General features: G+C 40.0%; 2 long non-coding RNA genes across 3 annotated transcripts; one reads left to right on the plus strand and one right to left on the minus strand.

The window, feature by feature from the left end:
- Nucleotides 1-38,256: 38,256 nt before the first annotated feature.
- LOC131837995 (uncharacterized) lies at nucleotides 38,257-43,687 on the plus strand. The gene is made up of 3 exons (XR_009356401.1): nucleotides 38,257-38,349; nucleotides 40,411-40,533; nucleotides 43,599-43,687. It is a non-coding gene; the product is annotated as an uncharacterized LOC131837995 (long non-coding RNA).
- A 6,413-nt stretch (nucleotides 43,688-50,100) lies between these two features.
- Nucleotides 50,101-56,375, minus strand: LOC131839238 (uncharacterized). 2 transcript variants are annotated; one of them, XR_009356879.1, is made up of 4 exons: nucleotides 56,160-56,375; nucleotides 54,984-55,070; nucleotides 53,816-53,914; nucleotides 50,101-50,969 (listed from the first exon to the last, which is right to left on the minus strand). It is a non-coding gene; the product is annotated as an uncharacterized LOC131839238 (long non-coding RNA). The 2 variants fall into 2 exon arrangements; XR_009356878.1 differs by having other exon boundaries at nucleotides 54,903-55,070.
- Between the last annotated feature and the right edge of the window lie 15,714 nt (nucleotides 56,376-72,089).

Raw genomic sequence — 72,089 nt, forward strand, 5'->3', positions numbered from 1 at the left:
AAGGCAGATTAGAGGTTCCCACGCATTCCCCTCAGTACTCCAGGCATAATTAGAAATGGAAGCACACAGTGAAATTATGGCTTTACGGGTCAGTTTCTTGTAGGTAGGTTGGGAAAAAAAAAAAAAAAAGACACTTTAAACTTCTGGAAATAATTATGGCCAAAGAGAACTTCTCAGTTTATCTCTGGAGAATGACTTTGACGTTTGTTTCCTCGTGGCACTCCTTATCCCCTGCCAAGGAGTCATGCATTGTCCTGAAAAGCAATACTGAGCATCGCCATCTTGGCTCTTCCTTCTCTGGGTGTGACCACACGCAGCCTCAGCCGCTATCATTCTACTCTCTCCATACTTCATTGTTCTCACTACTGCATAGCTTCCCCATATTAACTCTGCATTGTTTCTAGGTCTCTCTCAAAAAGAAGACTTCTCAAGACTTACCAGCACACTCCCCACCTACACTAGGACTTTGTTAGGTCCTTTCTTTTTTGGATGCGAATATCTTTTTAAATGGAGGAAAGAGGAGAAGCCAGGCCATCGGTGACAATAAACACACACTGCAGCGGGACAGAGTAGGGTAGGGGTGTGGGAGAGAAAGCCTGAGGCCACCTGTTTGGAATAGATTAGTGAGATTTAAACAAAAACATCCCTAAGTCTCCACTCAACCCCCAGGATAAGGGTGTATTTTCCAAATCCTTACTCCCACACTTTACCCTGAAAAGGGAGAAATGAAGAGAGATTGGCTGGAGCCCAAATGGGGCAAGGCTCTCTCAGAGCAAAATGGGGCCTTGACTGGGGCTCACGGGGTGGTCCACACTCTCGTACACAAGGAATGGGAGAGGAAACAACAGCTGCAGGAGCTTGCCTCCGCGGAAAAACTGCCAGATGACCCAGAACTAGGGATTTTGTTTCATGGAGTGGGTGCGAACCTTCCTGAGATAGGACATTATTTACTCTTTTAGGACAGTAGCTATACCATAGTGATGGTATTTCCTGAGTTAAAAAGGCAAAACCGATAAGCCAACCGAAGACTTTGTAAACTGGTTGATTCTATAATACATCTTATATATTTATTGAGATAGAAATCATTTTATTAGAAAATAATAATTTTATTAGAAAATAAAATAATATTATTATTAGAAAATAATAAAAATGATTTAAATCACTTTATTAGAAAACGATAATAATCAGAAAATTAAGGTTGTCCTCGAAAAAGCTCATATGTGTACTGTACTCTTACTTGTAATCACTCGCTGTAACACACACACACACACACACACACACACACACCCACCCTTATACACTCTTACACATATGAGGGCTTGCTATGTGAGTATTTTGAAATGAATTAGCCTGATCGTTGATGCATTTCAATCATGTTCTCCTGGAGAAAACGCTAATCCTTAAGAAGGTCCTTATGCGTGAACTGGTAATGCCTGGCTGGTGGGGAAAATGATCATACCCAGTAATGGTTACTCTGACATTTAGGCAGATCGACCTGACCTTCAGATCTCACAGTGTGGACCACGGCATTGGGACTCATTGTTGACTGCAGTCCAAATTAATGCAAACTATGCGGAGGCTGTTTGGTCATATTATTAAATGCCCATTCATTTGACCCAGAGATTCCACTTTCAGAATGTTTGAGGACTTCTGTAACAGTACAGTTTTCAGTGTGACATTTGAGAATGACCTAATGTTCATCAATAGGAGATTGGTTAAGTAATTTGTTATTCCCATAAAAAACACAATACAGATCCGTATGTATTCACATGTAAAGATGTTCACAATATATAGTGTTTTTTCTTTTTTTAAGATTTTATTTATTTATTTAACAGAGAGAGATCACAAGCAGGCAGAGAGGCAGGCAGAGAGAGAGGGGGAAGCAGGCTCCCTGCTGAGCAGAGAGCCCGATGCGGGCCTTGATCCCAGGATCCTGAGACCATGACCTGAGCCGAAGGCAGAGGCTTAACCCACTGAGCCACCCAGGCACCCCACAGTATATAGTTTAAGGGAAAATGGAGATTGCAGACAATATACAGAACAATACAGAACATGATTGGGTTTTGTTTAATGGAAATATGAATTATATAAAAGTATATATAATTTATAAACATGCATACATCCTGGTTATGCCTGGCAAAAAATCTGCAACAAAATATTAACAGGCTTATACAGGCATGTTTGATGCTCACAGCAGGGACAGCAGTATCGAGAGAAAAAAATCAAGCCGCTGAAGGACTCTTGGCATGCTATCTTTAGTTCTTAATGAAAAGATGCATGGCAATGATCTTTTTTATAAGAGCAAGTCATCCATTCCAACTTCTCCCCACCCCAGTGAGAGATAGAATCCTACAGAGTGGGGAAGGTAAAAGAGAAGAAGTAAAGAAAAAGTAAGATGTTTCCATGCTGTTCAGTGCCTCTAAGTATATGTGCTGCCGAAGCGAGCACATGTTCAGTGCCTCTAAGAAAAGGCGGTGCATCCGTCCCCTTCTCATGACCCAAGTCAGGGCAGCCAGAGGACAACAGAAAAATCCAAGTTCTGTTTGGGATTCTGAGAGCCTTGTTTCCCAGGTGAGGTTTGGGGCCAAAAAGGAGCTGCCCCAGCATAGCCTGAGAACTGCAAACAATCAGTGCTTGGGAGGGATGCGTAAGCAGAAGAGCCTAGAGCCGCTTAATGGAGGTCCTTGAGCCCCAGTGGCGTGGTGTGCAGCCAAGAGCCACACGAACTTGGTGGCAATGGGCTAGAATAACTCCTGCAGCTTCAGTAAAGGGAGGGACATGATGCCTGCTCCCTCATGCTTTGATATTATGCATGACTCCAAAATGTAAATGCAAGCACCAGAAGAAAACAGGAAGGAAAGAACACACAAACACCGAGTCCACGTTGAGTTTACTAAGCTTACATTGCTACCACTTGGGAGATTTTGTTAGAAATGAGATAGGTTGCAGGAAACTAGAATAAATTAATGGGCACCCTGAGCTATGCATGATAGCATCCTTGAGACACATCAGCTGAGGATCTCAACGGAGGGATTCTTCTCCACCCGAGGAATCCTTGCATGAGCCAAGGCCATTCTCATTGTCGTATCTAATCTTGCTGACCTGCCCCCACTAGGCTATGCTGATCGTTCTGACTGGCTACGCATTTAACCAGTGTAGTCTCACACAGACCATGATATTTTCCTGGGACACGCCCCCCCACGCCAGTACATGTGTCCTTGGGCAGACCCTTTTATAATAGCAAGGACTTTTATATCAGCCCTTCATTTGATAGGAAAAGAAGTGATTTGGAGTAGAATGTCACTATTCTGAAGGACCTTTTCTATTTCCTTTTTCAAAACTCTTTCCAATCCTCCCCCCTCCCCAACACACACACACACACACACACACACACACACACACACACATTTCTTTCAACACGCATGTGTGTTTCCAATCACTAGACATAAACTTCCTGATCTTGGCTGTCTAGCTGAAACCAGGAAAGGCAAAAACAAAACAGTCATTTCTGTAGCACAGTGCAAATTCTTCAGTGTTTCTCATACCCTCTAGCTCTCCATCACCTCTAGATGCACACCAGAAATAAAAAAAAATAAAAGCTCTCTAGCCCATTCCAGTGGAATGGGAGGAAAAAGGCTGCCGGAAGCCATATAGTGCTCAAGATCAGAGATAATAAATAAGAATGACCAGTGATCCCTTCATAAACCTTTAAAAATGTTTGGCTCGAAAAGATTAGCTCCAGCTGATCCAGTGGAAAAAAAAGATGTGTGGTGCGGAAAGCAACAAGGGCTACCTCTTATAGTCAGAACTTCAAGAGTGATCATTGGAAGCAGCCAAAATAGAATGTAGACAGAAGTCAATTTCACTTGAATAGAGCTTTAGAGAATTTCAATTCCTCTGAGTGCCCAGAGGTTTGTATAGCTTTTATATTTGATTAGCAATTTCGCCGTGAGAGAAGAAAGAGACACAAAGGAGTTACATTATATGGAAAATGCATCATTTTTATCCTCCTTCTCACTCCAGGGGGACCTTTGAGAGTCTGCAAGAGACTTATTGCCGTGCTCCCACTGGCTTCCGGTTTAACTGTAGAGTTCGACAGCCATTCCACGACACAAGTACGATTTCAACACTACAGGGAATTTCCAGCAAGATGGGAATCTGAGATGGCACATCTCATTGATGGAGTACTAGCGTTTTATTAATTCAGTTATGTGCCAGACCAGGAGGCACCAGTTAGGACCCTCTAAAGCTAATCACTCTGCTGTGTACTTGCTTGTTTACTTGGCTGCCTGTATAGTAGAATATGATCTCTATTTGGCCAAAGATTGGGTTTTTTCCAACTATGTCCTCAACCCCCAATTACCATTAAATATTTGAGGAATATGTGAAGGAGTTTCCTTGAGATTTCAAGATCCAAGGTGATGAGGAGCTGCACCCAGGGAATAGCAGTGGCCACGTGAAAGTATTTCCCATAGGGATCCTCCTGAGAGGATCAGAATGGGATCATACCCAAGCAAGACAGCCTTCAGAGAAAGTGTCTGGTTCCAGTTCATCTGGCATAGTCAAGGACCAGGATCTGCTAAAATTGTAACCGTCAGGTATAAGGTTTAAGGCACAAGGGAATTTTTAAAGTGGAAATAAACCGTAGAGTGTACACCACCAACAGAACCCTAAGGAAATCGGTGGACTTTGGATGATGATGTTGTCTATGTGGCTTCATCAATTGTAGCAAAGGCCCCACTCTGGTGAGGGGTGTTGATAATGGGGGAGGCAGAGCATGTGTGGGGGTAAGGGAAGGTGGGAACACTCTGTACCTTCTGCTCAATTTTCCTGTGAACTTAAAATCACTCTAAACAACAAAGTCTATTTAGGGGGAAAAAAAAAAAAAACAGGAAAAAGTGAAGAGGGGAGGCAAAATGTAGAGGAAAAAGAATAAAGAACATGGGAAGTCGTGTTCTTTATGGGAAAGAATAAAGAACATGGGAAGTCACGTGCAAATAAGAGCCTGTCCTTCCACTTCCGTGGCCCTCAGATCACAGGGGGGCAAAGCTGACCAACGGGTGGACCCCGCCATGTTCATGTACAGGCTGGGAGCCCTGACCTAGGTTTACAGACTCAGACACAAGAGTTCCTGAGTCCTGATGCGCATTTTCTTATGCATAGAGAAGAGGCAATCTGGAAAAATCTAGTTAATGTAGTCATTTCCATGCTTATCATGATGTTTTTCTGACCCAAAACTCAGAGAACATTGTCTGATAGCCACTCTGATGTAAGACAGACATTGTATACTGGGACTATTTCAGATTTAAAATACATATAACTTATTTTATTGAAACTCCAGATGATGGAGGAAACAAAGACAAAAGGCACCTAGTACTGCTCCTAACCACCCTCAGTCTCCAGGTCAAAACTCAAGGTGGTTGATAGCACTTAAAGCCAACACTCAAATAGAAACCATAATTAAATTTCACAAATGCAAAACTCTGACCATACCTTCGATTATGTCTATGTCCTCTTGGCACCTAAGTTATTTTATGAAAAAGCAGTCTTCCATGAAATTTCCATAAGCTGGTTTGATTTCTTAAAAATAATTTTTCTCCAGGCACCTGGGTGGCTCAGTCTGTTAAGCATCTGTCTTTGGCTCTGGTCGTGATCCCAGGGTCCGAAACCAAGTCCGCCAAGGGGCTCCTTGCTCAGCGGGGAGCCTGCTATTCCCTCTCTCTGTGTCAAATAAATAAAATCTTTTTAAAAATAATAATAATAGTAATTTTCCTCAGAATTTTAACTTTGACAAAAAGAACTACTGAAGGAGTCATTTTCATCCAGTGGATTCTTTCTTGCCGAATGGCTACTGTATGAGTGGGAGGGAGGCTGGGGTGGAGGAGATCACTGTGTTCTACTACCTCCAGAGCTGAATGCAAACTGAATGTAAACAGAAGAAATAACGTGCTCCAAGAAGATACACCCTGCCTGTGTCCTGGAAGCCGGTATCTGTGTCAGGACCAAGCCAAAGCCAGTACAACGAGTGGAGTTATGATAAAATACCTAAGGACTAGATCACCCTCTGAGGAAGAGTTAGTGCATTTACAGGGACAAAATTTTCTGTCAGTGGTTGTCAGTAGAGCGATTGAGCATTTAATAGAGGAAAAAGTCAGAAAATCCTCAGGGCCTGTGAGCAGAACAGTATCTACACATTTTATATATGTTACATTGTATTTTCTCTTCTGGGGATTGAAAAATATATTACAAGGAAGGTTAGGAAGGTAAGACTCCTTTTAACCACTAACCACATTCTGTTGTCTTTCCTCTCTTTTTGTCTCCTCCATAGATAACTTGTTGGGAGTTTGATTTTTATTATTCCAGGTCTTTCTGTCATTTTAATTTGTTATTATTTCAGTATTTCATTGCTATATGCTATTTTATTATTACTTTTTGGGTTTAGGTTTTTGTTTCATTTTTCTTTGTTTTATAATTGAAGTATATTTTACATGCAGTATACAAAATTTTACATGTGCTATGCAAAAAAGTCTACAAAATTTTAAGAATTCGGCTCAGTGAATTTTTACACGTGCAACCACTGTAACAATTAAAATATTAAAAACTTCCACGCCCTGGAAGGCTCCCTCATGTTCTTTCCAAGTCAACATCCCCCAACCCCAAAGGCAGCCATAATTCCCACTTCTGTTATCATAGATTGGTTCTGTCTAAGGCCAGATCCAACTCTTGGGCCTGAAGAACCCCTTCATCACTGCTGTCTGTGATTATGGGTTTTCAGACAATTTGAATATGAGGAATAACGTAGACTGGTTGCAAATGATATGGGACATCTTAGATGGTTCAGAAAATTCTCCAGTCATTTCTTTTGCTTCAGGGTCAAAGTGGTGAGGAGCTAGGCAACAGAGGCTTCCTAAATTATTAATACTGTTGTTCTCTGACCTGCAGATAAGCGGGTTAACCTATACCCCAAAAGAGAAAAGGCCTCTGTAGGTTTCCAGGAGACTGGGAGAGCCTCACCTCATAAAGTGAGGCCAGAGGTGGGGAGTAAAGAGTACTGCCTAACGGCCCTCCATCACACGGGCATCCTGAGGAACTGGAGAGGGGCTGGTTTGATTACCTGGGACTACACTATTAGGGGTATAACATCAGAACCTAGGAGTAGGTCGGCCGTAAACTTTCATGAGAGTAAAAGAGACCCACCACCATGCTATGGTCCTATTCCAGATACTTGGGCACATTCCAGCTGCATCGACTTGAGACATAACCTTTTCAAAAATAACTAGCATTTACTAAGCATCTATTCGGGGTCAGACACAGGGGCTATTTTGTGTACGTTGGTTCAATGGATCCTCAACAACTATCTCATGTTGTAGGAATTATTTGTGTTGGTATGGTTGTGACAATTATTTTACAGCCGAAGAGATCATGAATCAAAAAGTTAAGTAATTGTTAAAAAATCACATAATAGGAAGTGTTGGCTGGACACTCCACTCAAGTCCGCCAAACTCCAACCTGTGGTTAATTCATGTCTGTGGCAAGTTCATTAGAATAACGGCTGCCAATTCTTTACCCATCCCTAGGTCTATGCCCCTACCATGTAACTCTACGGTTCCCACCTGTTCTCACTCTGCTCTTAGACATACGTGTCCTGTGCTGGCCAAGGAGATGACACAAACAGACTTGAAAAGCACTTTCCCAGTTGGGCTTCTTCATCTCACTCATCTATCGTGGTCCAAGATCGTGAGTCCTAAAGAGGGTCAGTGCCATCTCATTGGGTCCCACTGAGGCCATCATGAACCCAACCAATTCCCCAGCATGAGGGAGTCCAGCCTAGATCAGCTGAGCCCCGTAAACTTGTGAGCTAAACAAATGCTTCTTGTAAGTCACTGAGGCTGTGTGGTTATTTCTGCAGCATTATTCTGGCACTGGAAAACTGACACACCGCAATTCTCCTCTAGTCAGACTGTCTGGGTTCGAATCCTACCTCCAATACCAGCTGGGTGACCTTGGGACATTGCCCAACCTCCGTCTCAGTTTCCTCATCTGCATAATGTGGATCATAATAGTATCTCATGGGGTTAAAAGTTTAAAAATTTGTTCATGGAGTATAAATTATATAAAACATTGCATACATCTTTAGCACATACCTTAACAGATTTTTACTTATATACATATGCATATGCTCATATTGAAATATTTCTAGGTCTCCAAAAAGTCCCCTTATCCTCTCACAAACAGTAACACCTCAAAAGTAACCGCTAGGCTGACTTCTGCCATCATAAATCAATGTGTCCTGGTTTCAAAATTCATATAAATGGAATCATATGATAGACACTATTTTGTGTTTGCTTTCTTTCACTTCAGATAGCCATGGGAGTATCAATATTTTGTAAATGGTTCTGGTTTTTTCTTTATCATTGCTATATAATATTTCATTGTATGAATACACCACATTCTATTATCCATTCTACTACTATTGGTGGTCATGTGAGTTGATTCCAATTTGGAGCTTTTGAAGCATTATAAATGTTCTTGTATGTGTCTTTTAGGGGATATTACATCTCATTTGTGTTGCACTCATACACCTAGGAGTAGAACTTCTGGATCACAAGTTATACATGTTTTGATTTATGAATATTGCCAAAACAGTTTTCCAAAGTTCTGTACCAATTTACAAACAACCCTACTAGCAACACATAAGAGCTCCAGTTCAGGGGCGCCTGGGTGGCTCAGTGGGTTAAAGTCTTTGCCTTCAGCACAGGTCATGATCCCAGGGTCCTAGGATCAAGCCCCACATCGGGTTCTCTGCTCGGCAGCTAGCCTGCTTCCCTTCCTCTCTTCCTCTCTCTCTGCCTGCCTCTCTGCCCACTTGTGATCTCTGTCTGTCAAATAAATAATAAACAAAATCTTAAAAAAAAAAAAAAGAGTTCCAGTTCATTTTCATTCTTGCTAACATTAAGAGTGAACAGTTGTCATACATTGAGAGAAGATTCTGTGATTACACATAGTTGACAAAAGACTTTCTGGAGAAAGAACTACAAATCAAACTCTGTGGTCAAAAATCTCTACAAAAAGAAACATAGACAACCCAACTAAGAATAGGCAAATGACCTGATCAGCTCTTCATAAAAGAAGATATTCCAATGGCCTATAAATGGGTGTTTATCATTACCACTCACCAGAGAAATGCAAATTAAACCACAATGAGGCAACATTACCACTAAGAATGTTAAAATTAAAAGTACAGGCAATGCCAAGTGTTTTCTTTTGTTTTTTAATAAATGGCATCTTCTTCTAAGTATCATTTAGCAACTTGGATCATTCACCCAACAAATGGGCTTAAAGATCCAAACGTGTTGCTATGAATATCACTAACTTATCCCTTTTAATTCCTTAGAATTATAGTATGAAAATACTATAGTTTGTTTCAACATTTCTATTTCAATGGAAATTTAGGTTGTTTCCAAATTTTTTCACTGTTAGAAAGAATACAACAGTGAACATTCTTCTGTGTTCCTCCTTCTGTAATGTGCAAATGCTTCTCCACAGGAGACAATAAGAGGTAACATTTGGGCATATAGGGAATATGCATATTGAACTTTAATTGGTACTAAAAAATGACCTTCCCTTTCAGCTGTACTAATTATCACTCAATCAATAATGTATGAGAATATATTGTAGTACCTCCTTACCAGTTTTTAAGGTCATCAATTTTTTTTCATTTTTTAAAGATTGATGTTTAAAATGGTATATTATATTAATTTTTATCCCCTCGATCACGAATGAGGTCCTAGCTTTTGCCTCCTCTCCCTCTTTTCTGTCATTTGTCTTTCTTACTAGCATATATTTCTAATACATCTCATCAGTCTGCTATGAGTGTTGGAAATGTTTTCTCCCAATCTACTCGTTGGAATCTGCTAGTTGTTTTCTAACTTTTTAAATTGAATTTGCTGTATGGGGTTTATAAATTATGATTAATGAAATTTATCAGTATTTTCCCTTTTCATTTTTGCTTTTTTCTCTCATTTATGAGTGTCCTCCCTATTCTAAAGAATTGTGTGTGTGTGTGTGTGTGTGTGTGTTACATAGTTTTAGTGTTCATGTTTTTAATCCACCTGAATGGTGTGAGATAGAAGTTTAATTTTTTTTTCCCAAATGGAGAGCCAATTTATTGAATAACTCGTCCTTTGAACTCTGGTCTACACACCAGAACCATAATAAATCAAATTCATATGTAAGATAATATATATTTATAATTTGTGTTCTGTGTCATTGATCTGCTTTTCTATTCCTACAGCAACCACACACTGTTTCGATTAATACAACTTTATTTTATTTTCTAGCCATGCTGTTGGCAAGACGTAGCTCTATAATTCCTTTTCAGAATTGCCTTAGCTATTCTTGCACATTTACCCTCATAAAATGTTTAGAATCATCCTTTTAAAAATCCTTTTTATATTTTGTTTAGGATTGCAATGAATTTGTAGTTATTTGTGGGAGAATTGATATTTTAAAATATAGAGTATTTTTTAATCCTTCAACAGTCAATCCTTCCTTAATTTGGATCTTTGTTATATGCTTCAGTAATGGTTTACAGTTTCCTCCACAAAAATCTTAGGGTGCCTTTTTATGTTACTATAGTTTTTAAATGAGATCCCTCCCCCATTTTATTTTCTAATGGGATATTACCGCTGTATAAGTACGTTTTTGATTTGTTTTGTTTTTACATAGTTTTTTTTTCTATAAAATGCCTTAATATTCCTACTATTGCCACTACTGGTAGGAAACAGGAAGGAAATACACCAATTAATAGTATCCCACAAGGGACGCCTGGGTGGCTCAGTTGGTTAAGCGGCTGCCTTTGGCTCAGGTCATGATCCCGGCGTCCTGGGATCAAGTCCCGCATGGGGCTCCTTGCTCAGCGGGGAGCCTGCTTCTCCCTCTGCCTCTGCCTGCCATTCTGTCTGCCTGTCCTCGCTCTCTCTCCCTCTCTCTCTGACAAATAAAAAAAAAAAAAAATAGTATCCCACAAAATTGATTACCTGTAGAGAATTCATGAAAACATTTTAAAATAAGTGTGATATAATGAGTTCAGTATAAAAATGAGGGTCTGTTAAACCCTGTTCAGGAAGTATGGATCCCCAAAATATATCATGATAATGTAGATATTATCACCCATTAAATCATCTAATAACCCATTCGACATACACACCACCTCCAAGCTTTGAAAGCAAGTCCTTACTGTCACGACTTCTTACTCTTTTCTTTGTCAGCTTCTCTCCCAATGTCTCTCTCAGTTGCGTGAATCAGCGCACCTCTTCCTGTCCCTTCTGTTCATCATTTCTGCTCTCCTCCCTGAGGTCAGTGTCCCATTAATTCAGTAAGAACTGTTCATGTTTTGAGATGAACAAAGCAAGAGAGAAAGGTTACATTGACCTTTCCCATCCTAATAGTGTCTAAGTGCCAGCTGCATCTTTTTAAAAAGAGGGAGGGGGAAGAACCAGAGATATAGAGAAGTTTAAAGATGCTTTCCCCCTGATTTTCTCTGGTTTCATCTTCAGGGCAACAAAAACCACTGTAAAAGCTAGCAGGTGTTGAGCCCATGCTTAGTGCCAGGCCCTGTGCAAAGCATTTAGTATGTACCGTATTTAAGACCCCCATCAAGATTGGACGGTAGGGACTATTCTTACCCCCGCTGTGAAGAAAAGGAAACATAAGTCCCATGGAAGATGAATAACTTTCCAAGTTGCATAACAAGTAAATCTGTCTAGGAATTAACCAGTCATCCGACTCTAGCCCCTGTTTTTAACCCTGACACTAACCCAGGAAGAGTTTGGGGAAAGGGACGGTGCAGAGTAATAGCAGTGTTCATTCTATTGGCCACATATATGCTTGCCTTCATGACTCTAAAGCCTGAAAGGTTTTACTCATCTCACTGCTCACCCTGGTAACGATGGTTTTAGCCATGAAAGACAACCATATTTTAGGCTAACTACTGGATGCAAATACACAGCCTCCTGGTTACATGGAAGCCCAAATTGGGACTCACAGCCCCCCAAAAATGCTCCTGGGCCCATAGGTGCAGAGAAAGAAGAGGAAAAATGGAATTACCATTTCTGTCTTTTGCAGGATTCTGCGAGCTTCAGACTGTGGGACCTTGGGCATGTCACTCCCCTTCTCTCTCAGTTAGTGCAGTGTAGAGCGATAATGAGAGGGCTGGTAGGGTTGCTGAAAGGATTAAATGAGCACATAGAGGGCGCTCATGAGAGTAGTTGGCACATTTTAAGCACCATTTGGGGGTTTCCATCATCCTTGGAGCTTTCATAATTCAGGGTAGCAAGCTCAAATTTATTTTTATTTCAACATCATAAACTGGTTTCCAGCGAAGAAGTGATATAAAGAAATCCAAATATTGGGGCTTTTCAAAAGCTTTAAGACTCTTTCAGCCCTTTATTTTCAGACCTATACACTCTTCAAAGACAGTGTGATGGATGTTTCCGGCTCACTGAAAAGGATATTGTTTTGCTTCACTTTCCCCTCCCGTCATTACATGCCACTTCGTTTTCATCTACTATGAAACTTTTAGGAAAATAAATACCTTTTTTTTTTTTTTAAGGCTTCCCCTTTGAATTTGAACATGATGTTTTAGCCAAGTACAAATCCCCAACAGTATACACATCCTTCAGAGGCGGGCCTCGGGTGGCTGAAAGGGCTTTGCTACTGAGTCTAAGCCTGGAAGTGAATCTCTGGGAGCCCAGCTGACCCTCGCCAGCCTGCCTTGCTGCAGCTTGCGGACATACTGCAGTGCAGACCCGCCTCAGTGCAGTGTAGACCAGCAGTGACCTCGTGCTCTGAACCACCACAGAAGCAAGCCTCAGAAGTAAGAACAGGAAGCCTGTTCAAGGATGGAGTGCCCCTGATACAGATCTGTCCTTCTGCACGGTCCCGCCTGATCCCTCACCCACTTTTTATTTTCCTACTCCCTGTAGACTTAATCTAACTCTGACTATTTGACTTTGGATGCCCTTGAGCTAATCTCTCTCCCAGAAGTTGATTTCTGGTTTTGCGAGGCCCCACCTGCTCTTGTGAGTAACGAGAGCCTGCCCCAACTGCCTGCCACCTGTGCTCACCTTTGCCTTTGGACAATTGTCCTTGGCTCCAAATCCTAAGTACTGACTTTGGTCACCTGTGCCACAGCATGGACCTATTCCAGCCTTTTTGTGTTTCTGTGCAATGCCTTGGGATCTCAGCCCAGGAAGCTCTCTGGACCAGGAAGCTCAGAACGATTTGTTTACTCTCCAAGGATGTGAGTGATGTATTGTGGCATTGCAGAGCCAGAGAAAACATGCTCAGAAAGCCCTGTTCATTCTTTTTATGCATAATCTTGGGATATTGGAGTTTCTGAAACCAAAGTATGCAATTTTCTTTTTTTTTTCAAAGTATGCAATTTTCTAAGGTTATTTTGAGGAAAGGATTTCAGATATTCTGTGCTTATTAGTGGATGGCTTCGTCTAGTTTCAGGACCAGAATTTAGATGACAAACGGACCAAAACTGGACAAAATCCAGAGGCTGGAGTTGTTATTGCACCAGCTGTCGGACTTTGGGAAAGTCAATTCCTCCAAACTTCAATTTCTGCTTATAAAAAAATTGTGGCCAAAAAAAGCCACTAAACCATATTCTTTGAGATTATGAAATAGGTCTTATTTTTTTTTTTTAAGATTTTTATTTATTTATTTGATAGAGATCACAAGCAGGGAAAAGGCAGGCAGAGAGAGAGGGGGAAGCAGGCTCCCTGCTGAGCAGAGAGCCCGATGTGGGGCTCGATCCCAGAACCCTGAGATCATGACCTGAGCCGAAGGCAGAGGCTTAAACCACTGAGCCACCCAGGCGCCCCGAAATAGGTCTTATTTTTGTCAGGCTCTTGCCCCTTGCAATGGCTATTATTAGACTGATAAAGGGGGGCACCTGGGTGGCTCAGTGGGTTAAAGTCTCTGCCTTCGGCTCAGGTCATGATCCCAAGGTCCTGGAATCGAACCACGCATCGCGCTCTCTGCTCAGCAGGGAGCCTGCTTCCTCCTCTCTTTCTCTCTCTCTCGCCCGCTTGTGATCTCTGTCAATAAATAAATAAATAAAATCTTTAAAAAAAAAAAAAAAAGACCGATAAAGGAAATTAAATAAATTCAGGTATACATAATCCCTTTGAAAATTGTAAAGCCACAAGATACATATGTTTTTGTGATTGTAAATGAGCCGTATGCCCGGAGTTTTTAATGGAATTCAGAAATGATTTCCCCCCAAATCCATGCTGCAGTCCTCTTCATTCCTCAGGGCTCAAATTAGACAGGACTGGAATCCCTTTGCTTCCCCTCCTTTGTGCTTTCTGGTATCTCCTTGTCTGAACTTCCCACTAGACTACAGACCCCTTGAGGCAACCCACATGGCCTATGTCAGAGTCATCGTACATACTAATAATCTAAAAAGCTTTCAGTATAATTGGGGCTTCATCATAAGTGTTTTATATATATTAAATTACTATGACATCCATTTTATAAATGTGGAAACTGAGGCATGGAAAAGTTACGTGAACTTCCCAAGCATACACAGCCAGCGAGGGGCAGACTGGGTTTTGAACCCACATAGACTAGTTTCATGGTCCTTGTTATTTGCTACATCACATCAGCTTGGTTGGATGGGTAAGTGGGAGGGTAGATTGGCAGGTTATTACATTTATTATTGGCATTTATATCTCTAATCATAGACAATGTAACAATGCAGAAAGCATGAATATATAATTAAATACATATGAGTTATCAGAGTAGAGTTCTCCAATCAGTACACAGATGAGTTCAGTGGGAATCAAACCTGGATGGTTATCTAACCCACAGGTTTTTTCCATTGCAATCAACAACAAAATTATTTAATTTTCTATATCCAAACAGCAATTATTGCTTACATTTAACTGTACCTTTTTTCCTATTTTTTAATAGAATGTTAAATTTACTGCAAAAGTGTATATTAAAGATGTGCAAACATTTCTCTGATTATATATAGTGATGGAGAAGGGGAATATGAAAGGACTATATTTCCCTCTCCCTAGCTTATCTGAAAACTAACTGCTCAAGGTCTGGATCCTTCAAGGTGAGGTTTTCAACCCAACCCTCAAGAATCCACCCAGAAGCTTCTGATGAGCTCAGAAATGACAGCTTTAAGTCAAAAATGACTCCTACAAACACAGACACATTCACCCCTCCACCCTGGCCACTCACACAACCCCCATACATGCTACCTCTAATCTAGAAGCACCATCATTGTGGTCTAGTTGGTTGGTTTGGGGCTTCTCTCATAGATATCTCATTCACTCTCATGTTCCAAATACCCTCAAAAAAAAAATTAAAAAAAAATTAAAAAACCATTAATTCCTATCCTTTTTGTCCAGTTCAGATCCATTTATTGAACTGTTTGTTCATCATTTTAATGTGGATGCTTTATAGGCATCTTAAAGTCAATATATCCAAGCCAGAACAAGGGAGCTTCCTCTTCAAATGTGTTCCTTCTAAGAGTAAATAGTACCACCATGACCAGGTACTCTAAACAGAAACCTGGAAATCACATTAATTATCCTCATCTTCACATTTTATACCTATTCAGTGATTCACAAAACCGGACCATTCAATCTGTGAAGTATCTTAAAGCTCCATTCCCATTCCTCCCCAGCTCTGAAATCCCATTCCTCCCCAACCCTACACTGTATCTTATCTAGACAACTTTGGGAGCCTCTTAACAGATAGCTCTCTTCCGTTCTTGTGTTCCTACCATCTATTCTAGCCCAACAGAGTTTAAAGGAAAATCTAACTACAATTATTCTTGAACAATGTCAGGGATATGGGCACCAACCATTGTGCTGTTGAAATATGCAAATTACCTTTGACTCCCCCAAAACTTAACTACTAATAGCCCGCTGTTGTCCTTATGTATAACATAAACAGCCAGTTAACACATATTTGGTAGGTTATGTGTATTATATACTGTATTCTTATAATAAAGTAAGCTAAAGAGAATAAAATGTTAAGACAATCATAAGGAAGGGTCCAGAAAAAAGTATGGCGTTTCCTCAAGAAGTTAAAAATAGAAGTACAATGACCCAGCAATTCCACTACTAGGTATTTACCACAAAGATACAAATATATTGGTCCAAAGGGGCATCTGCACCCCAATGTTTGTGGCAGCAATGTCCACAATAGCCAGACTATGGAAAGAACTGAGTTATCCATCGGCAGATGACTGGATAAAGATATGTTGTACACACACATACACACACAGGAATATTACTCAGCCATCAAAAAGGTTGAATACTTACCATTAACATCCACATGGATGGAACTGGAGGGTATTATGCTGAATGAAATAAGTCAATCAGACAAAGACAATTACCACATTGTTTCACTCATATGTGGAATATAAGAAACAGGGCAGAGGACAGTAGGGGAAGGGAGGGAAATCTGAATAGGAAGTCATCAAAGAGGGATAAAAACCATGATAAACTCTTGATTATGAGAAACAAATTGAGGCTTGTGGGAGGGGAGGGGAATGGGAGGATGGGGAAATTGGGTAATGGGCATTAGGGAGGCACATAATGTGATGAGCATTGGGTGTTATATGCAACTGATGAATCTGAACCCTACATCCGAAACTAATGATGTACTTACTATATATTGGCTAATTGAATTTAAATTAAAACAAGTCATAAGGAAGAAAAAATACATTTACAATACTATTCTATACTTATTGAAAAAAATCTCTGTATAAATCAAATTATACAGCAGTTCAAACTGGTGTTGTTTGAGGGTCAACTGTATATTGTTTCCCATCTTAAAGCCTTCCAAATGCTTTTGGGAGAAAGGACAGAATCTTTAATGCTGTTGCAGGATTTCCTTTTCCTTTGGTGCCCATGGTTCTTGGTAATGCCACTTTTAAGAATGAAGAGATTGACCAGACAAAGCATGGTGGACAGCAAAGCCAAGTTTATTGAGTAATAGCAAAGTTCATTGAATGATAGAGTACAATGCTCCCAAAGAAGGAGGGTACCCGAGAGGGTTGCCAGAGGCCTAAGTCTACGGGTTTTTTGGGCTGTTTTAATCTGTTTAACCCTCCATGAACCTCCACCCGACCAGGTTTTATCAAGTGGGAAAGGGTGGAGGGCTCCTTCTAGGGTGGGGTAAAATCCTTTAAAAGGTGGTTGCCTCTTGGAAGTTGGTGGGGTGGGGGTGGGGGGATCCTCTTGTTCCTGCCTACCTTTCTTTCAATTATCCTTCAGCAGTGTGACCCACAAGACCCTAGGTGATTCTGCTCCCACTTGCTCCTGCAACTTTAGCTCATGATCCTCTTTCCCTGGCTTTCTAACCTTTGAACAAATGAATTCCTTGAACATGCCAAGCTTTTTCCTGCAACTGGTGGGCCTTTGCATATGCAATTCTGTGTGGAACTCTCTCTTCCCCATTTACTATCTAGTCAATCCCACATTCGTCTTTTGGACCTCAGTTTAAATGTCATTTTGGTGAAGAAGCCATGTTTGATCACCCACTCCTTCAGGCTAGGTCAGATTTCCCCCAGCATGCATTTTCATGATGCAATATACTTTTCTTTTACTTAATTTGTTGTACAGTCCATTTTCCTTTGTTGTCTTTTTTACAGCTTATTAGTTTATAATTACTTGTTTGGGTCTATGTCTTCTGTAAGTTCCAAGAGGCCAAAGACTGGTGTGGTTCACTATTCTGTTTACAGTGGTGAAGGCACATCCTTAAGTGAGTCAGTGAAGAAATGAACTGGGTGGCTTGGAGAAACAGTAACAGAAAGCTGAAGCATAGTTTTTCACTCTATCCTCGTAACAACTTTGTATTATCATTGCCTTTTCATAGGTGAGGAAGCTAAAGTTCAAGGAAGTGAGGTTACTTGTCCAGGATGTATAGAACAATTCTTCCAGGAGGAAGGGTCTTTGGGATACTCCAAGTTATAAAAAATAACCAATTGCCTACTAATAAATTTCTCCAACTGCTTTGTCCTTTGTAAGTGCTAAATAGTATTGATATCTCTTTGTTATTTCCAAGAAGTTCTTTAGGATAAGCAAACCAGTTGGGCCAAGCCCACTAAAGCCTTCAGGGAAAGTTCTGATAAATGAAGAAAGCATTTCTCCTTCATTGAAATGGAAAACAGAAAGGAGCTGGGTGGATTAAAGCAAATCAGGTAGAAAAAAGAAGCTTGTGTGATAATGGCAAGAACAAAGAAAATGGATGAGATAAAGAAAGCGAAGGAGAGATAAATACAAGGACACAGGGAAGCAAAGAAAAACAGACTTCTCAAGTCCTTAGGGAAATCCAGAAGAGCAGTGAGGAAGATGTTCTTCTGTTTAACAAAACTAGCAGTGTTTCTAAATACCCAGGTGTTTAGGAGCAAATAACCCGAGTACCTGATGGCTACCTGGGTTGTTCACACCAAGATTTCAGCATTCTTTTGGTGGATCAAGATTAATGTAGCATTTGCTATTTGCTCCTAATGTATTTGTTTCGATATAGATGAAAGTGAGAGGAAATTAGAGGAATAAGATTTCCTCCTCTATCCTAGACCAAAATAAATAATGTGTCCCCATCTCCTATGCTGTGTTCCCCCATTGGCCCCATTCTGAGGTTTGCCCTGACCCCTGTTAAATTAACTAAACAAGGAGGCCATTAGATGGATGTGGCTCTCAAGCCATGGTGGCCTATGTAAGCAAACCAAAGTCTAAGCTGACAAACTCCTCAAGGCTATGAAGTAAAAATCTCAGGACAACCAATCACAAACAACCAATGAGGATTTAAGCTCGGGCTGATCAAAAAATTTCCTTTCTTCACTTCCACACTTTCTCTATAAAAGTCTTTCCCCTTTGTTCCTGTTGGCAGTGCCCTCCTAACCTCTTTCAGTGTCTCGCTGCGAGATTGGAATTGATCTTTTCTCAATTTAACTCTTAAAATGTGTCATATGCCTCAGTTTATCTTTTAACACTCTCTAAGTGGGTTCTTCCATGAGCCAGCCATGGGAAAATAATTTTACTCCTCTAAATCTCTTTCCTTGTCTATTCTCTCTTTCTGAGAGGATCATTCACGGTTCAGGGCGTGGCTCCCAGAATCTCGGTAGAGGTAAGGAGTTGAGGAGAGAACTTCTAGTATAACCTCAGACAGGATGTGTGAATCTCTACTGCATTATCCCACTTACCCACCAAGCTTTATGTGTTCTTTCACCCTTTCCTCAATTTCCAACACTTTAAATTTTAGACTTTTGATATTGCTTCATCTATGAAATAGTTTTTCTGGAATTGTGCCCTATGAATGGAAAATTTTGTGGCTTCTAAAAATTAAGGGGAATTAGTTTCTGTCTTATGGATTATATATAAATGAAATATAATTTGAGGGTAAGTGAAAATGACAACACCAGGTTTGGAATATATTTTTAAAGGAAATATGGATGTTTTAATATTGTTTTAGAACCAAAGTAAGGGAGAAGCAAGTCTTAAAGTTGTATTCTTGAGGATGCTATCCCTCTATGCCAGTGGATCCCAACGTGTGATCTTGGACAAGCAGCAGAAGCAGCATCTGGTATTTGTTATAAATTCAAAATCTTGGGGTACCTGGATGACTCTGTCAGTTGACCATTCAACTCTTGGTTTCAGCTGGGGTCATGATCTCCAGGTCCAGGGATCAAGCTCCATCAAGCCCCATAGAGCCACTCATCAAGCTCCATGCTTAGCCCAAAGTTTGCTGGACATTCTCTCCCTCCCCACTCTGCTTCCCCCACCTCACTGCGCTCTCAATCTCTCTCTCTTGCTCAAATAAATAAATGAATAAAATATTTAAAAAGAAGAAAGAAAAAGAAAGAAAGAGAGAGAGAAAGGAAGGAAGGAAGGAAGGGAGAGAAATAAATTAATTCAAAATCTCTGGTCCCATCACAGACTTACTAAACCAGAGACTCTGAGGCTGAGGACCAGCTATCTGTTTTCTAACAAGCTCTCCCCTTTAAAGTTTGAGAAAAAATTGTTTTATGCTATAAAGTGGGAAGCTTGGGTAGGGGGTGGAGATAGTAGACAGAAAACAGAGCAAGTGTGAATTGATATGTTTTCATCATTAAAAATGAAGATAATAATAGGTTGAAGCATGTGAAATTGTCAGCAGTCAACTATTTCTGACCCACATAAAGGCAAGATAAGACTCAATCAAAAATGTCTATTTGGGGGGTATTATTATGAAGATAATATAACTTATGTAAAAAAAAAAAAAAACCTTGCACGAAGTCTGGATATGAAAGTTCAATAAACATTAGTTTCTCTTCCTTTTTTTCCTGTTTCTTGAAAACATACTGATCAGGGCCTCTATTCTCAGAAACAAGCTCTAAAGTAATTATCAGGTGTGCCTTCCAGTGCCCAAGAAAGATCAATAGCAGACAATTCACCCCCATACTCACCAGAAGGAACTGTTTTGTTAGATGACGAATGTGCCACCAGCTCACATTCCCTCTAAGAAAATAAGTAGTTGTCACTCTCCAGTGATTTAGACAATTGGAGTAATAAAATGTCTAGATGTTTACCTACACATACCTCTGGACCAATATAGCAACTAGATTTCTCCTTATCTACCTGCTTTTTTTCAGGTATTTGTATATGCCTAGTCCTTCCTTCCAGCTCCTTACCTGCAATTACATTCTTGTAAAATAACTGGCTTCTCGGAAGAGATGGAAATGAGCACTGGTCCCAGAAGCAATTCTGACTCTTGGCTGATGTCAGTGCAAATCAGGTGTAAGTTCAAGGTTTCTCTTGTCATACCAGGTTTGTCAGTCAATGTGGTGCAATAGGTTGTGTTATTGGAAATGGCCAAGAAGGGAAAAAAATCACACCTTCTAACCAATCTATGTTAGCTAAATGAGTAATGATAAATCTGGATGATTAAGCTAAATGCATCTTATAATCCTTGATAGCTTCAAAGGAAAAAGATGGAGATGACGTTGGAGGAGGAGGAGAAAGAAAGGAGAGAAATGGAAAAGAGAATGGAACACTTTTCTTGGATAAATACACCCTATCCCCAAATTAAAGCGCATAAAGGATCAGAATTCTGTTATATGCATCATCGAATAGTGCTCTCTCCAATAGAAGGGAAAGAGAGACAGTCAATAAATAGTCAATACTCGTGAATGACTTCAGGAGTCAAAAGAAGTAAGGGATCTACAGATTTTTGTATAGTAGAAAGTTGACAGGATAGATACTTTATTGGGTTTCTTAGTGAAGAGTTCCTGTGCACTGAATGTTTGTGTCCCCCCGAATTCACTCAAGGTAATGAAGGTGATCCTTCATCATTTAGAGATGAGACCTGTGGGATATAATTAGATCATGAGGATGGGGCCTCATAAATGGAATTAGTATCTTAGAATGAGAGACCAGAGCTCTTCCTCTTTCCCTGCCATATGAGGATACAATGAGAACATGGCTGTCTGTAAACCAGGATGAAGACCTTCACCAGAACATGACTATACTGACACCTGGATCTTGGACTTCCGTCTCTAAGACAATGAGAAATAAATGTGTATTATTTAAGCTACCCAGTCTACAGTATGTTGTCATGGCAGCCCAAACTGACTAAAGGAAGACTTTATTTGCCATTCAGATTTTGAAATAATGATGCCCGTTCTTACCATCTGCCCCTTGTTTCAAACTGATGAATTATCATCAAAGCACCTGTCCATGTTGGAAATAATCCATATGCTCAAGGGACTGGTGGTTCCCCCCATCCTTTGGTAGAATATTAGTGCCCTGCCTCTTTGTTGGTGCTCACTTAATTGTTTGGGGAAATGAATCTGTCCTTCTCAGTTCATTCCCAGAGCACACAGCCAGATGGATAATAACCTTCCAGCTCAAATATGAGGTTACAGTGCACTTGGGAGTTTGTAGTTACGTGTTTGCTTCCTAATGACAGTCTCTATCCTGCCTTCTAGTCCAACCCATCCAACCTCAATCTTTCAGATTCATCACCTGGTAGCTGAGGGCAGGGCCACTGTGCAACCAAGCTGGGGTGTGATATAAACACTCTAAGTTCTAAAGAGCCTGACAACTTTGAGATAATTGGAACTAGGTAAAGACAATCTGTTACATATTCTGTTCTTTCTTAATTATTCTTATCCACCCTCCTTTCACACACAATTTTTGTTTTGAATATTTATGTGTATCTGATCATAAGAGGAAAAAAATAAAGCCAGTCATGCTTTACTGTGAACCAAAGATGGCTTCATATGCTCAGTTTTCTCTGTCACCTAAGTATTAAAAGTATATTTTCCTCTAGAAAAAATGGAAATACTTCTTTCTATTAACTACAAAACGCTGAGTGTAATTATTTTTCCCCTCTTGAAACTGGCCTTTCTCACTCAGTCAAATAAAATGTTAAAAAGGATGAAAACGTACTTAACTTGAAGTTATGTAAGGTCAACATAATGTCTTACACACACACACACACAGAGAGAGAGAGAGAGAGAGAGAGAGAGAGTCTTTGTCTCCTGAGAAGACTAAGTAGCTTTTCCTTCATTTCACCCCACTCTTTCCTCCACATAGAGGCCCCTACAGAGTGGCTAGCCCAAAACACAACATAAGAGGATCTTGTCAGAGGCTCAAGAGAGCAGCCCCCCCCCCCCCCCCCCCCCCCAGTTCTCACCTGCACACAGTCCATTCTTGCTGCTTGGGTCAAGTCCATGGGCATATAAGCTCCCTTAGCACTTTCCAGTCCTCCTCCTGCCTGAGCTTGCTAGGACTGCCATAAAGAAGTACCAAGGTCTGGGTGGCTTTAACTATAGCAGTTTCTTTCCTCACAGTTGTGGAGACTAACAGGTATCAGCATGGCTGGGCTCTTCTGAAGGCTTATCTCCTTTCTTGTGTCTTTATTTTGGTCTTCCTCTGTATGTGTCTGTGTCCACATTTCCTCTCTTTATAAGGACACTAGTCCAACTGGATTAGGGCCCACCCTAAGGATTTCACTGAACCTTAATTATCTCTTTAAAGACCTGTCTCCAAATACAGCCAGTTTCTGAGGTACTGGGGTTAGGACTTCAGGATATGGATTTGAGATGGGGGGGTGAAATTCAGCCCAGAACACCCCCTTATAATAGCCAAGATATAAAAACAACCTAAGTGTCCATTGATAGATGCAATAGATGAATGGGTAAATATCTATATAGATATACAGATATCTATATCTATATCTATATCTATATCTATATCTACAGCTTTACCTTGGCCACTTTCTATCAACCACAAGCAAGTTATACAATAAAGCCAGCCTATATTCAAGGGAAAGAGATGGGACCTCACAGTTATATAGGAGAAGTTTCAAATCATTTGCATGGGTAGCTTATAGGTATATATCTATCCGAACCACATAAAAGGTTGCAATCTCATCATTCATGATGACATGGATAGACCTAGAAGGTATTATGCTAAGTGAAATAAGTCAAAGAAAGGCAAATACCATATGACTTCACTTATCCGTGAGACCTAAAGAGAAAAACAAAACAAATGGACAAATAATGGTAAGAAAATAGAAATAGACTGTAGACTCAAACAGAGAACAAACTGGTCGTTGTCAGAGGAGACAGGGGTCAGGGGATAGGTGAAATAGGTTAAAGGGATTAAGAAATACAAAATTCCAGTTATAAAAAAATAAGTCATGGGAATGAAAAAAATACAGTAGAGGGAATATAGTCAATAATATTGTAATAACTTTGTATGATGACAGATGGCTACTCTACTTATCGTGGTGAGCATTTCCTAATGTGTATAATTGTCGAGTTACTGTGCTGTACACCTGGAACTAAAGCAATATTTTATGGCAGCTGTGCTTAAGTAAAAAAATAAAATATAATAAAAAAATAAATCCTGCCATTTGGGACAACATGGTCAGACCTTCAGGGTATTATGCTAAGTGAAATAAGTCAGACAGAGAGACAAATACTGTATGACATCACCTATATGTGACATCTAAAGGAGCTGAACTCATAGAAACGGGGTAGATTGGTGGCTGCTAGGAGTTGGGAGTGGAGGGAGTGGGAAGATGTTGTTCAAAGGTTTAAACTTCCAGTTATAAAATAAATAAGTTCTGGGGATCTAAAGTGCAGCATGGTGATTATAGTTAGTATTACATTACATACTTGACAGTTGCTAAGAAAATATGGTTGACCTTTGAACAACACATTTATAAATGTATTTTCTCTTCCTTATAATATCTTAATAACATTCCACCTAAGTTTTTTTTTTTTTAATTTTATTTATTTATTTGACAGAGAGAGGTCACAAGCAGGCAGAGAGGCAGGCAGAGAGAAAGAGGAGGAAGCAGGCTCTCTGCTCAGGGAGCCCAATGCGGGACTTGATCCCAGGACCCTGAGATCATGTCCTGAGCCGAAGGCAGCAGCTTAACCCACTGAGCCACCGAGGCGCCCCCTAACTTAAGTTTTTAAAGGACCATTCTGTTAGCTCTTTGGAGAACAGAATGTAAAATGGTGTTTGGCATGGATTGTGAGTATAATTTTATTATGTTCAATAATATCTGGGCTAGATCCTTTATAAGTAAGCATGCCTAATGTCTGAACACATTTTTAAATGGCCAAAGAACGAGGAAAGGCCGGTGTAGATAAGCAAGTGTAAGAACAAAAGGCAGCCAGGAGTTAAGCTGGTGTTGTAAAATAGAACAGAATATGAGATTTCAGTGAGTCTGCATGGATTAAGATCTTGGAGCATTTTGAAAGTGAGAGCAGAATGAATAAATGTTGATCCTATATCAAATAAGTAAAATAGTTCTTAAGTTAGATTACCATGGATCATGGCTTTGTAGATCAATAGTAATATAATCACCCCAAAATTAGTAGTTTAAAATAATAATAAAATTTACTTTGCTCACGAAACTGCAATTTGGGCAGAACTCGGCAAGAACTGCTCTATTTCTGCACAGCATCAGCTGGGAAAATTCAAAGATTAAGGCCTGGCCTCACCTGCGGTCTTTCTCCCATGTCTGATGGCTGATGCTGGAAAACTCAAACAGAGAGCTGACACAATTGGGCTTCTGTGATACTGTGATTTATAATAAGAAATATATATTTGGTTCTTATCCAGTTCTCTCCTGCACAGAAGACCTAAAACCCTTGGAATTTCCTGTGACGAGAGCGATAGAGGTGGCTTTTGTTATGTTAATGAAGCACCTAAAGATGGGGCTGGTTGCCAGGGGAACCAACGATGATTAAAGGGTGGCAACTTTCAGTCCCACCCCAGACATCTGGGAAGGGGAAAAGGGCTGGAGATTGAGTTCAATCACAAATGGCCAAGGATTTAATCAATCAAGCCTGTATAATGAAGCTTCCATAAAAACCCAAAGGACTGGATTTGGAGAGCTTCCAGGTTCGTGTACACAGCAAGGTTTGGGAAGAGTGGGGCACTTAGAGGGGGCATGGAAGCCCCCACATACCTTTCCACATACCTTGTTCTATGCATCTATTCCATCTGGCTGTTCCTGAGTTATATCCTTTTATAACAAGCCAGTAATCTAGGAAGCAAAATGTTTGAGCTGCTCTAGCAAATTAATCAAACCCAAAGAGGGGGTCATTGGGACCTCCAATCTACAGCAGGGTGAGAAACACAGTAACAGCCTGGTCTTGTGATTGGCATATGATGGGCAGTCTTGTAGGACTGAACCCTTAACCTGTGGGATCCAAAGCTGTCTCTGGGTGTCAGGACTGAGTTGAATTGTATAGGACACCTAGCCGATGTCACAGAATGGCTTAGTGGTATGGGAGGAACCAGATAACCATGCACGTCAGAACTGATGATCAGACTCCTAGCTTCTGTAGGTCTATGAAAACTCTACCTGGTCCCTCTAGTATGGCAGTTTCAGGGTTACTGGACTTCTTACATACTAACTTGTGAGTCCCAGGGCAGAAGTCCTGAGAGATAGAGAGAGCCTGGTAGAAGCTGTATCACCGTTTAGGATCTAGCCTCAGAAAGAGTACAGCTTCCCCTAGGCCACTTTCTGTTAGCCTCAAGCTAGTTATACAATAAAGCCAGCCTATATTCAAGGGGAAAAGATGAGACCTCACAGTTATATAGGACAAGTTTCAAATAATTTGCCATATACTTTAGAACTACTCCATAAATGTTTTACTTACAGCTCTTTAGATACCTAGAACACACTTGCATCGGCCTCTGACCTTGATGTCGCCAGGCCCTCTGAGCATGGCCCCTTTCCTTGGCGTGCCAGTCCCTGCTAATCCTCACTCTGGAGAAGAGGCCTGCAAACCGATGAACCTCTGGGAGTTCTCCTATTTGTGCCCACCAGGGACGAAAAGGAATAATTAAGTTCCCTAGAAACCATTTGCTGTTGTTCGTGATGATATAGCAGAGGTCTAATGGAGAAGATGAATAGACAGTTTGCAAATGACAATCAAACAATATAAAAACTACTGGCTCCTGGGCATCTCCACCCAGTTTATCCCCTGAACTCAATGTATCCAAAGCTGACTTCTCCTCTATCCTTCCTCAACTCTACCCACTCGTATTCCTTATTTTCATTTCCCTACCTCATCACCCACTCACATTGCTCACATTAGAAATCTGGTAGTGGAGTGACATCCCCTTCCTCTCTTCATTATATATATTAAAAAAGTCCACCCTCTAAATAACTCCTGAATCCATCCCCTCCTGTCTACCTCTATTGCTTCTGCCTTAATTCAATCCTCAATGTCCCTCATTCATAGTAATTAATAAACTAGCTATTTAGCCTCTCTTATCATTTTCTCTTCTACAAAGTCAATGATCATCTTTCTAAAACAAAGATCTAATAAGGATATTGTCTTGAATAAAGCAATGTTTCTTCATTACTCTTCTGGTTCCTTATTACTTATAGGATGAGGATTCCAGTTTTCAGCAGAGCATAAAAAGCCACGTTTCATTTTTCATCAACAGGTGCATCTAACACTTTAATCACTGCCTCCGTCTCCAACACATATGTCCTCTCTTATCTCTGTATCTTTGGTCTAGTGTTTCTTCCAGGAAGTCCTTTATGCCTTGGATCCATCAGTGAAAATCCTTCATTTTTCAAATCCCAGCTTCAATGTTACTTCTGTTATAAAATCTTCACTCTAAGGCCATCTTCTATCCCACAAAACCTATAAGTTTCTTAAGCATACAAAACATTGTCTTGTCCATCTTTGTATCTTACCTGTCCAGCATATAAAATATAGTCTATAAATATATATTAAACTAATGAATGAATAAATGAATTAGAATTAGTATTTTTAAACTAGCACAAACTTTACACTTGCTCAAAATTTTCACTGATTTATACTCCAAAATTGCCTCCTTTATAGGTGATGTTTATGGTGCCATTCCAAAGAATATTAGATCTGGCAAGGGATTCAGAGAGTATTTAATTTATTTGTGTCAATTTTTATATAAAGAAGGCAAGGCTCAAAGGAGAAGAAAGAAACAATTTATTGACCCAGCCAAATCCACATATATATCATATTTAACCTTCATGTCAAACATGTACCTCAGATGTTAATTTTTCAATTAAGAAGATATATTTCAGAGAGATTGTTTAATTTCCCCCTCTGTCACACACTAAACTGGGCTTCTAACCCTGCTCGCTTGTTGTTCTTTCCCATACATTCTAATATCTTTCCCCTGTTTTTCCTTCTTATTTATTATTGAGATATAATAAAGACCTCCGTTAATTACTAAAACCACACTCAATTTTCGAATTCATTCAGATCTCATTTCTAATGCATTAAAAAAGGGATGATCTGATCTTCTCCCTAGAGATAAGGATTTGAGTAAAGGTATGACATCTGCAAAGAAAAGGGACATGGGAGTAAATCACAAGAGACAAAATAGTATAAAGGAGAGGTCACAGGCTTTGGAATCAAGTAGAAATGAAATCAATTCCTAACTCTACCTTGAATTTGGAGCACCAGTCTGACCAAATCCTTAAAAGCCAAAGTATAAGTGTACCTCAGAAGATTATAAAAACCATCAATTATAATTATTTTACAGGTTCCTTGCACCTCTTACAGTGATTATAGAAACTCTAGTTTCTTAATTCCTTCTTGAAATCTTAGAACACGCAGCCCAATGGCAGTATAGGCTGGATAAGCATTAAGATGTATCCTATCTTCAGACCTAATAAAATACATTAAAACTTATTTTCCCATTAAATCTATTTTCAAGTTGATTTTCTATGTAGGATAGTTTTATTTCTTCTTTCTTTCCTTCTGTCTTCCTTTCTCTTTTTTCTAATCAGAAAGAACCATGTTTTCTCAAAGAAGTTTGACTATATAGAGACCATTTTAATAAAAGAGCGAAGCAGCAAACTCTCCTTGTAAATAAAATCCTTGTGGATAAAATATGGAAGAGTCAGATCTAAATGAGCTTGGAGAATCCAAGAAATCACTCTTTTGTGAAAAGAAATGAGAGAGAAGTAAATGTACATGGTGGGTGGATGGCTAGAGCCCCAGGTAACTTAAGCCATAATTAAATGATTCTGCTCAAGAAAAAATAACTCCTCTACCTGAAACTTGCCCAGGAAAGTGAGCTACAGGAAATATAATAGCCCTTCCACCCGTCAAGTTTCAACAGAAAAGAGAAGTGGTCAGTAACAGAAACAACCAGGGCCAGACACATGCTCATCAATGCTCCGGCCAAATACAACCAATTCCTTTCATGACAGAATGATTGTACAATTTGGTCATTCTGGCTAACAGTGGAACCATAAAAAAATGTACAGACTTTCCCAGAACTTATGTATTTGATTTTCAAATAAATGCCTCCTCCTTTGTATTGCATAAAATGTGACCAGTTTCACTGAAAACACCATTCGTGCTACATGCTTATGGAAGGTCAGTATCTTTAAAGCCGTAGACCAAAGAAGAGTATGCATATAGTTCCTCAGCTCCTTCCATGCTATCCAAAAAAGAGGAAGTGAGCATTCATGAATGCCAAACTTTGGTAACCTGAAAAGAAGGTGGTTTATATCTGTTTTGTTTTGTTTTTGTTTTTGTTTTTGTTTTTGTTTTTGTTTTTGCAGAACTGGACAGAGAGGTGTAACTCTTCAAACTAGAGGGTCCAACAGAAAATGCATCTCCACATGTTTCTCATTGCAACACTGATGGAAGGGGCCAACTTGGCGCATATGACACATTCCGTTCAATTTTCCTATTTCTTGGGGTTTTATCTTTCTTTTTTTGAGGATTTTATTTATTTATTTGAGAGAGAGCATGAGTGGGGGGAGAAGGAGGAACAGACTACCTGCTGAGCAGGGAGCCAGACCAGGGGTTTGATTCCAGGACCTCAAGATCATGACCTAAACCTAAGGCAGACACTTAATGAACTGAGCCTCCCAGGCCCTCTTTTTATTTTTCTTTGCACATCTTTCTCTTATCTTTCTCCTCTTTATCTCTTTCTTTGTTATCCTTTTCTCCCTCCTTTCTCCTTCCTTTTTTAAAAAAACTTCCCTACTCATCTGTCAATTTCTGCCTTTACTAGTAGAGAACCTCTATTTCCTCATGATGTCACAGAAAGAAAGAAAGAAAGAAAGAAAGAAAGAAAGAAAGAGGTGGGGGGAAGCTGATAAATCCTGGCTGCAGAAATTGTGAAGAGTGAACCATTTTGTGGGGAAAAGAGGCACTTGATTCTTCCCCAAATCACCACCATATGTGGTGACCTTCAGTCAATGAAAACAATACTGGGTTACACTGGTGGTTGGCTTCTTGCAAAATTTCAAAGTGTATTATGAGGCACAATCTTGGGTTGAGCTTCCTGCTCCTCAATATAATGAGTAATTAACAATTATTGCTTTTATTAACTGAATAGGAATTTGTCATTTCTGAAGATGTTTAAGCAAAAGCAGATAACCACAAATGAAATATATTTTAAAGGAGATCTTACTGTAGAGATTTCAGCAAAGTGCCCCTTAAGACTCTTCCAAGTGTGAGACTGAATTGCCTCACTTAACCTATAACATAATGAGAATACAGAAGGTAATGCAAACCCCACTTAAATTGAAACATGAAGAGATTATTTGTCCATTGCTTTATGGGGCTAGGTTCCAAATCTCCAGATGCCTCGTTATATGTTCTTTCTATTGCAAAAGAATAATACCTTCATGCAATATTTTCCAACTCAGAAAACACAAAAGAATAATGACAAAGAGAATGTGAACAAGAAGTGCAACTAGAAATCAAAGATTTCCAGTCCCCAGAGCCAACAAATTTTCCTGCAGGACCCAGTGATCATTTACCCCAGTCAGGAGGAAAACTGTTGGCTGAAATGAATGAGATTGAGAAATCCTCTGGTGAAACTGATGACATTTCACCCTCTCCAAAGATTAACTCATTGAATGGTGTAACGGAAAGGATGTGACTTGAAGACATGCCTTGCAAATACTGAAACTCAATGTTTTCAAAGAGATTAGTCCTAATAGCATGAGGAGGGTAAAACATGCTTCTGATTAACAAGAAAAAAAAAAAGCTAATCTGGGAGAGCCTTTTGATTAGATTGGCCATTCCATGTAAAATGTCACAACAACAATCAGAAAAGCCATCCCTGAAACACACAGTGAAGGGTTTTAAAAAGAATTGGCTTTGCCTGCAGAGACTAGGGAGCAATGCAATTTAGTCCTTGTATAAAAAGTCTCAGCCAGAGGAAATGATGGGGTGTCTGAGCAGTTCCAGCAAATTGAACAAAAAATGTGAAACAGATTATGTTGCTACTTCCTTCCATTTTTATTACTTCAATGGCTACTCATCTTTTTTTCCTACACCTCGCAGTCATGAACAATCTGGAACCTATGACAGAAAGGGAAACTGTCATCACTCTAAGACTGTGCCGATCAAGTCTGGTCTGGTGTTAATTTGAAGTCACTAAGGCATGTAATAGGAGGGAGTAGATATATTTTTCATAACATAAAAATGAGTAGTCATCAGTTAAAATAGAATTTATCAATAAAGTCAGAAAGTACTTAATATATATCAGTGGGGATAGATGTGAAGTTAGGCAAGAGCCAAGAGAAAGGAAAGTTAATTTTTTTAAATGATTTATTTATTTATTTATTTGACAGAGAGAGAGACACAGAGAGAAAGGGAACATAAGCAGGGGGAGTGGAAGAGGGAGAAGCAGGCTTCCCGCTGAGCAGGGAGCGTGATGTGGGGCTCGATCCTGGGACTCTGGGATCATGACGGGAGCCAAAGGCAGACATTTAACCACTGAGCCGCCCAGGTGCCCCGAGGAAGGAAAATTATTTAAAAACAAAATACCTGATGGGGCACATGGATGGCTCAGTGGGTTAAGCTGCTGCCTTCGGCTCAAGTCATGATCTCAGGGTCCTGGGATCGAGTCCCGCATCGGGCTCTCTGTTCAGCAGGGAGCCTGCTTCCCTCTCTCTCTCTGCCTGCCTCTCTGTCTACTTGTGATCTCTGTCTGTCAAATAAATAAAAAAAAATCTTTAAAAAACAAAACAAAACAAAACAAAATACCTGACAATGAAAGTACCAATAGTATATTAAAATTCAAAGAAATAAATATTTTGGTTACATTATAAATGTGATGATAAACATGAAGAATATTTGATCAAATGGAAAGATATAAAGGATGATAAAAATGTACGCTCTTTTCTGTTCTAGAGTTACAGTTTCCACTGAAACTGGATAATGTTCCAAAAGTAATTTGAAAGACACTTATTTGAAGTTCAGGGTGTATGTTCCCATAGAAACATTTTTGAAAAGTGTGAATTAGGTTCCTCAGTTATCTATGAATTTTGTCTAAAGCCAATATGTAGCAAAAGTATACTAATTCATATTTTGAATCAGTAGAAATCTGTTGCACTGGAACCAGAATTAGTTACTGGACCACGAAAAAATTAAGGAAATAGTTTCATGGAGCTCCTGATAAAGGGCTTTGAGGAGATATAAAAGAAATTGGGTGTCCATTGCAACCGGTCGTTATTCAGGTCCACTTTCATTACTTCTCTAGCTACATCGTCCCTCTTCGTGACCCTATCCAGTTTGTGGCTTTATATGTCACAATATGCTGAGGAATTTCCCAAATTTCTGACTCTAGCTCAGACCTCTCGCCTAAACTGCAGTCAAGTGTATCCCATGCCATCTTGTCTGAAAGACATTTCAAACTGAACATATCCCTAACCAGATTTCTAATCTCCTCACCATCAAACCAGACCCGCCCTCTGTCTTCCCCATCTTGGTTAATGGCAATATTGGCTAGTCTTTCATTTCTGACTTTTCTCCTTTCATACCCTAAGCCCACCCTAAGCCCAACCCTTTTCTTTGTTTCTTTTCTTTTTAAGATTTTTTATTTATTTATTCAACAGAGAGAGATCACAAGTAAGCAGAGAGACAGGCAGAGAGAGCAGGGGAAGCAGGCTGCCCACTGAGCAGAGAGCCCGACGTGGGGCTCGATCCCAGGACCCCGGGATCATGACCTGAGTTAAAAGCAGAGGCCTTAACCCACTGAGCCACCCAGGTGCCCCAAGCCCAACCCTTTCCTATATCCTGTCAGCTCTACCTTGGACGTGCATCCTGAATCCTTCCATTTCTCATTTTCTCTGGTTTAAGACACCATCATTTCTTGGCTCAGTTACTGTACCTTCCTTCTAACAGATTTCTCTGCCTTACCCTTGCTCCCAAAAGTCTGTTCTCACCACAGCAGACAGAAAGACCATGTGAAACCACAAGTTAGAGCCACTCAACACCCTCCCATAATGCCCTTCTCACTCAGGGTGAAGCCAAAATGTTTACATGGCTCTGTGCCCCGTCGCCAACCTTCCTGAGCTCATCTTCTAGTCCCTTCCCCTTGTTCATGCAACTCCAACCTTGTTGGCCTCTTCACTCTTTCTGAAGCATTCCACTTCTGCTGCTCCCTTGGAGTTTTTGGGTCTCCTGTTCCCACTGCCTGAAGTGTCCTCTAGGTGACCACACAGTTAACTCCCCACCTCGCTCCTGTCGGGTCCTTCTTGAAATTTCACCTCCTTGGGCCTTCAATGGCCATCATACCATTTAAAAAAATTTCAACTTCCCCAGCTACTCTGCATGCCTCAGCTGTCTTTTTTATTTATTTATTTATTTAAGATTTTATTTATTTATTTGACAGACAGAGATCACAAGTAGGCAGAGAGGCAGGCAGAGAGAGAGAGAAAGAAGCAGGCTCCCCTCGGAGCAGAGAGCCTGATGTAGGGCTCCATCCCAGGACCCTGGGATCATGACGTGAGCCGAAGGCTTTAACCCTCTGAGCCACCCAGGGGACCCCGTGCCTCATCTGTTTTATTTTTCTTTTCAGCCTTTACGATCATCTAACATACTGTATATGTAAGTTGATTACTTTCTGTCTCCTCCATGCTAGAATATAAGCTCCACAAGGTCAATGGCTTTGGTTCCCATTACCTAGAACAAGGCCGGGTATATAGTAGGCATTCAAATAGTTGTTGAGTAAATTGAATGAATTAGCAAATTAAATACTTGAATGAATAAGTAAATGACTTTATTTCACAAGTGCTTTGTTGGCACTGCTCTTACTTACCCTTATTGTCTATCACAGAGGTACATTTTTATAAATTACAAATAGAGAGAAAAGAAAGTCAGTAACGTCCTGTTTGTCTCTGCATCTCCAGTCTTGTCCACTCTCCATTTTTCCAGCTACGATGATCCCTGTAAAACTAAACCTGCTAAAACTGCCTCTATGGAACTCCATGACTTTGAAGATAAAATCCATCTTTTTAATCTGGCTTATAAGACATTTCATTACCCACCTCTCGCATTTCTTTCCAGCTTCACGGTCAGTCAACCATGTTTCTGACAGGGAAGAACCATGGCAGTGAAGAGATTCTGACTCCAAGATTTCTCCTGTAGGTCAATGGCTATTGCGGCTCTTGATGCTGAACAACCTGCCTCCATGACTATGAAGAATTTTTTCTGAGTTGGCCACCTGCCATTCTTGGGGATGGGGTTGTCATTCATTACTCAGAGTCTCTGTGCCTTTTAGCGTTAGAGGGTAGTTGGTTTACCTACTCCTTTTCTCTTGAATTAAGTGTTCTAAAACACCCTAGTATAAAAACAATTGAAGTGAACCTGTTCTACTTAAACTGGGTGGACTTGAGGTAGGGGCGTTTAAGCCCTGACTGTCCATCTCCCAAACACCTGGCATGGCCCCTGCTGCCCGTCTGAACAGCCACGGCCGTGATGCCAGGCAGACTCACAATTCACCGACCTAGAAGAAGAAAGCCTTTCGAAACAGCCACATCTATCGCTTATTTGGAAAAATTGCCCCAGTAACTGAAATGCACTTTGCTGTTCTCTCCTTCTCTCTTTGGCGTGTGACAAATAGCAACATCTCCAAATGGCAGGAAACAACAACACGAGAAATATGTCAGCATCTGCGTGGTGCGGGAGATGGAACATTCTGCAGGTTTTTGCCTAATGATTGGCTCCCAGGGGAGTAATTAGGATTTGGTGCACTTCTTAATGGGCGCTACCTCGGCATTTCTGCCAGAGGATTCTGAGAAAAGATTTGTTGTTTCAGTTTCAAAACTGCATTTTAGACTGACACTTTGAATAGAGTGCATGTAGGGACATGTGGCGTAAATGTTTAGCAATTCCATCTCTCTGCCTCAGGTCCAGGACAGGCTTATTTTTCGGAAGTCTAATAAAAAAGTGATTATTAAAAAATGGAAAAGTGGAGTTTTTAACTGCCAGAAGATAATGATTTTTATTCTTAGATACTAAGATGAGGAGGCTTTAAAGGAGGCTGTGTAGTGGGGAAGGGGTGGTCTTTGTCATGCCCTTTGCTGAAGTGCAAATTTGTTTTCCAGTTGAGAAATAAGACCCTATTTGATTTCGAAGCCCTGATTTGAGCCAAACCAAAGCAACCTGAAGTATTAGTCCATTTGCAAAAAGGGTGATAGCCAGTGCAAACCTAATGTCTCTGACTTAAGATGAAACACGTATACAAATCAATGAATAACTGTGTGCTTTTTTTAACACTTGCACACAGCCCCCTGCTTCCTCCACTTCCTGGCAACATAAGCCAGCTCCCCAGAGGATCGGGGGCGAGAGAGACCTATTGGAAAGAACTGGTTAGTCATTCCCGTCTGCAACCTATCATGACTTTGGAGGAACCAAGAAAAAGGAGCAGTTATTTCTGTTACCGTTATATGCAGCTTATTTCAAGACAGACCCAATTGCCAAAATGGTTTTGACTAGCTCTTCAGCGACTCTGGGACCTCGGAAGGGTAAATGGCCACCCATTGCTATAGGCACACCCCTGTCTCTCTCTCCCTGTCTGTCTGTCTCTCATACACACACACGCACACACACACAGACATCATACAGACACTGTACACAAAGCACACACACTGCACACAGACCAGTCGCACACACACCAACAAGAGACACCGCACACATATACACACCACATGTAAACACCCCGCCCACAAACCCACATCATCGGTACGTTCCTCACACACATGCACCCACACCACAGGCATACACAGGCTCTATACGCACACCACACACACACATACCATATACAAATATACACATTAGACACACACCACACATTTCATACACCTCTACAGACACGATGTGCATGATCATACAACCCTTGCAAACACACACCACACACAAATGCATGGACACGGCATATAAATTCACCACATGGATACACACCACCTCAGACGTAAATGCACACCCCAGCTGCCAATAATCACACACGTGTCACAAATATACACACGTAGCGTACATATGCACACCCCAACACAAAAACACAGACCATCCTACCACCTACGAATGCACATCTCACACCCACATCCCATATGGCCAGTGTGCACACACCACAGACGAACTTACTGCACACATATGCACACATCCCATGCAAATTTACACACTTACACACCACATACAGACATACCTCTATGCACACATACACATCACACACACAACACACACACACATACACAAACCTCACCTGCAAGTACGCATATGTACACATCACAAGCATACACCCAATGGGCTCACACACGATCACACACACATACCACATACCACATACCCATAGGTTCTACATACAAATACACACATTCGCCACGCACATACCGCATTTGAATACAGTACACAGACACGAAGACCACATACACACATATCCCACACACATCCATATACACTCCACGCTCATAACCACATGCCACAGGCAAATGCACGCATCGTGCAACACACACTCATACATACCACACACCTATGCACACCCCAAATGCACTTACAAATGCACATGCCACACATCTACACACCACATCATGCACAACATTCATACATACAGCACATGAAAAGTCATCTTCGTCTTCCCACAGAGGTTCTAGGGTGGCCGAGGAAAGAACCTTGAGAGAAGAGAACTGGGGCTGTGGAGCACAGCCGGGACACAGGAATCAGCTGGGCTTTCCGTAATCTGACTGAGCAACCGTGTGAAGCTGTTGCCTACCCATCATTGCTGTTGCTTCTACCCCTGTTGGTAGTAGCTCAGAAATCAGATCTGTTCGCATTTACTAAGTTACCGGAACGTGCCAGCAACCAGTAGGCCCACACCTCTTGTTTCATCAGCTCGGGTGTTGGCAGAAGAAATGCACTAGCTGCAGAAGATGAGAAAAGGGATTTACCCCCTCCCCCAGGAAGACACTTTTATTGTCCTTATAAATACTAGATCTTACAGTTCAAAAAAAGAAAGTAGCTTTGAGTTTCCAAACCATAGGTCAATCTGCAAAAAAAAAAAAGTCATTTCCAAGATATCCATTTGACTCCCTTTTGCAGACCTTCCTCCAGGCCTTAATACATGGAGGAATTACTCCAGGCATGACGGAGCCCAGAGTCTGCAGTGAGGTCTTATCTAAGCCCAGCACAATTGCTTCAGGAGCTATTGTTTACTTTTAACAGCAGGTCTTAGTGAAACACTAACTTCTTCCCATGGATGGTGGCAGTTATTTTAGTTCTTATGTCTGTGAAAGGTATGGCCATCCCATCTGGCATTCTGTTTTGGGGTACCAAAGAAAATGCTTGCCCCAAATGTAGGCTACATGGTAGTTCAACATGAAGGTTCTGGAACAGGAAGCTGAAGCCAGCTCCCCCGCTGAGCTGTTTACCAATTAGATGTCCTCAAGCAAGTCATTTAAACCCTTAAAAGTCACAGCTCTTCATTGGTCAATTAAAAGTATAGCTAGCTCCTGAGATTGTAATGAAGGTTAAATTAAGCAAAATGCTAAGAACAGCATTAGCAGTGTTGGCAAAAAAGGAAGCCTTCACTAAGTGGTAGGCCCAATCAATAGGAAAAAATGTTGTAAGAGAATTGGAAAGTTGGACTGCTCTATTATTAGCAAGAAAATGGAAGTGTTCGCATTTGTTAGGCATCTTCTCAAGGTGAGGCTTTGGCCTTCAACAACCCCATGGTGTCAGCTGGCAGTGCCTCAGGTTTTCAGATATGGAAACTGATGTTCAGAAAAGTTATGGTAGCCTTCTTGTCACACAGGTGACACAGTTGAGATTTGAACCTAGGGTAGAATAATGCCAAAGTTCTCTTTCTTTCGACTCCGCTACTACATTTTGCATGTTCTAAAGCCTCTCCTCATTACCCTACTGCATCATTACCCTACCTCCTAAAGGTCAAGTTAATAATATCAGTTCATTCCTAGCAACTATAGCATAGCCAACTATAGTATAGGAGCACGGAATTCCGGGGAGATCTGAGAAAAAGATCTAAAGCCATCCTGAAGTAGAGCTTAAGGTCTCCTATGGAGGAGGGAGGGACTTAGAGACAGCCTAAGTTCCTGAGTGATTTCATAAAAACACAGCTTCCCAAGTTTGTTCTGAACTCAAGACAGTCAAGTCTTTCTCCTGGTGGCATATTCAGGAGGAAAACAAAGGAGAATCTGAGTAAAAAAAATGTGCAGAAAAAGAGGAAGAGAGGAAGGAAAAAAGGGAGGGAGGAAAGGAGAGAGAAAGAAAATTAGAGAGAATCATTTCATCCTGAAAAGCTTGCAAGGGAAACACAAGAGCCTGCATATCTATAGTACATCCAAAGGATATTGGGAAAGGAAGTGATGTCCCTCAGGAAACCAGGATGTGAGCAAAGCCAGACACCCCAACAACACAACAGCAAAAGCCCTGTCTTCTCTCTCCAGCCCGAGTCAAAAAGAGTCAGAAATTCAGGCCCCTTAGGGGAGGATTTTTCTGAGATGCTATTTTCTAGAGGTCCTAGAAGAAAGGTAAGTAAAGTGCTATCCACCCCCACCACTCCCCCTAACCGGAGGCCATGAGGGAACACCGGTTCCTTCTCTTCTGTCCACCACAAAAGCTTCCACTTCTTCCACAGGCCACAGAAGCACAGGCCTGGTAGGAGTGTCGGGAAGTGGGGGAGGGGTGGTGTGGAGGGTTGCTCCGACGACAAGGGCCCAGCTTATCCCAGGAACGCCACCCTCTCAGCAGGACCCTGAGATCTGAGTGCCCTCCCCAGCCCTGAAGGTCGTTTGACCTTTAAGGTTTTCATATTCTAGAAAAATACTAGTTTTCCGTTCCAAACAGCCTGTGCTCTTCAGTGGTCCGACTTGCACATTCTCATGTAAATAAGGCGAGATTGTGACGATAATTCCATGTTCATGCATTTGGAAGAGAGGCACTGCTTTTTCAGGAGCCAGGAAAAAAAATACCATGGAGGATACGCTATTTACAGATGATTAAAATGCAGGCGCACACACGCAGAGAAGCAGAGAGCAGACTGGCTCTGTGGTCACCGAGCCATGGCGGCGAATGAGATCACTGAAAGCCAGGAAGGTGAGCTCACCTTTGGAACTGATAGGAGCCATTGTTTAGCCTTCCTTCTTTTTTCTCCCTTTGGATCTAAGGCTGCCTCTCCTATCACTTTCTCCTTTGACACAGTTATCTCACTGTCAGCATTGAGACTAAAGAACATTGGTCATTCCACATCAGAGCAATGCACTCCCCTCCTTTTGTCTTTTTCAGGAAATTAGTAGCTTGTGTTCCATTAACTGGAGTGTTTGGCCTTATCTCATTCCTATAAGCAAAGTGGAAATTTCAAGGCCATAATTTAAAATTATTCTGTCCAATTCATTCTAAATGCTTTCAATTGCAGCCTTTATCTCCAGACCTCACTAAAGATAATATTCAGGCTCACCTGCAGGCCCACAATTGTCCTCTTTTTGGAGCTGAGGTCTTTAGAAATGTAATGAAATGTGACAGCCTTTTGAATTGGGCCCTAGAAACTGTCCCTTTTATGACCAAATGGATTCTTTGCCACCTTAGAAGCCAGTCTCTACATTGTTTTCTAATTTATTTTACAGGAGGACCCGGGAAACTCTGGTTTCCTAAACAGACAAAACGAGTACATTGTTCCAGAACAGTCTTACAGGGATTTGTTGCTTTTACTGATAGTCATTTCAGTCTTGAGGTTGACAAACAACATCTCATCATCAGACCGAGGCTTCAATGCGCCCTTTTGTCACCTATGTACGGAGGGTGACATATTAGCCTGCCCTAATGGTGCAGGCTAATATGGCCACTTTTCACTGTGTGCAATTCAATTTCAAGAGAAACTCACAGAGCTCAAAGCTTACCTTCCTCCAGGATGCACCAGCTCCCTTAATTGAGGTTTTGTTGTTGTTGTTGTTGTTTTAGAAATGGCATCTATTCTGATCTGTCAGAACCTATGTTGTGCCAACAGCTAAGTTGTTTACCATCTCTAATTTCTTATTTTAAAAATAAGTCAGGTCTCAAAGAAGTCAGATGATTTCCTGGAGTCGTATAGATAGTAGATAGCTGAGACTGGCTCATGTCATTTGAATTCCTCGTCAATACCCTTTTCACCAACTTGTATGGGCATCCAGAGACGTGTAATCATGATCTGTGTTCTAACAAGACTCCACTGTTTCAATAACTGAAAGGGGGCCTTACAATTCATTATACTAGCTCAGTTATTCTACGACACTTAACAGAATTCTAAAAATACATGGATTGTTATAGCTTATAATTCACACAAATCTCTCTTCTCTGACCACAGCATGGTCGAAACAGAGCTCAGAGGGGTTCATCCAGGAGCAGTAGAAGGAAAATAAAATCTACCATGCTCTCTGGATTCTAGTCCTGATTGTCACCCCTAATTCTGTGACTCTGGGGAAGTCGTTAGTTTTCACATGTAAAATTGAACAAGTTGAAAAGACAGTTGAGATGTTTCAGGTGAGTGGTTGGACTAGGTGATGACTGAGGTTTCCTTTCAACACTGAGATTCTGTTATTCCCTCATCTGTTTACCAGACAATCGGTTGGATGCACTCCCCTTACTCACCCCTGCTAGGAGCTCACTTTCATCTCGGGCGGCCCAGCAGAGTCTGCCCACAAAGCATCTCTGATGTGGAAGAAACCAACCTACAGCGTCAGGTAAGCCATGGTGGCAAAGAGAGCTAGCCATCCACCAATGTTCACTTCTTCTTTCTGGTATTGAAATCCCCCACCCAGATTTTCACTGGGTTGAAGGCCTTCCAATTATTGATGACAGTTCCTGGCTTCACTTGCAATGAGGTGTGGCTCTGTGACTCAGTTCTGACTCATGTCAAGTGAGCCAGAAGCGCTGTGTATGACTTCTAGGTTTTACCCTTAACTGGAAAGGATGTGTCCCCCACTTCCTATTTTCCCTTCCCAGTGTCTGAGGGAGAGTCACGATAGCCAACTTGGACAAAGATAGAAGCTGTGTGCTATGTATAACAGAATTAATATATTTATCTTATATTGCCTACCTCCAGACAGGCGCATAAGAGAAAAAAATATCTAATGGCATTGTGAGTCTCTGTGTTACCAGCATAAATAGTTCACCCAATGGTACAGCCATCAAGGCTGCCGTGAAAGAAAAGTGAAGAATGCAGGGCACCTGGGTGGCTCAGATGGTGGAGCATCTGCCTTAGGCTCAGGTCATGGTCTCCAGGTCCTGGGATCGAGCCCCACATCTATCTCCCTGTTCAGGGGGTAGCCTGCTTCTCCCTCTGCCTGCTTCTCTCTCTGCGTGCTTTTCCCTCTCCCTCTGCTGCTCCCCCTGCTTGTGCTCGCTCTGTCTCTGTCTCTCTCAAATGAATAAATAAAATCTTGAAAAAAAAAAAAATGAGGAATCCAAGCAGGCTTCTTCAGCCTTGGATTCCATTTGGTAATGACCAAGTAGTGGTTAATGGTAATCCAAGGAATCTCAAACTTAGAGTTCATAAGAAGACTGGATGATGATTGTTAAGGCCAATGATGTTTTTAATCTGATGTACCCTGTAGAATAATGGTATAATGAATCCTCATCCCGATCATATGTAGCCAGATATGGTTTTTTTAAGAATTCCAATCTCAATAAATAGTCTCACACTACAGAAACAGTATAAATTATGAACATAGTATAAAATATAAACACTAGAGCCATCAGTAACAAAGTCATTGGTATTGGGTTTTAAGAGCCACCAGATTGTCTTTAGAGAAGTCTTTCTTCAAATACATCATCTTCATGAATCTGGAAGTCCCAGGAGCCCATGGATCAGAGATCACCACCCTATGGCTGGTATACTAAAACAACTATTTCCAAAATTCTTCATTTACTAGTCAGTTCCCTGCCACATCTCTCTTTCAACACTGGGCAATTTACAGACCATTATGTGAGTTTGTAAAACTTGATATCCGATGTCTGATCAGCATCTTGCTTGAGAATAAAGAATGAACCAGGGGCACCTGGGTGGCTCAGTGGGTTAAAGCCTCTGCCTTCGGCTCAGGTCATGATCTCAGGGTCCTGGGATCGAGCCCCGCATCAGGCTCTCTGCTCAGCAGGGAGCCTGCTTCCTCCTCTCTCTCTGCCTGCCTCTCTGCCTACTTGTGATCTCTGCCTGTCAAATAAATACAAAAAATTAAAAAAAAAAAAAAACAAAGAATGAACCACAATTTGTACAAGATAACTGTGGCAAATACTACAGATGGCTTCACTCAACAACCGTTCCAGTCTCCCTTCCTGTAGAATAAAGTCGAGAAAACTATCCCCGCATTCCTGTAGAGAGTTCTGCGTGGGACCCAGGTTCTCCAAAGCCCACTCACATTCGGTGAGCTACCTGATACCTTATATTAAATCTCTTTCTGTTTACACTAGCTAACCTCGATTCTATTTCTGCAGCTAAGAACCTGATGGCTACAGTGGTATTTTCATTCTCTGCCTCTTCAAGGATTGAAAACATGAGCTTCTTAGAACTTCTTTGTTATGGCTATCTTCTTATCACTAGCATGTTCAACATTAATTATTTTAATAAGGAAATTTTAACAAGGGAAAAAGAAGGAAGCCCCAGTCAGGAGGTGGGGTGGTAGGCGCTATGTGCTAGTCAGAAAAGATACACAGCTGCCTTCTTTCCAGACTGACTCACTGGCCCTCTGCCTCTGCATGTGGTCATTTTCACACAGATCTCAATGTAGAAGCCAATGCTGGGAGACTACAGAGGGCAAGGAGCTTTTGGATGGGGTACTTTGATAATCTGTTATGCTTCCAGAGGCTAAAGGAGTAAGCATCAGGAGCCAGTCCTTAGAAACCCTGTCCATAGAGTCATTAACTCTGTTTCATGTAGGTTTGTAGTCCCCAAAGTGTGGTCCCCAACCCGCAGCAGCACCTGAAAAGCTCCTAAAAATACAAATTCTCACCTGCATGCACACCTACAGAATCAGAAACTCAGGGCTGGACCCACCTATCTGGTTTCAGCAAAGCCTCGAGATAATTCTGATGTGTGCTCAAACTTGAGGACCACTGATACTGATTGTCTGATTCTAGCCGGAGTGAAATGGAGTTTAAGAAAAATAGTGGCAGGGTAAGAAAGAGAAAAGACAGTTGAAGAAACTGAACTTTGATCACAAAGGAGGCTCAGGTTGGAATATAATGAAATCTTTTCCCATGTGACATGTGAAATGGAGAAAACATCAATAGAAAGAGCATTGTGCTGGGAATCTAGGTTATTGGATTGGAATTTGGAATTTTTAACTAATAAGTAATGTCAAAGTAGTCACTTAACTTTTCTGGGATTCCATTTTCTCATTTGTAAAATGAAGAAACAGGGCGCCTGGGTGGCTCAATGGGTTAAGCCTCTGCCTTCGGCTCAGGTCATGATCTCAGGGTCTTGGGATCGAGCCCCACGTTGGGCTCTCTGCTCAGCATGGAACCTGCTTCCCCCTCGCTCTCTGCCTCTCTGCCTACTTGTGATCTCTCTCTCTGTGTCAAGTAAATAAATAAAATCTTTAAAAATAAATTAATTGATTAAAATTAAAAAAATAAAATGAAGAAACCAGATAAAATGTTCTCCAACACACACAAATTCTGTTTTCTATCAGTTCTGGACAAAATTAACACTATTATCCCTGATTAGCATCAGATTGCTTCCTTAGTATTATGCCCTTTTTAGTGTAAACCTGATGATAGAAATTTCCCAGCATTCTGTTTCTCTACTTAGGAGCTGTACTTGGAGGAAAACTACCAAAAGACACACGCAGTTCTCCACCTCAAGTCAATGGTCCAGGCATATACTCCAGCTGAATTCAGGTCTGGGAAAATCCACTGCATGTCTGAAAGACCTTATGTAGCATAAAAAATATATTGGAAAATAGTCCTATTTTAGAAATGTGTACAAGTTACTTATATGTGTCTTTTGTATTATTGATGCTTTTATCAGACATGAGCTTTGACGGTTAAGGACTAGATTTGCACAGTTCAAGATACTGTGTGCGTGTGTGTGTGTTAATTAAATGCTTTAATCTACTTCCAAATTTAAGAATTGAGAATCGCTGGCATTCAGCCAAGGCCGAGGCAGGTAGTAATTACAGTTGGGAAAACCACAAAATTACATCCTTTAACAATGTGGAAACATTGCAACATTGACAGAAGATTGTGTCCACTTGGTGAACTTGGGAACTATAGAATTAAAAAAAAAAAAAAAAAAAAAAAGGCCTTTGTGTAATTGAAGCTTGAGTGCATGAAGGAAAGAAGGGCTTGGCCTACCCATGAAGCAGCAAGGATGAAGACTCAATCAGTTAATGAATTTGCTGAAGGTGGAAATGCAAACACATTGCATAACTATCAAATAATAAATTAATAAAGAACGCTAGAAGGGACAGCAAAAATGTGTGATCCTTAAGGCTGAGCCTGGATCTTTCTTCCTACCACCTTAGTTAGGTAAATATTAGGTACTTAGTAAATATTTGAGGTTATATGGAAGAATAACAATTGAGGATGAGAGTATTTTAACTCTTTGTAAATAATTACAAAGAAACACAAATTTTAGCTGTGTGTTTCCAGTAGCAGCAAGTTGCTTTACTTTTATGGAACCTAAAATTTAGTATCTTTGCAATGCCTGTGGAGGAGGCATGAAGATGTAATGTAAGCTATATTATGCTGAACCTTGTGAAGTTACAGAGACTCACTGTTTCTGGCCTACAAAAAGGGCAAATTGAAATGGTCCAAAGGGTCCAGGTTTGTCGTTGTTGTTGTTTGGCTTTCTGTCTAGGAGATATCCTCAACATTTTAAAAAACGACTAGCACTCTGTAAACACTGAGTCACAAAGAGTAAATTCTGCCACTAGCAGACACGGAGCCCTTATATGTTCTTAAGACTCCTCCCAACCCCCACCAAAATATGTGACGGCCGATTAACCGCAGGGGTAATTTCAGAGCACAAATCTTCTTTAAAACAAATGAAACATAGTGTTATTCTGGAACTATTAGAAGAACATAAATAGAAAAGACTCTGAAGAAGGTTTTAAAATGAGATTGTGGGGATGGTTGCCCAACTAAACTAAAAAACATTAAATTATACATTTTAAAAAGTTGAATTTGATGGCCTATCAATTATATCTCAATAAAGTTTTTGTTTTGTTTTGTTTTTTTTGTTTTTAATAAAAGAGACTAGAGCTACAGAGAGTGGAAATTCAAATGGCCTCCGTGGACCATTCTGTGATTCCAAGGAGGAGGAGGAGGAGAGCGTTACTTGCCAAACTTCAGACATCTGCCTGCTGGCTGGCCAACCCCCACGGCATCATCTCTGAGAAGATTGCATGTCGCAGCTCCCATCCTTGCCAAGTCATGAAAGTAAATATACAAGCAGTATTAATAGCCTCTGGTATTTTCAGCCCCGTGCTCGAACTCCGGAAAGGGATCCCCTGAACATTCCTAACTGAAGCATGGTGAGAAGTGTCATCTTCGCAAAGGCCGTTCGAGTCTTTGTGGGAAGGATCTTTTTCAATCGACTCGTCCAGTCAAGTTCCTATGGCTGGTTCTAGGCCCCAGAGTAAATGTAAGCGTTACCTGTAAGCAGTGATCCTTCACCTGGGAGGAGAAAAGGTTAGGAATCCCAGATGAACAGCCAGAACACTCCGAAAAATGTAGGAAGGCCTAGATCCAATTTTACACACAACGTCAAGAGTCCAAGAGCCTTTGAATCCCTTCCATGGATTCCAGATTAGGAATCTTTGGTCTATCTTCTTTAACATGTTCCCTCTGCATTCTGTGAGAGTCTTTTAGAGAGATTTAACATTGAAAATGAAACACTAGAATCTGAGAGAGACTCTAGGTAGGCTATCACTTTCCATCACTATCACAAACACTGATCTTAAGTCCCTGACTAGAACCTACGGTGCCTTCTAATGGGATCTAAATGGCACCTGGCAATGGGGGGAAAGAGCCAGGTAGAATAGACTCATAATTCCCGTATGTTTTTACTGCCTCTGGCTTCTCTCTGTACCCCCCCACCACCGCTTATAATCACATACATTATCATTCTATTCCCAGTGTTTCTTTGACATTGCGTTGTTCCTCAATATCTGGGCAAGCCTGTATAGTTTAAAAATTGTTTAGAAACCCTATTTTTATTTATTTAAGTTTTTATTTAAATTCCAGTTAACATATAGTGTAATAGGTATAGTGCATAGTTTCTGGAGTAGAATTAAGTGGTTCATCACTTACATATAATGCCCAGTGCTCATCACAACAATAATAATAATGCCCATTACTCCGTTAGCCCCACCCCCACCCCACCCCCCGCCGCCGCGGCCTCCCCTCCAGCAGCCCTCAGTTTGTTCTCCACTGTTAGGAGTCTGTTTTATGGTTTGCCTCTCTCTCTTTCTTTTCCCCCATGTTCATCTGTTTGGTTTCTTAAATTCCACATTTGAGTGAAATCATATGGTATTTGGTTTTTTCCTGACTGACTCATTTCACTTGACATAATACACTGGTTCCATCCACGTTGTTGCAAATGGCAGGATTTCATTCTTTTTATGGCTGAGTAATATTCCATTGTAGATATACACCACAACTTCTCTATTCATTCATCAGCTGATAGACATTTGAACTCTTACCATAATTTGGCTGTCATTGCTAATGCTGCTGTAAACGTCAAGGGGCATATGTCCATTCGAATCAGTATTTTTACATCCTTTGAATAAATACCTAATAGTGCAATTGCTGGATTGTCTTACAAGATACATCTCCGGAGGCAAGGGAAACAGAAACCCCATTTTTAATAACAACCATTATTATTAAGAATGTACTATTAAGGGGCTCCTGGGTGGCTCAGTGGGTTAAAGCCTCTGCCTTCAGCTCAGGTCATGATCCCAGGTTCTGGGATCAAGTCCCGCATGGGGCTCTCTGCTCAGCAGGGAGCCTGCTTCCTCCTCTCTCTCTCTCTGCCTGCCTCTCTGCCTACTTGTGAGCTCTCTTTGTGTGCCTAATAAATAAATAAAATCTTTAAAAAAAAAAGAATATATTATTAATAATAGCCATTAACAATTACAATCTGTAACAAAAGAAGTCTAGAGAGACCAAGAACTCAGTGCTTTCTTACACCTTAGGTTACCGGGCTCTGATCATGCTGAGCATGGGTCTAAAGACAGGTTTTGAATGTATTTAAAAGCAACTATTTTTTTTAAAAAAGGGATGGAATCAAAAGTGGTAAGAATTTATTAAGCATCCATTATATTCTCAGCCCAGTATTTAAATGGCATGGAGAACACAGAGGGAAAATAGCTTCTTCCATCACAGAACTTACTAGTAATCAACAAGACAAGATGGTGAAATAACAGGCAATTAGAGAGTGAAACAACACCTGGTTCTAAGTATTCAAATTCATAAACCATTTTTTTAAAGTTTCAAATAAAGAGAAGTGTTTTGTGTTCTACAACTTGCTTGCACTGAAAATCAAAGACGTTATGAACATCGCACTGAAATAGCCAAATTTGGGGGAGGACGACACCATATGTCAACAATTACCAATAAGCCAATTTGTAACCACCAATCACCAAATTTGGGGGAGGGGGACAACAGATGTCAACGATCACCAATAAGCATTATTTCCTGGCATTCTGCACAACTCTATGCCATATAATGTATACTTAAAAAAATAAACAAATCATGGCCCTTATGCCTAAGTCCCTCACAATCCAAGTTTATTTTCCGATTGATGAGGAAGAAAAACTTGCTTTCTTTTTTTCTTACTTGAAGTTCCAACAGGAAGTATCCAAGGAGAAATCTGTTCTTGCAAGATTCTCAGCCAGAAACAGAAACATTTCCATCAAAAATATAGCAAATAGGACTGTTCTCCTGAGATTTCTAACCTGATTAGTCAGATGAAAACACCTTTCAGATATTCCTTTGCTAGTGTGTTTAGAGATGATAAAAAAAAACGGGAAGTGTATTTTCTCCTCTGCTATCTATGGAACGCAGGCTGTGTCATTTGAGGTAAAAGCAGGCTGACGAAAATGAATTTGTGGGTCATTTAGGAAGAAAGCAGGACTGGAATGAAAATAAAGGAGTGCAGACTAATTGTCAGAGATTCCCAACCATTCTCATATAATTTACATTAACCCATAATGGCTTGTATGTCTAAACCAAATTGCAAGATTGAGTTGGTAGTTATGAGCTTGTTGAATAAAGTCAATTGAATCAAATAGGATTTTACTGAAGGATCTTTTGTGTGATAACAACCCAAACCCGGATTAGTCAGCCAATGACGTTACCGGAAGGGGTGACATCTTGAATCCAGGGCACACTTTTCTCGTCGGGGCCAGCCCCAAACTTCCCTCAAAACAGACAGACTCGCTTTAGCATCTTGGGCGTTATACGGACACTGCCTGTAGACAGTGGTCTCAGAATCTGTGTTACGTGTGTGTATGTGCGCACACGTGTGCGCAAGCATGTGTGTTACTTTTTTTTTTTTAATTTTATTTATTTATTTGACAGACAGAGACCACAAGTAGGCAGAGAAGCAGGCAGAGAGAGAAGGGGAACCAGGCTCCCTGCTGAGCAGAGAGCTCGAGGCGGGGCTCAATCCCAGGACCCTGAGATCATGACCTGAGCCAAAGGCAGAGGCTTAACCCACTGAGCCACCCCGGCGCCCCATGTGTGTGTTACTTTTTACTGCAGCATAAAACATGCACATAGAAAAGTATCTAAAATGTACCTGTACTCTTCAACAACTGCTTAAACAGAGTCCAGTCCAGAGTTAAGAAATACAATACATCAGCTCCCCAAAAGAGCCGAAACAATATAGTTTGATTTGGTCTGGCTCTGAATTTTAATGGAAGACGATCATTACATAGGTATTTTCCATACCACGATTCCTTCATTTAACCTTAAAATTGTGACGGTTTCCAGTGTTGCCTGTAAATGTTGTTTGCTCATTTACATCACTGTTTAGTATCCCAAAGCATTTATCCCTTTTCTGGGGGCCCCTAAGCAAACACTTCTAGGGTATATTCCTGGAATTGCTGGGCAATATGGTTTGTATATCTTCAGCTTTCCTTGGCAATTCTAAGCTTTCTGTCAATGTGATTTTACATCTTAATTATAGCCCAACTGGTCAGTGTATCTGTCATCCCAATTTTCATTTTCTAATTGCTAATGAGGTTGAGCACCTTCTTCTATGTCTACCGGCCTCCATCACTTCTTAATTTAATAATCAACATCTCACTAACTGGGACTTGTCCTTTTTTGTGTGTATGTATGCCCCATTCTTAACATAGCAAGTAGCCGGACCTTTTCCCAATCAATTTGGAAGGATTTCATTGCTGTAATTACAAATTATCATATCAACTTTGCTTCAGTTTTAACCAGTCACTGAAACAGCCAGATAATGTGTCTGGGCCAGGCGGGGAGAGGGGGAGCGGGGGAGGGGGGAGGGGGGTCGAAGTTGGGTGTTCCACCTACTGCCTGACTTGTTTTCAAGTCCTTGCCCATATCTAGTCCTTAAAGTTATCACGGTGAAGTTGTACAAGGATAAATGATGACACTTGAACTCATCTGCCACAAAAAGAAGCCTGTTTGGTACAGAATTTGAGGACTTAAGATCCATCAGTGTAGGGCATTATGACAGTAGCTTACGGAGTTGGTGTCTATTTTCTGAGTGGAATTACAGCCTTTGATATTTAGGGTAACACTAGTATTTTCTTCTTCTAACCAGAAGAGCCCTAGAATGTCAGAGTAAGAAAGACATAGTGTGCTAGTCTGTTTCTTAGAGAGGCGCCCATTAACTGCTTACCTCCCATGCCCCAAGTGGTCAAGGGTAAGCTACATTGTCACTGATAAAGAGCATTTTCTTTTCCCTCTTTCTTTCTTTCTTTTTTTTTTTTTTAAGAGCATTTTCTGAAGGAGTCTCTACTTTGCAGAAATGTGGCCTGCTCTGCTCTGTCTGCATAACCTTGAGGGGACAGAGCGGGAGCCCCTGGGACCTGGCGCTAATCTCTTAATCCTCTTCGATCTTTTGGTGTATAGTCCTCATCTACCTGCTTTCATTGTCTTTCTATTGCATCTCAAAAAGAACCTAAGGAGTACAGAAAGTATTCTTTTTTTTTTTCCAGCATAACAGTATTCATTATTTTTGCACCACACCCAGTGCTCCATGCAATCCATGACCTCTCCAATAACCACCACCTGGTACCCCCACCTCCCACCCCCCGCCCCTTCAAAACCCTCAGATTGTTTTTCAGAGTCCATAGTCTCTCATGGTTCACCTCCCCTTCCAATTTCCCTCAACTCCCTTCTCCTCTCCATCTCCCCTTGTCATCCATGCTATTTGTTATGCTCCACAAATAAGTGAAACCATATGATAATCGACTCTCTCTGCTTGACTTATTTCACTCAGCATAATCTCTAGAAAGTGTTCTTACAAAAGGAATTTTAGATTGTTAATTTTGGCAGATATAAACTTAAATGAAGCTGTTTTCATTTCTTTCTCAAATTCCATGGATGTATAGCCTTCTTCTAGGTTTTTTTTTTTTCCCCTCCTTTACGAAAAAGAAATTTCCAAGACCTATGCTCCAAATAAGTACGAGATTAAAGTACCTAACTCTGGAGGATACACATGAAAGTCAAACTATTCGAAGGGCATCATTGCACAAACAGCAAAGAACGTGTTCCAAGGCCTGTATCTGCTGGGGGCTTTTTGTTTCTTTTGCTTTTTCCTATCCTTTTCAGAGTGAAGACCAGACACACCTGGGAGTACTAAATCCCCATAAAGGAAAAATGCTTTGTGTGAAATGTGATGTAAAAGCAAGTAGCCAACTGTCACTTAGATGAAAATAAAACCAATTGTTTAGCCTAAATGGAATAATAAATTCAGTCAGAACAGTTGCTTCGTCTTCGTGTCTTCAAGAAGCATAATAGAGGGGCGCCTGGGTGGCTCAGTGGGTTAAAGCCTCTGCCTTCCGCTCAGGTCATGGTCTCAGGGTCCTGGAATAGAGCCCTGCACTGGGCTCTCTGCTCAGCAGGGAGCCTGCTTCTCCTCTCTCTCTCTGCCTGCCTCTCTGCCTAGTTGTGATCTCTGTCAAATAAATAAAATCTTTAGAAAAAAAAAAAAGCATATTAAAGAGGTAGAATAGCATCCAGGATGTTAAGACATTACTCTTTATTTACTCACCTGCATGAGGCCATCTTCCTAAATGGGTAACTACTTCTAGATGTCTAGAAATGTTTCTGACAAGGAGACTTTCACTTTGTTTTGTATTACAGTATATTGAACTGTTCTTTCGAAATCCATTTCACATTTATAGGAGACATGATATTCAATATAATATTCCTAGCACCTAGCACAGTGGTAAGTACTTAGTACTAACATTCAAATTTCTTTTGAATAGATAAGTGAATTTTGTAGCCTACAAGGTACTTCTTTTTGAAGCTTTAATTTGGAAAGTATGGTATACTTATTGTTTATAAATAAAGGTATATCAAATTTTCCATTTAGTCAGGTTAAAGCTTTGCGACCAAGATGGGTCTAAAAGCAGAGCAAGAGAATCTTTCATATAGTTTCTCTCTAATAGCCAACATAAGCTTCAACAATCCATTCAGTAGATTTTAAATTACAAAAATAAAGATTGAAGCCTTGTGTCTCTCATTTATTTGAGGGGGAAAAAGTCTCCGTAATAACAGTAACAGGAAGGAAAAGTTACCCCCCTTATCCAAATGCAGATGGTATCATGGAAAGAACATAGAGACACTAGCTTCACTCACATTTATTTAATAAATATCTATTGAAAACCTATGTCAGGCATTGTGTCAAGAGCAAGCAAAGTAGAAAAAGAAAGAAAGAAAAACAAATAAACAAACAAACACCAGCTCTGGCCAATCTTCCATTTGTTTCGAGTGTTCCATTCAGTCTTGTGTTCAAAACTCATCTTTACCACTTACATGACTTTATACAAACTAAGATCCCGAAGTTTCAACCCAACCTGTCATTTGCCTGCTTCTGAAAAAGAAACAGATTTTTTTAGGGGCATCTGGGTGGTTCAGCGGGTTATAACCTCTGCCTTCAGCTCGGATCATGATCCCAGAGTCCTGGGATCGAGCCCCACATCATCATCGGGCTCACTGCTCAGCAGGGAGCCTGATTACTCCTCTCTGCCTGCCTCTCTGCCTACTTGTGATCTGTCTGTCAAACAAATAAAATGAAATCTTTTAAAAAAATCCTTTAAGAAACAGATTTTTTTTAAATAGTGCGCTTATATCTTAACTTTCCTATATGAAAACCAACAGTCCATCCTGGATCCTAAGTGGCAACTCAACTAGATTTTTATTAATTTATTACACATTATCAACCAAAGTTTTGGGTTCTAAACTTCTCCAAATCATCAGAAGAACATTACAAAATTACTTCCATACACTTCAGTTCTGGTGTCGAGCTTGACCGCTAACTTCATAGAAGGGGTCCTATTCCAGTTAGTTTCATGTCAACTTGCCTGGGCTAAGGGATGCCCAGATAGCTGGTAAAATACTATTTCTGGGTTTATCTGTGAAGGTGTCTCCGGAAGAGATTAGATTTGAATTAGCAGACTAAGTTAAAAAAAAGATCATCTTCGCCAATGTGGATGGGCAAATTTGTGAGCCAGTTTCTGAAATCAATCAATCAATCAATCAATCAATCCTAGTTGTATTTTTCTGGAGAACCCTGTCAAATACAAATTTTGGTATTTTGATGAGATTAACATTTGAAGTGGTGGGCTCAATGACGATCGGTGACCCTCCCTTATACCGGTGGGCATCATCAATTCATTCAGGGTCTAAGTAGAGCAAAAGGCAGAGGAAGGAGGAATCCATCCCTTTTTTCCTTGCCTCACATTTCAGCCTGGGACATCTCTTCTTCTTCCCTTGAATCTGCTCCCCAGGTTCTCAGGCCTTCAAACTGGGACTGAATTACATCACCAGTTTTCCTGGCTCTCCAGCCTATAGATCATGGAACTTTTCAGCCTCCATAATAACATAAATGAACTTCTCATGATCAATAACACCTATATCTACATCTACAGATACAGCTACATTTATATATTATAGATCTAGTTATAGATCTCCTGTTGGCTTTGTTTCCTTGGAGGGCCCTAACTAATACAGCTTCTTTTCTGAACTAAAGTATAAATGTTGCACATCAAACTAACCCTGGCCAACCCAGGCAGTTTGTTGATTTCCTGTCTCCCAGACTGCATTACTGCAAATAGTGACTATCAAAATCTCATCTTCACCAATGTTTCACTGAACATTGTACATTTTGAAGTTCTTAATTAATTTTTGGTTTAAAAGGAGCATGTTTAGGGGCTCCTGGGTGGCTCGGTCGGTTAAGTATCTTCCTTTGGCTTGGGTCATGATCTCAGGGTCCTGCGTTGGGCTCCCTGCTCAGTGGAGAGCCTGCTTCTCCCTCTGCCCCTCTCACCACGCATGCTCTCTCTCTCTCTTTTTCAAATAAATAATCTTAAAAAAAGGGGGGGGCATGTTTACTATTCTTCTTTATACATATGTATTTAACTAAAACCCTTTTTTCAGTTTCAATTGGTCTAATATTTACCTAAACTTGATTACTGAAAGAACAGCTCAAGCAAGATTAACCATTCCTAATCACTGCCAACTGTTTAAAAAAAAATTCAAATGATTTCACATCAATGACCTGAAATGACACTTAATCACTAGGATTTCCGAAAGCCTAGAGGAATGAAAAGGTTTCTTTTCTTGATCATTACCCCCACGTCTGTCTGTATGGTGGTGAGAGGGGAAGGGTTTCAAGGACTCAGTTTTGTAAAACACCAAAGGGGGACGGACGGGGAAGACAAGCGAGCACAAGGAAACTAAGGAAGGTCTACGAACTTCCTTATTTCAAAGAAGCAGAAGTGCTGAGAAATGGAAGCCAATCTCCATATTATCCACAGGACTTGCAGCTCTCTGAGTTCCAAATCAGTCTTAACTTTTTGATACTAATGAAACCATTTATTAATTTCCAGAAGAGCAAACTCTTGGTCATATATTCTGTAATGGAAAGATGGAGAGGGTATGGATTAGTCAAATGGGAAAGAATCAGTAGGACTTTTTTTTTTGAAGTACATGCTTGGCTTTGGCAGGAACCTCAAGCTTTCATGTAGTAACATTATATTTCCTTTCCCAATCAAGTCTGGATTAGTGGAAATGAAAATTAGTTTCTGTTTCCTAAGCCACTGAAAACAAGGGAGGACGGCTTAGAACATTCTTCTGGCTAAAGCGATTGCTGTTTAACCAAGGGCAAGCCACAAAGCAGGATCCCCCACTCCAATAATCCCGAGCTCAATTTAACACTCATTCTGCACAAGAGAAATCCAACACTCATGACTAAGAGAATCTAACTCAAAAGCAATAGCATCACCTTCCTTCACTCCCACCAAGTGAAAATAAACTGGAGAATGGCTGGGCTCCAAAACAGTGAGTTGCTAATCATCATGGGTTTTGCCTCTTTTAGAGGAAATGATATGTAATCCAACGCCTGCATGGGCCTTTTCAGGAAATTGCTCATCTGTCTAATTAAGCTCTTCTTTCTCCACAGGTCTGCGGATACACTGAACAGACATATGGCTTCCAGAAAACCTTCTTGCCTTCTTTCCGTTGGCCACTGGAAATTTCTGATGTGGTGGAATCTCCTTAAAATGGAGACTTTTTTTTTTTTTTTTAATCTCCATTTTTAAGGAGATTCTGTCACCTTGTATTAATTTCTGGGTATACTTCCTGACACTTCATTAGAAAGTGTCATTTCCTATCAGGAAGCACTTTTGAAAAAAATAAATTAGAAGGTCCACGAGACGATGCAGATGGCTTCATAAACCTTGCCACTAGCTTTGGGCCTCTAACTGCTCACGGACTCCAAGTTTCTATGTGCTCAGGCAAGAATGTTCCAGCCTGTTTATTTGTTTTTCCAGTGGAATAGTTATTATACTTTGACCTCTGCTCCTTTCAGAACACACCGCAGAGAACCTGCCCTCTGTCCTACCTTCCACCAATGAACCTTGCTTTTATTTCCTGTCCTTGCAAAGTTAGTACAACCTGCTTCACTTCGGCAATAGTAATGTACCATTTCCTTCCTTTTACGTCAGCTTCTTCATTTCAACTTCAATTAAAGAACATTGTAACAGACATTTATGCAGTCCAGTGTCAGATCCTGGAGACATGAAACAAAATAAGACGAAGGTTTTGTCCTCAAGAAGCTTGCAATCCAGGGGGAAGAAAAATACAGAATTAACCCCAAAAAAGAAAAAGGAAAAGAAAAAGGAAAAAAAAAGTCTTATAAGCAGCATGCTAAAGAAGCAAAGAGGAAAAAACAAGACGTCATTATTCTCTCTACTTATGAAAAAAAAACAACTATCATTACTTTGAAATGCTACAATATCTTGCAAATAATACTGTTTGAATATATGGTCATACATCTATAGTTAGAGAAGGGGGATCAGCAAGCATCCTCTGCCAGTGAGGTATTGTATCTAAAATACTTATAAGAAGGAAAACTGATTCTTATTCTTAATTTATATTCACACAGAACATAATGATAAATGAAGTTAAAAGAAATAATGATAAATGAAGTTAAAAAATAATAAATGAATAAATAAATAAATAAATAATGATATAGATAATAGATATATAAATGATATAATGATAAATAATAAATAAATGAAGTTAAAAAAAAGGATAAATGAAGTTAAAAGAACCAAAGATCATAGCATTTAAGTCTATTGAAGCTAATAACTGCCCCACCACCACCTCAAAAAGCACACTAGGGTGATAATAGTAGAGGCCTAGAACCTAAGTTTCATTCAGTTTGATCCTCCCCTTAACCCACCTTGAATCAAAACTACACAACTTCTTAGATCTGTTGAAAGACATCACAATAGAGATAATATGGGGCTTCAAACAAATCTCTGAATTTGAGATTTAACATTCCAGTAGTTCTAGAATGCTCTGGGCCCTATTCATGCACATCAGAGTAGTTGAGAGACAATTTGGTTCATTGCAGAACAACCCGAGCCTATAGGTTCCTAAGAGCTGCTACATTTACAGGGTCAGAGCGGATCCAGGCAAAGCCAGTTCCATTCCATTCCACAATTACTTGAGCCTGGGGAGTCCTTAGTATTTGAACCTGTATCATGCCCCATCCCACAATTACCTGATTGCTTAGGGAAGCAAAGAGGCACCGTAACATAAAAATATTCACAAAGCTGCCGACTAATCTCTTGTAAGACTAGTCACCACTTACCCTTCACTTGGCCCTTCCTTCCGTCTCCACCCATCACATCAACACCAGGTCTGGCTGACGGTATGGTTGTTGTAGGCATTTACAAACAATGCAAATGCAATGCGCTAGGTTGCAGGGCAAAATGGCAAACATTGCAAAAGTTATAGTGTTTCAAAAGACGGTTGAAAGTGATGTTGGAAAACTTGGATCCCATGCACACAAATGAATTGCCTCTCTGAATCTGTTAATAATTAATAAATAGGAAATCAATAAAGATACTGGTGTGATAGGCATGGCAAAAAAGAATTATTTGATAAAAGGGATTAAGATAGTCCTTCCGGATAATTGACAAAGCCCTCACTTCAGGCAAGATAACCTCAAGTGTAATAACATTGCAAAGTGTATAAATATGTTAAGTGAAGATTTCGATACTGCTGTCATATGATTTGATTAGAAAAGATAGGGCTGAAAAAGAATGATCAGTATTTGATTCATCTCTATTTTCTCAAAATGCTAAATAGACTTTTTTTTTATTTCCAGTAAAGGGTCTAATTTTCTCTTTGTTTTATAAACATAATGAATATAAGAAGCATTAACAAGGTTCTGGGCAAGGTGGACAGTATCTTCAGGAGACTAGTTTGACAGTATTAAGATTTTTTTTTAATTGAAGTCTAGTTGACATACAATGTGGCATTAGTTTCAGGCGGACAACACAGTGATTGAACACCTCTCTACATTCTGCTCTGCTCACCGTCATCCCTGTGACCTTCTTATTCCATAAGGGGAAGCCTGTGTCCCCCACTCCCCTTCACCCCTTCACCCAGCTTGCCTGTGCCCCACCCCCACCGCTCGGGCAACTCTGTCTGTTGTCTGTATTTATAGGTCTGATTCTGCTTTTTTGTTTGTGTAGTCATTTGTTCTGTGTTTTTGTTTTTTGTTTTTTCTTAGATTCCACCTACAAGTGAAGTCACACGCCGTTTTCTTTCTCTGACTTATTTCTAAAGTGCTAAATACAATTTAACTTAAATTTATTTAAATATAAGTAAGAATAAACAAATTATCAGCAGGAGATTTCCTTTCCCTTTAAAGACACAGAACCAATCACGGTTCTTCTAACTATTTATTTATTTATTTACTTTTATAGTTTATTTATTTATTTGACAGAGATCACGAGTAGGCAGAGAAGCGGGCAGAGAGAGAGAGAGGAGGAAGCAGGTTCACTGCTGAGCAGAGAGCTCGATGCGGGGCTCCATCCTAGGACCCTGAGATCATGACCTGAGCCGAAAGCAGAGGCTTTAACCCACTGAGCCACCAAGCGCCCCTTTTCTAACTATTTAAAAAATATATATTTTAAGTAGGTTCATTTTCAGGAGCTTTAAATATATGACTATGAAAGAACATCCATCAAAGAAAAAAGTCCGTAAGTATTGAATTCCAATTTATGAACCTTGGGTGGCTAAGGATGAAGAGAGGTCAGGTACAATGCTTTGAAGCCCCCAAGTCAGCCTTTGGGTCAAGAAAACAGCCTCCTCCTCCCCAAGTGCCCCACCCCTCTGCACATGGAAATTTTTCTGGAACTCCATTGGAAAAGTGCTGCTCTCTCTACCGTAAGCTACAAAGCCCTCCGTGGGAATCGATTTTCTATCAGCCCTTTCCTTCTAAAGAGGTATCCTCGTACAATATGAAGAACCCGGATGTTTTGGAGTCCAACAGGTTGAGTTTCAAGTCCACCTTTGTATTTACAAGCCGTGCAATGGGGGGACACGCCTCCTATCCTTTCAAAGCCTTAATTTCAATGTCTGTGAAAGGAAAGTAATAAAATCTACCTCACAGAGCCACCAGAAGACGACGAATGAAGCCACCATTCTGAATGCGCAACGATGTGCAAGCTTCCTAGCAGGCATATTTTTAAAAAGAAGTTGGTTCCCACGACTTCCCCCCTGACAAGAGAGATTATGGGGAAGCATAAGCCCTCTGGCACCTGGTGGGAAAGGAGGAAGTGAAAGGCGATTAAGGGAGCAAAGAGGAGTTGGAGAGGGTAGAGCTGACTGACTTCACTGGTATCATCCCCTCACCCCTCCCCACTGTCCTGCTTCACCCACAACTGCTTCTCCTCTCACAGGGATGAGGGATGAGACAGCTATGTGTCAGACAGAAAGTACAAACTCCACGCATCCGACTCAGAAACTGGGCCAAGCTGCCTGGAGCAGATAATACATACAATTGCCCTGATCAAATTCAGAGGCTTCAGAGTTCAGCCACTCCAGGTGGAGAGGTTCTCCTGTTCCTGGCAGGAAACTCTCCCGCCTCTGAGGGACAGTTGCTAATGGTTTTCTAATCTCAGTGTCAAACCTTTCATGAATGAGGTTTACCGCCTGGGTATATGGGGGGGGGGGCGCTAAGACGGTGTATAAAAGGAGATCTTTTCCAGAACTTGAAGAAAACAGTCAACAAAACACTGACCAGTGTTTATATTAGTCTTTATCTTCAAAGTCTGAGCACTTTCATCTACAGTCAACAAATATTTATTAAACACTGAAACTATTTGCTGTGGCAGGCATGGTGAGCAACAGAGAAGAGGGGCAGGGTGAGCGTACAGACTCTACTCTCAAGAAAACTGCCACCAGCTTAGGGGCACAAGCCCTACCCCTGTGTGAAATGACTGGCCAAATGGGACAAAACAAAAACGTCTATCCTCTCGTGATGGCGTGTGAGAAATGCCTCCTGCCTCAGAGTGCTGTCGTGAAGCCCAGATACAATGAAACACTGAAGGCGTCTAGCAGGAGCCTGTGTGTTGAACAAATTCATCCTCCCTTTCCCTGGGAGCAAATCTAGGGCAGAGCAATGTCAAAGCCAAGGCAGCAGGCAGTTACAAGGAGGAGGCTATCAACAGCTAATGCTGCTGAGAGATTTTGACAAAAAAGGAAGTTACAACTGACCTTTTAGAGGACTGTTTCTGAAGTGTGATGAAGATCAAAGTCCGTTAATAACAAAGAGGTGGGAAAGGAAGGCATATCAAGGAAGTGTAGCCAACAGGCATAAAATATAACTTTGAGAGACTTGGAAGGGAAAAGGAAGACAGAAACCCATAGGATCTAGTGATGGTCATTTGGTTTCTTCTTCTTCTTCTTTTTTCCCTTAATGATATAGAGCTCAGTTTAAAAGGCTTTTCTACAAAGGGGGAAAGAATTAAAATATTCTGGAACCTTCCACATCTCTAATCTGAAGCCAGCAAGGCAACTACCTGGCATCATGTCTCCAAGAAACTAGAAACTAGGTGAAATCAATTCCTTTTTTTCTTTCTAATAAAAAAATTCTAAAATAAAAATAAAATAGCTTTCCCCGGATTTTTTAAAAAATATATTTATTTCATCAGAATTCAATATAACAAGGTAGACAAAGACAGAAGTTACTTTCATCTGCAGGAAAGTTAAGGGACTTTCGCTTAGGATCTTACTAATCTTTGTTAAAACTTGTCAGAGTTTATATTTTAAGCTAATAAACACTGACTTGTATATTAGTTTTTATATCCCTCCTATCACTGAATAAATGTTATAGGAAATACACAGGGCTATTCATGCCCTCTGGAGACTTCAACTCAATAGAGACAACAGAAAATATACATATAACTTGTGTATAAAGGACACGGTGACCAATTTAATAAAACACTAAAGGTACTAGGAGGAGAAAAGAGAAAGATGTAAAATCTGGGCTGGAGGAGAATGGGGTTTTCCTGAAAGAAAGATGGATTTCAGTTGGGGTTTGAAGAGAACATAGAAGTTTCTAAGGCGGATACGGCAGAGCCAACGAGGGAGTGAGGTGAGGCGTGGTTCCACCGGAGTCCAGGCAGGAAGAAGGAACCGACAAAACCAAGGGTAACAGGGACAGTCAGAAACAAAGACACTCTATGTAACAGTGTGAAGGAACAGTTGAAATATCCACCGCCCACAAACAGAATCAGCTATAGGCAAGCCCTCTACTTGGAATATCCTCACCTCTAGGCCTTTCTGTCTCCTTCATTATTGCACTATTACTCACACCACTGTTTCTTAACTTCACATTTCAGCTCTAGGGTCTATTTTTTCTCCCATTGTACTCATACAGCAAAAAGAGGAAATAACTCATCCAGCAGTGGGGCTTTCTTAGTAAGGTTTTGAAGAGAGATGCTGGGGGTGGCTGACGCTGCCAAAATGTTTCCTTTTTTTCTTGCTGTTTGTCAGATGTAGCTATTGAGCAACCCTGGTGAGTGTCATCAACATGCAATCTCATCTGATTTATCTTCCTTTACTCACTCAAACTCAGCCCTTTGCCCCCTTTCTTTCTGGCTCATTGAGAGTTTCACAACCTCTTACCTTTAATTGCTGAGTAAGTGTAACACATTGTGTATCTGGCATCAGATACAAGCTCCAAGGAAAAGGACTCAACAGTCACAGACGTGGCCGGGGCTGTCCATTATGCCTTCATCTTTCGCTTTGCCATTATTTCATTTTTAAAATTACATTTCCTATTTTTCTCACAGATTCCGATTCAAAACAATACATTTTTGTGGTGGTCTTTTTCTCCAAACCCCTCCCTTTTGAAACGTGGGTGACTGAAGTAAACATTCTTGAGAGTTCCCGAGAGCCCCTAGTCTCAGTCCCTCCAGAGACCCATAAAAAAAATTCCACACCGATAAACCATTGATACAAGTACAGGTAATGGAATATTTGTGTCTAATGGGATCCTAAAACTGGCTTTCAATCACACAGATAGAAGAAATGAACCTCATTTGTAGGTCAAAAGCTTTTACAGTGTCCTAGAGCAAGCCGTGGTGGTTTCCTCCTCCATCTTGCTCCCAAAGATAATGGGGCCTTTATCCTTTCTCCCTAAATTAGCCTGACTTTCTATGGGTCAACCAAGAACACTCTCCCTTCTCTCCCAGTTTCTCCTCATGTATCCATCTCGATAGGAAGGAAAATGATGCAGGCTTTGACAGACGTTTCTGGAGCAAAATTCCAGATCCCATTGTTAAGTAAATATATGAAGTTTGAGTCCAGTGAAAGATATGGCTGGGCTAAAAGTGGCTAAATAAAGCACAAAAGAAAAAACAAGACAACGTGTTAATACTTTCAGCAGTCTATGGGTTTTATAGACCCTGCCCCTCCAGGCCAGGTCTGAACTCACAAACGTAAGGGTGACAAGCGTTTTTAAAGCATTCAAATCAGGAAGGACTGTAAATGCATTACAACATTTCCAGGACCTTCTTTCACATCCCTGGATACAAGTGGGCCAGTCTACCTATTATCTTTTTATATAAATATCTTCTCTTGCCCACAAATCCTGAAAGGGTCAAATTCTGGGAAGTCACTTGTCTCTGTCAACATTCAAAGGAAGCACCTGATGTAAGATGCTTCCTGCCTGAGGCCATCTTTGCTTCCAAGTTGCTGCTGTATCCACTGCCTTCAGTAGCACCTGGAGCTTAGTAGGAGTTAAGTAAATATTTGTTGAATACTGAAGAAATTGACAAATAAAAAGTTCTCATTGTTGACAAAGCGTTCTCTTAAGAGGCTACCTGGGCCACACGTAGGAGCAAGAAGCTGCAACAACCAAACCCTATTTGCTAGGAATCCTTTCTCCATTGGCTTTTCTTTGGGCTTCCCAGTGTTCCTAACCTTTGGAGTTCTAGCCTGGATTTGGCCCCCAGGCACTAAGCAGATGAACAACTTTTATGGCTAGCTTGGAATTAGACTGCTTATTAAAATGGCTTCAACAATTCACCAGCTGGCTTATCTTGGTTCTCATAGTCCCCAGTCCTGTGTTCTAGAGCGACATGGATAGAAGTCCAAATGCAGCATGTTGATATAAAAGAGTGACTAGATGGAGGATTATGAAATGTGACAGCCAGGCTCTAAGACGTCTTCCGATGGTCTCGGCTTCCTGGGCTCCTTGTCCTCAGATGATCCCCTCTTCTTGAGGATGGACTGGACTTATGGCGGGCTTCTAACAAATTGAATACTGTAGAAGCGATAGTGTATTAATTCCAAGATTTGGAATTGAAAATTGAAAAGATTTGGAATTGGAAATTCAACTGGAATTGGAAAGAGTGCTGATTCCATTTTGTTCTCTGTCTCTCATCCCCTGCTCTGGACAAAGCCACTGTCCTGTGGATTAGGCTGCTGGAGTAGCTCCCATGAAGGAACAGAGGCCTCCAAGCCAACAGCTGGTGAAGAATTGAGGTCTGCTAACAGCCACCTGCATGAGCTTGATGATGGATTCTTCAGCTCCAAGAAAGCCTTCAGATGACTGCAGTCTGGGCCAGCAGCTTGACTGGAACCTCATGAGAGACTGTGAGCCAGAATTATCCAGCTAAGACAGCCGAAGGTCTCCGACCCACAGAAATGTTGGAAAAAAATACTCGTTGGTTTTTTTTTTTAAATATTTATTTATTTGACAGATAGAGATCACAAGCAGGCAGAGAGGCAGGCAGAGAGAGAGAGGGGGAAGCAGGCTCCCCACTGAACAGAGAGCCCAACGCGGGGCTTGATCCCAGGACTCCAGGATCATGACCTGGGCCAAAGGCAGCGGCTTAACCCACTGAGCCACCCAGGTGCCCCAATACTCGTTGTTTTAAACTGTCAGTTTTGGGGATGGTTAGAGTTCTAGAGAACAATACACAGAACTGGAGGTCAGAGAATATGTTCTTAAAGGGCCAGAGAGTAAGTATCTGGGGATTTGCAGGCCATATGGTGTCTGTTCCCTTCCTCAGTTCTGCCAGGGTAGCCCCAGAGCAGTCCGAGACCATTTGTAAGTGAGTGCACATGGCTGTCCACCTATAAACTTCATTTACAAAAACAGTCCGCTGGTGTGTGGACTATCATATGCCAGTCTATGCATTAAACCAATGTATTTGCAGTCTGTGTAGTTTCTTATGTTTCCGTGTCCTGAAGCTACCCTATCGAGAAACAAACACAGCCAATTCATATCACAGAGTTTCTTCTATAATGTGAAGGGGATAGCCTTCCCTATCATTACTTTTAGAATTACTGTTAAAAAAGGATGCTGGGCTACTCTGGGCAAATGGAGTAAGATACAGGGAAAGTCCCTTACAGAGGTGAAAAACAAAAATCCAGACCTTTTTAATCCCAGGAGAGTTTAGAAGGAGAATGAAGAAAGGCAGTCTGAAGAGAGAAGGTGACCAGCTTCTACAAATCCTAAGCAAACACTATGGACAGAAATGAAGGAAATGCTTTAGATACATCTAGATAAGCACAAGAATCCTAAGAACTTCAGAACTGGTCACCCAATTGCTTGGATATAGTGGTAGGCTCAAAGCTGTGAAAACTCCTGAGCCATTAGAACAAAGTGAGACAAGACAGCTCAGCATTGGTTAAAGGAGACTGAAATAAGCCTTATAGCCTCCCATGGACTTGACCCAGAATACAGAAGATACAGAAGTGCTCACGTGGCCCTAAATAGTTGTGGAAATGCTAACACCCCTGGTCAGCAGAGTCCTAGGCTGGCTAAGGACAGGACCTCATTTACCAGAGGCATTAACATTAATATAGGCAACAAGGGAAGAGACTAGATTTTTACTTCTTTTTCCTCTCTGGAAAAGACTCTGCATCTTACTTTTCTTTTCTCCAAAGTACCATTCTCCTAGTGCATGCTCACAGGTCAGAAGGACCAGCTATAACACCAACACAGTTAACAGAGGCCAAGAAACAAAGGTTAATGGAAACAGATCCATAACCAGAGGTTTATAGATAAGCACCCCCCATTCCCCAAAAGATATATGAGCCCCTTCCACCACATTGGCCTATGGGCCACATTGAGTAAAACAAAGTAAGGGAAATTAACTCTGGGAGTACACACACTTACGCAAAGAGACCGAGTGACCTCAACACACAACAATTTAAATCAGAAGGGGTTGAAATACTTCTACTTGATGAGTTCACATTGTTTTTCCTGTTAGTCAGAGGGGTAGGGGGGGTATCATGAGAAAGTTTATCTCAATAATATATTAGTTTTCTATTGCTGCCATACCAAACAGTCATAATCAAGGAGGCTTAAAACAACACAAATTTGTTACCTTGCAGTCTTGAGTCAGAAATCCAAGATGGGTCTCACTGAGTTAACATCTAGGTCTCAGAGGCTATTTCCTTTCTTGAGGAGCTAGCCTTTCATTTTCCAGCTTCTAGAAATGGCTTGCATTCTTGGCTCCGGGATGCCTTCTCCCGTCTTCCAAGACAGCAATGTAGCATCTCCCTGACCATGTATTCATCATCATATCTCTTTCTGGCACCCGGTTTGGAAGAATTCTCCATTTTTAAGAATTCATGTGATTAAACTGGACCCAACTATGTAAGATAACAATGCACAAATTCCATCTGGACATCTTTGGGGAGGGTCCCAATATTCTGTCTACCACAGCTATGGAAAATAAAAGAGCAACATTCCATTTCAATGTGTGCTTTCAGTAAATTTGGGACCCTGATGATAGTAGTGCCCAATATTTAAGTATAATTTATATCCTGCACATATCATAATGTAGAAATTATCCAAATATAACACATTCTGCATGAGTAGCTAATTCCTTAAACTTCTCAACTAACCTTGAATTAAAAATCTTGGACAAAAATACATGAACTATATCTTTCGATGTCAGCAACCTCACTCAAGCAAACAAATGAACAGAAACATAAAAACAAAAAGTCATGGGCTCTTATAAATGTTTCCCTAACCAAAAGCACATTTCCCTATAGAATTACAAATAAAAAGGTATGAGCCTTATGTAACCAGTAAAAAGTAGACAAAATTCTTAAGAGAAAGGATCTTAAAAACCCACGAAAACCCTGGTTTGCTTCAATTAAAACCTAATAAGTCATATTAGGCTTATTAGGCATATATTATATATATGCCTATATATTATATATAATACTATACATTATATATGTCTAATATATTATATGACATATATTATATATAAGTCATATAATAAGTCAGTATGATCTGTTATTAAATTAGGCAACCTAGTTAATTACTGAATTCATCAAACATGTAAATCATATAAGAGATTCCTACCAGAATAACAAATAGAGTTAAGAATGTTAAGAATAACACTTACTATAAATTATGTGTATTCTAAATGAACTGATAATGCCATTATTATAAACATTAATGCATGCATATTGCTTGAGAATTTTGTGTCCATATGGTTTTTTGAAGTGCTTGTTTTTTGTTATGGGAGCTCTTCTTAGTTTTCATATGAAGACTATTTTCTAAATTGAAGCTATATTATGAGAATTATTGTTATTTTTTCTAGCCATCTACTATTACTAACATTTTTTAAAAGATGTTCAATAATCACCAATTTAAATAAAACACATCCATGTTGTATATGATTACCTTATCTCAAATAAATTCTTATTTTATTTAATTTTCTAAAAGATGTTATTTATTTATTTGCCAGAGAGAGAGAGAGAACAGCAGGCAGAACGAGAAGCAGACTTCCTGCTGAGCAGGGAGCCTGATGTGGAACTCAATCCCAGGACTCCAGGATCATGACCTGAGCCTCAAGCAGAAGCTTGACCGACTGTGCCACCCAGGCGTCCATCAAATAAGTTTTTAAACATAGGGTTTCCCATAAGTTAGACCAGTTCCACAAAATGATGTTCCAAATATAGAGAAGAACACAATGTATTTGGCAATGAGCATAAGTAGAAATTTCTTTGCAGAAATTAAATGTTTTGGGTTGATTATTTGTTGTGGTCATTGCTGGTGTCAGATACACTGACAGACTTGTACTTTTCTGAGGTCTTACAGCCACTAAAAATAAGCACATTTTTAAAATGATAGAATATCCAGCCTAATGCAGCTGCATGAAGGCCAGTTTTCATTGTCGTTTTGTTTTGTCCTTTAGCACTAAGAGGAATTCTCTTCAATCTTTTCCCAAAGCTTTCTTTTCAGGCAAGCTTTTACCCATTCTACAGAAACTCTCCTCAGAAGGAGGGAAAGGATAGACACATACTTTCTAATTATTAGCTACATTTCTGCAACTTTTCATCTTCTTCTTTGTCCAGTCACCTGGAAACACACAGATGGATGCAATCAGGTCATTGGACAAAAACTAGCCACTTAACAATGAAGGAGACAGCACCATTTGGACATTTCTTGTATATGAGATACCTTCAAGCAGCCAGACTGAAAAGAGGAAGGTTATGAAGGAACATAAGAACTGTAGAATTAAACATTGGGGAACAGTCAAGGAAGGAGAAATGGTTCAATTCGGGAGGAAGGATGTGGTATTTGAGTGAGCCATTTACAGACAGGAGGCTGTAAGGATTGAGGGGAAAGGTTTATCAGTCATCAGGAACAGCGATATAAATTCTTCATTTTGCAGAGAATCAGAAGCTAAAGATATCCTTATCTTTAGCAAAATGTAGCAGATAACAGATCTTAATGTCCCCATGGAGTAAGAGAAAGACATGGGAAATGAGGAGTGGTGTCCAGTCACCACGTGGTCACTGACAATCTTAGTAGCTTAGAGCAATTACTTCACCTTTGTGAGCCTCAGTTTAACATTCTGTAAACATCAAGAGAAATAAAAAAGTTGGCAGCCTTGTTTGTATTTGTGAGCAAGAAATGTAGCATGTCATGTTTGAAATTAATGTTAATTATTCTATCATTATAGAGTTTCTCCTTAGCAAAGATACCACAGACCTAAGGACTTCCTTATATGTAGATAAATTTCCTCTTTTAAGATTACTCTGCATCTAACTTCTAAATTCTTTTTCTAAAATTAACTCTGGGATCTGGAGACTAGAATAATAGAACTCTCACATGACATTTTTCCAGGAGAAAGCTACTGAAAAACTGCTAAATATAGAATATGCAAAGAAGAGGGATATGGAAAATCATGGACATATAGGAAAATTATGGCTATAAAATTTCAAAATTACACCCCAAAGTGCCAAATGCTGGAATTTCCTATAAAGCTTAATTGTGTTTATTTCAAGGAGAAATACTGTGGAAAGCTGGGTTTGAGAAGTTCCTCACATTTTGGCCTACCACTTCCAATTATGCTGGAAATTCACTATCAGTCCTCACACTGGAGATGTATCATTATCTAAACAATCATTTCCATTTCACAGAAATCCCAGGACTGTTTTTCTAACAATTGAGCCATAACAGAGCTGTTCCCATGGTTACCAAGAGTTCTAATTTCAGTTCCTCAATATGCATTTTATCATATAAGATTGTACAATGCTTAAGAACAGGCCACTCTTAGTTCCACATGCTCTTTCTATTATTTTTCTCCAAATTTCTCACACCCAATCCCCATTTAAACTTCCTGTTTTGCTCACTTTTTGACTAAAGTTTGTGCAACCAGCTTATACAGTGATCATGTTTCTGGCCAATAAATTCAAAGAAAGAAATTGGACAGAGATGAAAGAATCAGCTCCTTGTCACTCTCCCTATATTTAGCCATAATCATGGTGGTAAGGGAAGGAACCATCTGAATCCCAGATAATGGGGTCCTCAGTGATTCAGTGATGCCATTTTATATCAGTTAAATATCTTGACAACAAAGAAATTTGATGCTCATAGCTCAGAGAAGTGCTTTCTCTAGAGATCAGAGTCTTACACTAAGTCCATAAAATGGACCTCAAATGTGTTCAAGTGCCTGAAATAGAAGAGCATACATGTGTGCCCATGTGCATGTCACTCCATGTAACTGAGGGAATTCAGCTGGGGAGGGAAGAGGGGAATGTCCATAGTCTTAATCAGATTCTCAGAAACATCTGTACAGGAAAGATGGTTTAAAAGAACACTTCTCTTGGACAAGATCTGTGTTTTAAGAAAACACTTGAAAGGGCCAAATTTTTAACCAAAAAAAGTTTTGTAAAATTAATATTATATCCTCAGTCATTGAGTGGGTATTAAAATTAGGTGTAAAATTTTTGGATAACCAATATGAAAATGCGTAATAAGATTCATAAATATGTTTTTCTTGGATCCAGTCACCATATGGTAAGGAATATATCTTTAAGGAAAAATTCAAGAAGGCAAAAAAGTAAAGAGATACTCACTTTGATATTATAAATTCTAAGAAAAAATTAGAACCCAATATTAGAGACTGGTTGAATAAATAATGTACATCAATACCATGAAACATCATAAGGCTACAACTAAGAATATTCTATGGGAAAACATAAAACATTTATGATGATATATTAAATGAAATCACAAATACATGTATGAGTAAAATGATTATAAAATATGTAAGCATTTAAATAATCATTTTCAAAATAGTTACACTAAAGTAATGAGATTTGTGTGATTTTGTTATTTTAAAATCCTCCCAAATTTTGATATCCCATCAGATCAATGTTGAATTAAAAATAAAACAGAGACTTCTGTTTAAACATGACAATTTGAAAATACATTTTTGACCTTCACTTCTTTCACTAAAATAGGAATAAATATACAAGGAAAATGTGACCAGAGAAGGAAATGGCAGCATCAAAATTTTGAAATCTATGAAGCCAACAAATGAGGGTGACTAACATCAAAAATGGGGAAAATTAAACATACACCAGCAGTGGAATAAAATCAGGAATAAGCTTGATCCCTGGAACATTTCAAAATCAAAGACAGCTTTTAAATCTAAAATAGAGGTAAAGATAGGGGCTGAAACAGTTACATATTTGAAAGCAACTTCTGGATCAAAGCCAAAAACAATTAAACATATTCCCTGCCCAGATTCACCTTTCCCAAACTGCTTAGCCAGAGAACTTTCCCTTCCCCACCCAACAAAAATCTATCCTTTAGAAGGACTGAAGCAGAACAATCTTAGATTAGGAACAGCTGAAGTCAGAGGTAACATACTGAAAATGAAGCATTTAAATGACATATCAAAGAATAAGGTCCTTTACCCCATCCTCACTCAATCCAGAATGTACCAACATCCAGGTTAGATCCCTGGGCAGGAAATCTTAGAATGACCAGCCTGTGACCAAAAAAAATCTACTAAATATTCATGGTTGTGGTTCCCCAATAAGATATCCCAATCAAATCATAGTGGAATAAAGCCCATCAGATCTTCCAGACAGCTTTTTGGTGTATCAGACTTAAGTATAAATGGACACCCAGAGGACACAAGGCATTTGAAGAAAACTTTGAGCATAAAGAACAGCAACCAAAACAAACAATAAAAGAGACTGGGAGAGATGAGACAGGGTAGAGACAGAAAAATTCTTCTCCAAACAAATAACCCCAGAGAGATAAGAAAAGATATTGCAGCCATGGAACACAGAGAAAGATGCTATTTTTAAAAGAACATTAAGAATATAAACAAAAGCTCTTGAAATTAAAAATCTGACTTAGAAATTTAAAATGCAGGAGTAAGATTGGAGGGTAAAGTGGAGACAGCCATCTAGAAAGTAAAACAAAGGACAGAGAGAAGACAAGAAAACAGGCCAGAATGTCCAACATTTAACCAAAAGAATTTATAAATAAAAAGAAAAGAAGAAAGAAAGGACAAGATTTTGTTAAAGAAATAATCCAAGAAAAGTTTCTAAGAACTGAGTTTTAAAGTGCCCATCAGATTCTCAATACAATAAATAAAGAAAAATCTACATCAATGTGTAAAATCATGAATTTTCCAAAATATCAAGAGTGAAAGATCTCAGATCTTCCCAGAAGGAAGCAGATCAAAAGCCAAGAATCAAAATGACCTGATTTTCCACTACATCCTAGTGAGAAAGTAATGCTTTGAAAACTGTAAGAGAAAATGATATATAATATTGAAGTCTATATCCAGATAAATTATTCAAGAGGGGGAATAGGCTTGAAAGCTCTCAAAAATCTACTTCTCATGCTCTTTTTCTCTGGAACTAGTGGAAAGGATAAACCAAGAAAGAGGAACCAAGAGATGGGAACCAGGAAACAGTGTCCAACACAGGAGACAGTTGAAGGGAATTTCCATGATGATGATGATCAAGGGGGATCCCAAAGACACACCATTGCAGCTAGACCTGGGAACATCAAATCTACCCAACCAAGAAGGATAACTTCAATGCTTTTAAAAGAATTTAAGAGATTTTTTTGATATGTTTGAATGCATTGAGAGGGATTTATAATTCTGGCAAAAAAAGTGTGGGGTTGAATTGAGATAGGTACTTCGAAAGTTAAAATGAAAAAACTAGACAGTGATGACTCTAGGAAAAAAGAAACTTTATATGCAAAAGGAAATAAGGGGAGAATACACCACATAGTTCATCTGTGAATGACGTCTATGAGTTATAAAAATATAAACATTTGGGCGCCTGGGTGGCTCAGTGGGTTGGGCCGCTGCCTTCGGCTCAGGTCATGATCTCAGGGTCCTGGGATCGAGTCCCGCATCGGGCTCTCTGCTCAGCGGGGAGCCTGCTTCCTCCTCTCTCTGCCTGCCTCTCTGCTTACTTGTAATTTCTCTCTGTCAAATAAATAAATAAAATCTTTAAAAAAAAAATAAATAAAAATAAATAAAAATAAAAAAATAAAAATAAAAATATAAACATTGAATATGGATTTAATTTAAAAGAATGATAAGATTGTATTTGAAAAAAGGGGGAAGAAAAGTGTTTCAGTGGAGAGGGAGTAGAGGCATGTATTACAAAAGTAAATCCTTGGCTTTGGAGTCAAAAACTAATAGCATCAATTAAAAAAAAAGTCACTATAAGCATGTTACTAGAAATGTGGGAGCAAATACTAGAAGTAATAAGTAGAGGAACTTAAAATGGAAATGAAAATTGAGGGTACAGAGGAGTTGGTAAGGTGACTGATGTTTTTGGAAGTCTTACTGACTTTTTAAATCTATTTATGTGTATAGCATGTCCAGAATGAAGAAAATAAGCCAAGAGAAGAAAGCAGTGAAAAAATAGGTAAAATAGAAAGAGAAAGGAAAAACCAAGTGCTTTCCTGGATTCAATTTTATAGAGGTTGACTACTCCAGATGATATTCAAATTGAAACTTCCCTTAATACTATAAAACAAAATCAGAAAAAAAAAAGAAGACTAAAATTTTAAAAAAAGAAAAAAAGATTCATAAAAGGAATTTTCCAGGACTAAGGACATGAATATTTCAATAAAAACTTCTAAGTGCCCTGGACAATGAAGAAAAAATACTTCAACTTAGATGCATCATTTAAACATTTTTTAGAACATGAAGGATAAAGGAAAATGCTAGAAGTATCTACATAGAAAAAAACACAAATGGGACTAAGATTGTTATCAGATTTCACAAGAGCAACCCTAACTTTATTTTCTTTATCCTGCTCTCCTAAGACTTGCCTTGTTCTTTTTTTCTCCTAATGTTATGATTATATTTTATTCTTCTCTTTAATTAATGAAAACATTGCAAAGTTATACATGTAAATATGTTTAAAAGCCAATAGCTAATAAAACACTTCAAAAAACAACAATCACAATGAAAATAAATGGTTTCAGTGATAGGGAAAATGATTTTAAAAGTACAGTTCTATATCTAACTAAATTAGCAATGAAATATAATGTAGAATAAAAGTATTTCAGACATACAAAGACTCCGAATGTTTACTTCCTACACATCTGTCTTGGGAAGTTACTTAAGGATGTTTTCCAGGAAAACAAGGGAGGTAACTAGAAAGGAAAACTTCAAGCCAAAAAATGAATTATACCAAAAAAAGAAAAAAGAAAAAAAAAAAGAAAAGAAACATAACCAAACCAAGAATTATCAGTACCTAGATGAAAACTGCAAACTGCAAAAATCTCCAAAGTTCCATCAGTCTAGATGGAGCAGAGACACCCAGAGAAAAAAAAGGACTTAAAGTTGGCACTTGCCTAGGAAAGTTGAAAGACCTTAACTAATAATAATAATATTAATAATAATAGTTAATAATATTAATTAATAATAATAATGATAACTAGTAATAAAGGGAGACAGTGTAAATT

This window comes from Mustela lutreola, chromosome 8 (genome assembly GCF_030435805.1).
Source record: "Mustela lutreola isolate mMusLut2 chromosome 8, mMusLut2.pri, whole genome shotgun sequence".
Lineage (NCBI taxonomy): Eukaryota > Metazoa > Chordata > Mammalia > Carnivora > Mustelidae > Mustela > Mustela lutreola.